At 37.8% G+C, this 68,340-nt stretch overlaps 3 protein-coding genes across 3 annotated transcripts; all 3 read left to right on the top strand.

The window, feature by feature from the left end:
- The first annotated feature begins 24,462 nt into the window (after positions 1 to 24,462).
- Positions 24,463 to 34,317, top strand: LOC128242536 (T-box transcription factor TBX20-like). The gene is made up of 7 exons (XM_052959713.1): positions 24,463 to 24,866; positions 26,142 to 26,379; positions 30,232 to 30,505; positions 30,987 to 31,148; positions 31,813 to 31,889; positions 32,642 to 32,754; positions 33,487 to 34,317. The coding sequence occupies exons 1-7, from the start codon at positions 24,731 to 24,733 to the stop codon at positions 33,798 to 33,800; spliced, it is 1,314 nt and encodes a 437-aa protein (XP_052815673.1). The 5' UTR covers positions 24,463 to 24,730; the 3' UTR covers positions 33,801 to 34,317.
- On the top strand, positions 34,219 to 36,551 carry LOC128243007 (GATA zinc finger domain-containing protein 14-like). Its single transcript, XM_052960474.1, has 2 exons — positions 34,219 to 34,270; positions 35,824 to 36,551. Exons 1-2 carry the CDS (start codon positions 34,219 to 34,221, stop codon positions 36,549 to 36,551), a joined length of 780 nt encoding a protein of 259 aa, XP_052816434.1.
- Positions 36,552 to 41,816: 5,265 nt separating this feature from the next.
- LOC128243006 (luc7-like protein 3) lies at positions 41,817 to 43,256 on the top strand. The gene is made up of 2 exons (XM_052960473.1): positions 41,817 to 42,117; positions 42,664 to 43,256. Exons 1-2 carry the CDS (start codon positions 41,817 to 41,819, stop codon positions 43,254 to 43,256), a joined length of 894 nt encoding a protein of 297 aa, XP_052816433.1.
- Positions 43,257 to 68,340: the final 25,084 nt, after the last annotated feature.

The following is a 68,340-nucleotide window of genomic DNA, read 5'->3' as shown; positions in this document are numbered from 1 at the left end:
AAAGTTGTACAAAGAAATGGTTAAAAACACTGACGTTGGTGGGTCCAAAAGTCGACTGACTATTGGTTTACTTTAAAGCAGGGGCGTACCTAGAGACATTTAGCATTTACCTGCAAAGATGCTCCCGGACCCTCTACAACCTGGTTCCGAGTTTGTAGGGGCTCGGGAGCATCCTCATCAGGGGGAAAAGATAACGGTGCAATTTGGCGTACATTTTATGACTTTTGTTGTGCTTTAAAATCGCCAATTGTTTTGACAGTGCAATTTGGCGTATATTTCATGACTATTTTGTGCTTTAAAATCTCTTCTTATACTGAACTGTAACATTTGCTTTACATGTTACTAGTTTGGGTGCCATTATGCTTGACCCGGGTTAGGGCTGGGTTTTTACATCGAATTTCGCAAGGAAACGTTTGTTATTTTTTTCAGTAGTTCGCGCTCGAGTATGTGCGTGACGCTAGGTACGCCGCTGTAAAGGCTTTCTAACAGTGGACAAGGGGACGGGGTAAACGTATAAACTCGTCTTATGGCTGAATATAAATCGACCTTCTTCATTTATAGATAAAAGTTTCAAAGTCACTGCTGTTTATATATGAATGTATAAAACATTATATTGGGCATGTTCAATGTATTTTAGATTAACGGCCAAAATGTGTCGTTTTTTTCTGCACCCAAACAAGTATCAGATCTCGAACTAGGATCAGGTTATAACTAAGACAGCGTCAGGGGCAAAAACAACACATTTGACAAATATTGTAAAAAAAGTAATTGTTAACATGTACGTATTGTCTCAAATTCTCGGAGTAAACTAGGGTAAAATGGTTCTTGTGAAGGACGCATGATTCTAAAAAAGACACGTGCCTAGTGCGATTAGTATGACATTTAAGGTTTCTATTTTCAGCAAAACAAAATTTATTTCACAAAACTTCCTAATCTATCCAAAGAGTTTTAATTTGAAATTGAACTTTAATTGAAATTGAAATACAGGAACTTACCTTGACATACAAAAGAATTATGAATGTATGGAAAAAAGGTGAAGACTTAGTGCTTAAATCTTGAAATTGGGATTAGATATCGAAGAATAATGGGACTTAACACTTGCAACGTTAAACTGGTAAAACTTCCTTGTAATTTCTCTGAATGATGGCGTTTATATTGCTTGGAAATAGTTCTTTATTCTTGAAATATTTTGTACCAGTTGGATTACCCTCTAGCTCGTATAACATTTGGAAACCATGCCTATAACGCCAATGACTACCTTATCAACTGATATCGTCCTTTGAAACCAATGACAAAATAAACAACCAATTACTTTCAATGTAACCAATTACTTTCTAAGCAGTCAATAATCAGATTATCACACGATGACTCCCTTACTTAGCAACCAATGGCTTCCTTGACAGCCAATGATTTCCTTAGCGAACAAAGTCTACCCTAACAATTGTCAGCTTATTTTACCATCGCAGAAATCTTTAGCACAGGCATCCCTGGGAACAACAAGCTGACTATAAATGCCTTGACTCGCTAGCAATACTACTGGTTTCTCTGTAAAATGACGGACCTCCTGATTAATCATATCATTACCAGCAATCACTAATTTCCTTAGCTAGAAGAATTTGGATTAGAAACATACGTCTTGCTTCTTACTTTAATCAGGTGTGCAATTTAGTGTCATTTTGGCACTCTCGTTTATTTTTGAAAGCGTGTAGTAACTATCATGCGCACTCGCCTCTCATCTAGGCGTCCAGGATTCAATTCCCGGCTTCGGCGCATGTGAGTTTGGTTTGTGGTCATCAAGCCGGACAAGTGGGCTTCCTCCTGGCTCTGCGGTTTTCCAATCAATACAAGACCACACTCTCGCGTGAAATCGTGCCACGAGCGTTTTAAATATAATGTTGTAATAACTTGTTTCACAATTGTTGTAAAATAAATATGTTTTAACTATTTAACATGAGGACAATGATATTCACTTATAAAACACACTGTTTATTGAAAATGCTTTCGTAATCAAAACGACTAATTTCGATAATATGGATACGCGGTGTAGTAATACTTTCCTGTAACAGATGCAATATATTAATAGATATCCCTCATAGATTTCATATTAAACAAATGACTTCAAGCTCATTACATGTGATTTGCGTTTTATGCACGACTGCTAATGCTGAAACAGAAAAAATACTTTTAAAACCTGTTGAAGTAGTTGATTCAATATCGAGTTGACGGTTCTAGTTCTGGCGGTATAACAAAAGCTTATTATAATTGAAAAACGGCATAGTGAGCGTGCTGCGTTTTATGATTGACAAGGTTTTTTTGTCAGTTAATAATTTTGAGATCAGTATTTTTGAAAAGGAAACAAATAATTGTATATAACTTTCTGTATCTCTCACATGTTGCATTTTTCAGGGGAAAATCGATTCTGCAACGATAACAATTTGATGATCGGTCGAAAACCGCCAAGGTTCATTCGATTTTGCTGGTGCTTCATCACTCCAGTTATGCTTTTGGTTTGTATAATTGTTGAAATTGCGCATTGCCCTGTCAAGTAATATATATCAAATATTATCTAAAAAAGGATATTCATAGCATTCATAATTGCTTACCTTGATCGAAAAATGAATAAAATATGTCACAACGTGGTATTAAGTTGGTTCGTACCTTGTAGATCGTTTATCAATGAAATAAATAAATAACTTGGTCGACCTGGACCGTTGATCGTACATCTACTATTTTATGGACATCAAAATTGGTTGACATTGGTCATTGATCGTAGCTCGACTAAATGAAACAACATAGAAGTGTTGTCCAGGTGGATCGTATATCGTTGATCGACAATGTTTGACACAATTGCGTCATTTATCCACAAATGGTTAATTATTAGTATGCAAGCAAAAATGTTTTTCTTGTCCGGATCGAAAAATTCGACACTATTGGCACGCTGCGTGGCCGTTAACTCTACAGGCTATCCGATTTTCTATCCGGACCGGTTAAACATGATATATGTTATAAGTCTTGAACCTGTGATTTTCAAATAATGAGTGTAAATATTATAGCAATGAATGTCTTAAACTTGCTGTTCATCTGAGTATTAAAATATTTGGTTATGTCAAACAAGTTGTTATCATTCGAATTTTACTAAAAGTACACTTACAGAGTGTTTTGATACTTACTCGATCATGCATATGTTCATACAAACGATATTCCTGATCATGTGTTACCAATATGAGCCCCCAGCATACGACAATTACGAATACCCAATGTTTGCCAAAGTTTGCGGGAACATTCTTGCCATGGTGTGAGTCATTCCACTACCTGTGGTCATGGTTTACCAGATATGGAGGACACCCGGGTCACTGTTTCAAGTAAGAGTTTATACTTCTTCCGTTATATGTTTCTTATTTGCACGGTTTATGAGTATCTGAAGTTTACCAAGCTACATGCTAACGTGCTATTGCTACAACAGAAAGAACTAACGTATAGAGATTAGTTTTGTAGATGTATTATGTGTTGAAATACGTACAATAGAATCGCTTTTCGGCTAAGTATGGTCAAAGTTGCCATTACTAAAAATATAAAAACGTATGTCTGATTAAATAATTTAAAAAGGACATATATTCTAGCACTGAGGTGTAAAGGGGAATATATGCATATAAATGACCAGGTTTCAAACGAGAAATTAGAATGAAGATGTCATCGAGCGGGCGTCAAACTGGTGGAGTCAAGGTCACATTTACTACAAACAGAAAATGGTTTCCACTCATTAACTTTCGTTAGGAGTGACGTGTAGAGATGAAATTTGTTATGTATGAAAAGTTGAGTGTGTGGGGTCTAGGACACTGGTTCATAAAGTAGTAAAACATATTCGGCCAAATAACTTAATTTACAAGTGACTTAAAATGTTGAAAATTGTCATGTGACAAGTACATGTTGAGATGCATTTGGTGTACGAAGGATCAAGATAACTCTTACTCAAAACAAAAACGGTCTCCGCTCAGTAACTTTAGTAAGGTGTTACATTAAGTGATGGAACGTTCCATAAAGCAAGCTCGTGTGGAGTTGTACCTTGGGATTGCATTTTGCGTCATGTGGCAAGGTCACCATAAGTACAAATAGAAAAATGGTATACGCGTAATATCGTTACTTAGTAGTGACTTATTGTTATGAAACTTAGTATGTAGCAATCTCACATGGAGATTTACCTTGGGATAGCATTTGGAGATTGATGGGTTAAGGTTTCTTACACTTGAAATAAAAAAAGAATTCCGCTGGATTACTTCATTTAGGAGTGACTTAAAGTGATGAAAGTTGTCATGTAGCAAGTTAATGTGGATATTGCTAATCACAACTAAAAACGATTTCTACCCAATAGCTTTGTTTAGGAGTGACATGTAGGGATAACGCTTGTTATGTAGCAAGCTAGAGGTGTACCTTCTAAAATTATAAAAGCGATTTTCACTCAATAACCTTTGTTAGGAGTAACGTATAGTGATTAAACTCTGTATGTAGCGAGTTCACACGAACATGTGCTTTAGGGTCGCCTTTGGGGTTTGTGAGGTATAGGCACTGTTACTTAAAAAATGGTTTCAGCTTGATAACTTGCGTAAGGAGTGACAAATAATGATTAAACTTGGCATGTAGTAAGCTAACAGAGATTACCATAGGATAGCATTTGTGGTATATGAGACCAAAGTCACTGTTACGAAAGACACTGAAACGGTTTCCGCCCAGTAGCTTCAGTTAGGAGTATCATATACTTAAGACGCAAAATACGTACATTGGGATTGCAAGGTCACTGTTACCAAAGCTAGAAAACTAACTTAAGCTAGGAATGGGGTACACTGATGAACCTTGGCATGTAGTAACCACATGTGGAAACTTACCATGGGATTGCATTTGAGGGCTGAGTGGTCAAGGACAGGTTTTAGCTCAATGACTTTACTTAGGAATGACACATAAGGAAGAAATTAGGTATGAATATAAGCAAGCTAATGTAGATATCTACCAAAGGTGTGTTTTAAGGGAATTGAGGTCAAGATTGCTTATGCTGAAAATAGATAACTGTTACAACAACTGATTCTTTTAATACAAACGTTTTACATTTGGGGACACAACATTTATATTTTAAGATACATTAAGATATCTGATAGCTTATCATTTACACCTGGTGGTATATGTGAAATGGACGCTCTAAAATTGCATTTTGTTTATCAATTTCAAGAACAAAACATGTACATCTAGTGCATTCAACCAATTTAAAGATAGGATGATTGACTGATCTTTTGACTCCAAATATTTTCTTCCAGCGTGTTTTATATCTACTGAAGCCCTCGCCAGACTGGGGTCCCCATATTTCGGGGCTTAAGGCAGGATACCTGAAGATGGAAAACAAAGCCCCAGCCCGGGGGATCCTCGATGCCGTTAGACCTGCTAGGGTCATCAGTTCAGTGCTATTGTGGGATCATATCAGATATTGCACTAAGTTGATCTTTTCTGGTACAATAATCAGAATAGAATCTCGATGGGGTTTTATTTAAACTTCCTGTGTTTAATATAAGAGGGAGCCTATATTGAGTTGTTGTCTTTTTCTGATATCGTAGAGAATAGTTATACATTTATGCTTTGTGTTTAAATCATACATCTTTAAAAGGAGAAATTTCCAAGTACAATTCATACCTAACAACAACAACAACAACAACAACATTTACCTTTATTGCAAAGACGATCACAATATCGCAACAGCAAATGATTGCTACAATTTTAATATTCACAGGTATCAAAACAAACATATACAGATGCGACATAAATAAACTCATTTACTACATTTCATAAACACATGTGGTATTGTAAAATCCAGACGGGAACAGAGTGTGAATTACTTTTATTAAGGTTAAAATATAACTCATAAGTATAAAATTTCAGGTGTTACATTTTACATATATTGAAAATAAAACAGTACCATATTTGCGTTATTATCATTAGTTGTTTCGTAATTGATATACATTTAGAATCTATAGTTTGGAACAGTAATAGACGGCATTATATAGCACATAATTTTACAATAAGACATAATTCGACAAAACAAATAAGACATTCTACAGGTTACATAATCGACGTTATGATTCATTCTGGAGGTAAAGGGGGGTTACTGCAATCATGAAATAAACGTACACTGTGTCAACTAACTTCTGGAGTTAAAGGGGGGTAACTGCAATCATGAAATAAACGTACACTGTGTCAACTAACTTCTGGAGTTAAAGGGGGGTAACTGCAATCATGAAATAAACGTACACTGTGTCAACTAACTTCTGGAGTTAAAGGGGGGTAACTGCAATCAACGCTAACACGTTCGACTTTATTTACTTCATTGTTCTATCCAGGCAGTATTTCCCATAGTGATTTGGTGGGATTTTGACCTGTACAAATTTCAGTGACATTTAACCTAAAATATATTTTTCTTTCTTCAGATTTATCAAAGGGGTCTCCTACCAACTATCTAGCATAAAATAACTATGAACTACTGCACTTTAACAAAGTCAGAAAATCTCGAAATGCCTAAATAGAGGAAAGTGAAACAACTTCAATTTCATCGAAATGTGATGAGTACGAAAAACATGCCAAGAAAAGTACCTAAACGAAATGATGCAACAAAATCATCCAGCCATCATGCAGATAACCCTTCAATCTTTCAATTGCAACCAGTATTCTCACCTGAACATGCATCTAGTTGAAGAAATTTGTTCAAGTTTCTGAAAGTATCAAAAAAAAATCTCAACACAAGGTTCCGATCCACAACTTTAAAAAAAAACAGTCTATTTTTTATAATATTCTATTTAATAATACAGTCAACCTCATTCCTATTTCATTACCTTTTGATAATACACGAATACAAAAGCCTTTACTTGTGAAATAATATGTAAATTTAAAAAAATAGCATACAATGGGGGGGGGGGGGTAACTTTCCTTTCCCAATATTTGAGTTAGCTTTATAAAATGATTAAAAACAAGAGATACTTTGTCCGTGTTTGTCTGCTTGATTTTCAATATCGTTTAGAAATACTTAAGGATTTAGATGAAAATTGAGTGAGTAAGTGGGTGAATTTCAGGGAATACAGGTTTAAATATTTCGTAAGTTTACTGTTTTTCAACCAAACTTCTACGTTTACATGCATACGTTTTGTCCAATAAAAAATAAAGGACGCTCGGGATATCAATTAGCGACATGTATCCTTTAAGCCCCACCTTTTCGAGCGGGGCATAAAATACAACGCAACACCAACGATGGACGACATTCGGCGATAACACCTAACTCAATGCAAATACTCACGAATCCTTCGATGTGCACAGGCCATAAGTAGTTATCTCCCTTAGACTAGGAACACTAGAAAAAGGGGAGAAGCTTTTCCTTCGACGACTTGCAAGGTTATTTGAGGTCAGAGCTGTTAATACGTTTATCAACACTGCCTAATTTTTATGAATTAACAAACCGACACGCGAAATTTCGCTTATCAACAATTCGCTATACACAAGGTTGCGGCGTGTCCAATATATCGCAGTCAGGCAATTATCGTTGCTTATAAATATTGTTTTATTAGCTTTCACGTGACCAGCTAATTGAAATGTTGATATGCCGTGATGATATTATCAAGTGGAATAGGAAACTCGTACATACTTTGCCTGATTTGCCTCAACACCACACATTTCAACATTACCCAACACCACGATGGTGTAACACAGGGTTGTGGAAGGTGGGGGACCATCCCGTCATTACCCAACACCACAATGGTGTAACACAGGGTGGGGGAAGGTGGGGGACCATCCCGTCATTACCCAACACCACAATGGTGTAACACTGGGTGGGGGACCTGTATTCTACCCACCTTAGAAATTTGAAATAATAAAGACAAATGTAGCTTGTTATAGTGTGTCTTTTTCACTGCTCGAAAAAATTATCTTAGCCAAATTCGTTGAAACTTGGCATAAAACTTACTTGCCTTGACAGCTCTCGAGCTTTCTCGAACGTTTGTGGCACTGCAGGACCTTATCTACCAGTCAATTGTAACCACGCCCCCCCCCCGACCCCTCCCCAGGTCCGGGAGATAGCCGGGGAAACGGGCCGTCTTTTTACCTTTTCGGTGGCCCCGCAGTGCCGGGTGAATGCGGTGGTTTTGTATTCGCGTCAAATATAGCGGAAAATGTGACTTACTTAGGGTATCTGGGGTGCAGGGGCATGTGGCGGGGTTTTTACCATCAGTGCGTCCCCGCAGGGCGGGGGTTTTACACGGGCCTGGCTAGACCGAAAGTCAAAGTCCCCGCTATTCCCCGGACCTGGAGGGGCCGTAGTTACAATTGACTGGTACATTATTGTTTTACACAGCTGTTTAGAATACAACACCGTCACATTTAATGTTAACATCGGGATCAATGAAGGTTTATGATGTGACGTGAAGTCGCATTCATCACATTCTAATAATTATTATTGTTAATATCATTTTTTCAAATAATGCTTGTTATGCACTCCGAAATGTTTTGACCGTATATACGCTATAATGTTCGTTTCCGTAGAAACAGCATAATTAAAGAGAAAAATAAGTTTATAACAAATGGAAAAGTAAATATAAATGTGGAAAAAAAACACAACACGTCACATGTTGAAATTATTTTAAAGATGCTCTATTATTCATTTAGCTGTGTCAGAACTCATTTTAACAGATCACGTTCTTCATCGGATCTTATTGGTCACAGGAGTAAATATTGAAATCCATTTTTTCACTCACAACACACTCACATTATCTGTGAACGTTTTGATTTTCGTGTTATCTCCCTTTTTGCTCATACACCTATGTCGTATTACAAAAGGTGACGCATATGATCTTGTTCTTCAGGGTGTGACGCATATGATCTTGTTCTTCAGGGTGTGACGCATATGATCTTGTTCTTCAGGGTGTGACGCATATGATCTTGTTCTTCAGGGTGTGACGCATATGATCTTGTTCTTCAGGGTGTGACGCATATGATCTTGTTCTTCAGGGTGTGACGCATATGATCTTGTTCTTCAGGGTGTGACGCATATGATCTTGTTCTTCAGGGTGTGACGCATATGATCTCGTTCTTCAGGGTGTGACGCATATGATCTCGTTCTTCAGGGTGTGACGCATATGATCTTGTTCTTCAGGGTGTGACGCATATGATCTTGTTCATCAGGGTGTGACGCATATGATCTTGTTCTTCAGGGTGTGACGCATATGATCTCGTTCATCAGGGTGTGACGCATATGATCTTGTTCTTCAGGGTGTGACGCATATGATCTTGTTCTTCAGGGTGTGACGCATATGATCTTGTTCTTCAGGGTGTGACGCATATGATCTTGTTCTTCAGGGTGTGACGCATATGATCTTGTTCATCAGGGTGTGACGCATATGATCTTGTTCTTCAGGGTGTGACGCATATGATCTTGTTCTTCAGGGTGTGACGCATATGATCTTGTTCTTCAGGGTGTGACGCATATGATCTTGTTCTTCAGGGTGTGACGCATATGATCTTGTTCTTCAGGGTGTGACGCATATGATCTTGTTCTTCAGGGTGTGACGCATATGATCTTGTTCTTCAGGGTGTGACGCATATGATCTTGTTCTTCAGGGTGTGACGCATATGATCTTGTTCTTCAGGGTGTGACGCATATGATCTTGTTCATCAGGGTGTGACGCATATGATCTTGTTCTTCAGGGTGTGACGCATATGATCTTGTTCATCAGGGTGTGACGCATATGATCTTGTTCTTCAGGGTGTGACGCATATGATCTTGTTCTTCAGGGTGTGACGCATATGATCTTGTTCTTCAGGGTGTGACGCATATGATCTTGTTCTTCAGGGTGTGACGCATATGATCTTGTTCTTCAGGGTGTGAAGAACGTAATTAGTGTAAAATATGGCCCTACTTAGTCACCTCGACGCTTAGTTTTGGTACAGTGAATAATTGGGCGCAAGGGCTAAGAATATTTGTCTATATTTTTTTAAATAAATATTTAACTTCATTTTTGCTCTCAGCTTCTAGCCATAGAGCTAGGCAATAAGTAAATAAAACCAGCTAGTGGTTGTCTACCAAGTTTGTTTAAATCTGGATGTGGAAAACCCCCGCCCCGGGGCCTCCACCCTGGGGCTCATCATGAATCTCAATATTGACGCCTATAGCAAGTTAACTTCAACACCCTTTCTTACCTAGAACCAAGTGGCATGGATCAAGAGTGTTCGCCTCAACCACGTTTGTTAAAATCCTTCCACTTTTAAAGTCACAAGGAAACCTTATGTCCGATAACTCTGTAGATTTCCACCCAGGCCACATCAGTGCTGTCGAATATTACATACATGGCGTACATTATACGCTGATGATTTGGGCGGCATTTTTATCACCAAAACTGGAAACTCCTGACAGTCGCTTTTGTGCAGATTTTGAGGCATATTCTATTAGTGGAAGATTTATGAATAGGGATCATGCCTGCCTAGTTATAAGCCGGTAGATCATCGGTTTAATTATTTTGACACAAGAAAAAGGTGTAGAAAGCAGCGATTTTCATCGAAATCTACACCGAGTCTATCTTTGATTTCAATCAGTGATAAAGCAACGGAGTTTCAAACCAATTTTAATGCACGTTACGACGAAAAGAAAGGTTGAACAAAATGAACGGCGCACTTTGAATGTCGGACATGGTTGGTATAGACTTTGTAACCGGAATGTTGGAGGGAATTTTCATCTCTTAAAGTAATTTAAAGCAGACTCGACAAATCAGTTTGAAAACGTTTCAGTAGAACATCAGCAGGCCCCAATTTCTCGAAACTTCCTAAGCTTAACAGGCTTAAGTCCGCCAAACTTAAATTGAATTTTGATAAATGAAAAAAAATGGTTTATTGTGATTATCATAAAAATAGTTCCTATCTAAAGCATAAAAACTGAAGAAGTAAATATTTCGCAAATTGTTGAAAAACAAAAATTGAGCTTAGCTTGATCATGTTATAAGAAGTTTCGAGAATATTGGGGCGTGAGGGTGGTTTCAATAAGGTATTTTAGTCGTTAATTACCTGAAATCTGCATGAATCGCCAAAGGCCACACATTGACTTGTTTATTTCCTCGAGCTTCTGTATTAACACTGTTATTTTAAACTCCCACTTATTGAAGCAAAATCACGCATATGTGACACTAAGATTTCATTTTACGACTGAAATCTATTTAAATAGAAAAGTATCTACCTATTTTTCGCATTTCTAAATATGCCAACTTTCAACTAAATTGATAACTGAGTGTTATGTTATACATGAATACGGGCCAAGTGCCACACGCTGATGCCTGGTTTACATGGATACGGACCAAGTGCAACACGCTGATGCATGGATACGGGCCTAGTGCCACACGCTGATGCCTGGTTGACATTGATACGGGCCCAGCGTCACAAGCTGATGCCTGGTTCACATGGATACGGGCCCAACGCCACACGCGGATGCCTGCTTCACATGGAACGGGCCCAACGCCACACGCTGATGCCTGCTTCACATGGAAACGGGCCCAGTCCCACACGCTGATGCCTTGTTCACATGGATACGGGCCCAACGCCACACGCTGATGCCTGGTTCACATGGATACGGGCCCAACGCCACACGCTGATGCCTGCTTTACATGGAACGGGCCCAACGCCACACGCTGATGCCTGCTTCACATGGAACGGGCCCAACGCCACACGCTGATGCCTGCTTCACATGGAACGGGCCCAACGCCACACGCTGATGCCTGCTTCACATGGATACGGGCCCAGTCCCACACGCTGATGCCTTGTTCACATGGATACGGGCCAAGTGCCTCACGCTGATGCCTGGTTCACATGCATACGGGCCAAGTGCCACATGCTGATGCCTGGTTCACATGGATACGGGCCGAGTGCCACACGCTGATGCCTGGTTCACATGGATACAGGCCGAGTGCCACACGCTGATGCCTGGTTCACATGGATACGGGCCAACTGCCACACTGGTTCACATGGATACGGGCCAAGTGCCACACGCGGATGCCAGGTTCACATGGATACGGGCCCAGTGCCACCCGCGGATGCCTGGTTCACATGAAAACGGGCTCAGTGCCAGAAACTGATGGCAGGTTTACATGGATTCGGGCCCTGTACCACACGCGGATGCCTCGTTTACATGGATACGGGCCCTGTACCACACGCTGATGCCTCGTTTACATGGATACGGGCCCTGTACCACACGCTGATGCCTTGTTTACATGGATACGGGCCCAGTGCCATCACGCGGATGCCTGGTTTACATGGATACGGGCCCTGTACCACACGCAGATGCCTGGTTCAAATGGATACGGGCCCTGTACCACACGCGGATGCCTGATTCACATGGATACGGGCACAGTGCCACAAACTGATGCCTGGTTTACATTGATACGGGCCCTGTACCACACGCGGATGTCTGGTTTACATGGATACTGGCCCTGTGGCACAAGCTTATGCCTGGTTCACATGGATTCGGGCTCTGTACCACACGCGGATGCCTCGTTTACATGGATACGGGCCGTGTACCACACGCTGATGCCTCGTTTACATGGATACGGGCCCTGTACCACACGCTGATGCCTGGTTTACATGGATACGGGCCCTGTACCACACGCAGATGCCTGGTTCAAATGGATACGGGCCCTGTACCACACGCGGATGCCTGATTCACATGGATACGGGCACAGTGCCACAAACTGATGCCTGGTTTACATTGATACGGGCCCTGTACCACACGCGGATGTCTGGTTTACATGGATACTGGCCCTGTGGCACAAGCTTATGCCTGGTTCACATGGATACGGGCCCAGTGCCACACGCGGGTGTCTGGTTCACATGGATACGGGCCCAGAGCCGCACGCTGATGCCTGGTTCACATTGATACGGGTCCAGAGCCCCACGCTGATGCCTGGTTTACATGGATACAGGCCCAGTGCCACACGCTGATGCCTGGTTTACATGGATACGGGCCCTGTACCACAGGCTAATGTCTGGTATTCGTTTTAACACATTTCAAATCATATACGGGCCCTGTACCACACACGTATGCCCGGTTTAAATTGATACCGGCCCTGTACCGCACGCTGATGCCCGGTTTAAATTGATACCGGCCCTGTACCGCACGCTGATGCCTGGTTAACATGGATACGGGCCCTGTACCACACGCCGCTTATGCCTGGTTTACATGGATACGGGCCCTGTAGCACACGCTTATATCTGGTTTACATGGATACGGGCCCTGTTCCACACGCTAATGCCTGGTTTACATGGATACGGGCCCTGTACCACACGCCGCTTATGCCTGGTTTACATGGATACGGGCCCTCTACCATACGCTGATGCCTGGTTTACATTAAGTCGGGCCCTGTACTACACGCTTATGCCTGGTTTACATTGATACGGGCCCTGTACCACAGCTTATGCCTGGTTTACATGGATACGGGCCCTGTACCACACGCTTATGCCTGGTTTACATGGATACGGGCCCTGTACCACACGCTGATGCCTGGTTAACATGGATACGGGCCCTGAACCACACGCTGATGCCTGTTTTACATGGATACGGGCCCTTTAGCACACGCTTATGCCTGGTTTACATGGATACGGGCCCTGTACCACACGCCGCTTATGCCTGGTTTACATGGATACGGGCCCTGTACCACACGCTAATGCCTGGTTTACATGGATACGGGCCCTGTTCCACACGCTAATGCCTGGTTTACATGGATACGGGCCCTGTACCACAGGCTAATGTCTGGTATTCGTTTTAACACATTTCAAATCATATATTGAATGTGTTTTTTGACCATACATGTCTATTCAAAGATAACCTGGAAGTATTAATATTCTTTAAATGGCGCTTCTTTACATCAAGGTTTGCTATGGGGTATTCATATAATGGACCATCAGAATTGGAATACGGGAGTATGTGGTGTTGGCATCTGAATATGCTACAGGGAGTGTGTGGCGTTGGCACCTAAATATTTAACAGAAAGTGTGTGGCATTGGCACCTTAATATTTAACAGAAAGTGTATGGCGTTGGCACCTGAATATGCAACAGGGAGTGCGTTGTGTTGGCACCTAAATATTAAGCAGAAAGTGTGTGGTGTTGGCACCTAAATATTTAACAGAAAGTGTGTGGCGTTGGCACCTTAATATTTAACAGAAAGTGTGTGGCGTTGGCACCTAAATATTAAACAGAAAGTGTGTGGCGTTGGCACCTGAATCTACATCAGGAGTGTGTGGTGTTGGTACCTGAATCTGCATCAGGAGTGTGTGGTGTTGGCACCTGAATCTGCATCAGGGAGTGTGTGGTGTTGGCACCTGAATCTGCATCAGGAGTGTGTGGTGTTGGTACCTGAATCTGCATCAGGAGTGTGTGGTGTTGGCACCTGAATCTGCTTCAGGGATTGTGTGGTGTTGGCACCTGAATCTGATTCAGGGAGTGTGGAGTGTTGGCACCTGAATCTGCTTCTGGGAGTGTGTGGTGTTGGCACCTGAATCTGCTTCAGGGAGTGTGGAGTGTTGGCACCTGAATCTGCATCAGGGAGTGTGTGGTGTTGGCACCTGAATCTGCATCAGGGAGTGTGGAGTGTTGGCACCTGAATCTGCATCAGGGAGTGTGTGGTGTTGTCACCTGAATCTGCATCAGGGAGTGTGGAGTGTTGGAACTTTAATCTGCATCAGGAGTGTGTGATGTTGCCAGCTTAATCTACATCAGGGAGTATGTGGTGTTGGCACCTGAATCGGCATCAGGGCGTGTGTTGTGTTGGCACCTGAATCTGCACCAGGGCGTGTGTAGTGTTGACACCTAAATTTGGATCGGGGAGAGTGTGACGTTGGCATTTGAATCTACATTCGATATTTTGTGGGTTGCAGCAGAAACTATGTCTAACGTCCAGCTTTCTGGTACTTAATGTTGATAACTTCAAATTCTGACTTTAAGAACACCCGAGTTAATCGCAATCTCAAACTGACCATTCAATATGGCATGCCCAAGACATGATAATTTATGGTGTAAAGTGATCCATTAATGAAGATAGCGGTTTATAATTTCATTGCAGAAATAACATACCTCCCGTCCACTTCAGCTGGCATTTTTATTGTACTTACCTTGGCCACGCGAGCATTGTTCACATCATTACAAATACCGGAACCTTCTCAACTTCAAGTGCAAAGAGTATTATAAATAAACACAAGGATATCACAGTCTTCTCTTCATTTACTGGTGTTCATTAAGTGTTTGTTGCTCTTGTGTAATGTTGGTTATTGTTATTTCGAGTTTGAGATTTTTGTAACATGACTCCATTGTCGTTTCCACCATTGTTGACTTGAGAATTCAACGTTGCGGACAGAATTTAATTACGGTCGTCGGGGCCACTATTTTGTGGTATAATGGTGAAAGTAATTTACTTTTCAATCTAGAAGTTTATTTAAAATTGACTCTTGACAAATCACCAGGCTTTTCACTACATTTAAAGTTTTCAACCGGAAATGATGTCTATAAAACTATCACCCATAATTCAAAGGTGACAATAGCGATGTTTGCGCATTACGTCATTTCCACTTTACCTTTCAGCCATGTTTATTACAAATTTGAAAAGAGCAACTATTTTGATTTTCCAAGGGTGACTCTGTGTCTGCTAAGCGGTTGTTCTCTCAGCATGAGTCTAGTCCGTCCATATCCGTGTTTTTGAGGAGCAAAGGTATATATCTTTCTAAAATACTGGCTCATGATAGGGAAAACAGTGGTCGCAAGGTTACAGAATGACTGGTTAGGTTACAAATTACTAATTACTCAGCAGGTTCTATGATATGAGTCCCGGTGTTGAATGTAAACAGCAGCAGAAAATGGCCAACTAAATACGTGTTTGGGTGACAAAATGTTCCCGTAACTGCGGGTGGGCATCGGCTGTAAAGATGATAAATTTAAGGCAAAATTAAAGCTAGCCCGACAAGCCTTTCTTGCTGGTTCACACACAAACCAGTTTTTTTTCTTTCACCAATTGAAGGAAAGGATATGAATGCAATCTTGTCTGTGCAGAAAGAAGCTCAAGTCTGACTCGAACAGCTCTATGCATGCATGTACTGGGCAAACGGTCTGTAGCGTGATAGATAACAAGCGGCGGGTAACTTTGTTGTTCCCGTACCGATCTCTTCTTTCTAAAAATATACTTACGTATCTGCTAAGAGGAGTTTAGCATCATTATCACTACCGAATATACACTGCAAAGCAAACGCTTAACGGCTTTAAATTGTTACAGTTTTAAAACACTTCCATCAAAAACCTCTGTAAAGCATAATTCAAGTTCACAATATTATCTTCGCTTTTTTGAAACCGTAAATAGAAAATATTCCTAAATTATCTAAATTACGAAAAAGTGAAAATGTCACACTGGCACTTAAGGTTATTGCCAGTTTAACACTCAATTTCTGCTGTCAATATTAGTGAGATTACAGATGATTTATTGAGCGATTCGCTGCTTCATGTCCTTTACATCTACTCCGACTCGACTTCAATTACTCTCATATTATCGTATATTTAATGTCAGACAATAGGTAATGGCAAGTCTCCATAAAGGTTCTATACAGAGATGTTGGTCTGTTCTACGCTTAAGGTAAAACACACTAATAATAGCATTAAAATGCTTAAGATAATTTCTCAATGTTAAATAATAGGAAAAGCAATGCATGATATTTGAGTCATATTTTGATATTTGCTATATGTTGGTGACAGTTAAATTGTACTGAATTTGGGTTATTTTGCAGTCGAAACCCGTTGGCTCTATATCGCTTGGCTCATAGTAAAGGACCGTTTTTTAGTCTTTGTAAGCATTTCTACTTGGCTCGATATTCGTGAGGCTCGAAGTAATTAAGCCGGTCCCTGGAATATCGAGCCAACTGGTTTCGACTTTTTTTCTATTATGAACAATCACGAAATGGAAACGGATATATATAATTCATATAATCAAGATTATAACTATTGAATGATTATTGTCCATCATATATAGGAATACTTCTGAACAAAATATACTCTTATTCAAACTTCTTATGACGATTTTTACCATTGTAACCACAGTGTGTGTATACCACGTGATAAATTACGTCATATTTGCTACGTCGGAAGGCAACATTTTGCTTAAAAATAAGACTTAAATCAAAGATAACTTATCTTTACCTACACCATTTTAAATGAAACAAAGGGCTGCTTATAAAGTCCCGCCTTCGTTTTATTACAGGAGTTTCATAAGGTGATTAGTTCATCAAACACTTCGACAAACCAGTTCGCTAAAATATGTTTTGACAGTGCTCCGTCATATGGCCGTATTGTGAAAAGGTTTGTTGACGTGTTTTGAGAAACAAAACTCTCAATCAAACTCTGTTAAAAGACCAAAAGTGGGGTTCTCCTAGCGGCGTAGACTGCGCTTTGTTTCATTAAAAATGGTGAAAAATAGTAAAGTTATCTTTCTTTAACATCTTCATTCGAAGCAAAATGTTGCCTTCCGACGTAGCATTTATGACGCAATTTATCACGTGGTTTACACACACTGAACCAGCCGTTTGTTTAGATAACAACGGAACTTGATAAAACGTGATGGTATCTACTCCAATAGAACGTGAGCGAGCCCCTTTAAACCCCTTACTAACTCAATGAAGGTTTGTGATATATTTCGTCCATATACATATATATGTTCCATGTATCATATCAATATTAAATACATGTACACGACTCTAGTGGAGTTTTGCAGATTCTGATTTCACGAGGCGCAGTACGACGAGTGAAGTCAAAATCCTCGAAAATCAACGAAACGAGAGTCGAATATAACATTCCGGATCAAAACGCAGTACCAATAACCCTTTTATCATATACATTACTGGTTAAATCACTTAAAAGACACATGTTTTCCGAATAAATGCCATTTTAGTGACGATCATTTTAACATCGTGCAACGATTCTTGTTATGACGTGTCTTCAGTTGAGTGAAAACCGGACTACCGTATCTTGCTATACATGTATGTATTGCGTGTGGATTAATATTGGGTATATCATAAATGTATGTATACAGTTAGAACTCTTTCTTTGGTAATATGTCTTGAAACAAGTTCTCTTTAACATTATTTTTGCACTATGTATGATACGTTTTGTCGATGAAATATTTAAATTGTATTTTTTTTTAATAATGTTGATAAATGATGATCTATATGATTATTTCCAAAAAGATAAATTCTATTCATATTCTATTTAATTCTAAAGCCCGATACATTTAAAAAAATGCATGTATCTTTGTCATGCAAACCTGGCAACGCGTGCTTCTGACAAAATCAACGTCATGTTTGACGTAGCCAGGTACGGTTTCTGCATAGTAACACGTCAACACCCCATGTCAGAAAACGTAAGTCAGATTTTTCACTGAGATATTTTCAGTTGTAGAGATCATATCTGACTGACGCAGAGTTTGTCTGTTTCAACGCGAAATCTTATCACAATGTTATGGTATTTAGCTTGTCATCTTGTCTATTATTCTAAAAGACACGCGTTTCGTTCGTTCGTTTTCAAATCAAATTCGTTTTATTTTTCGTCCTTGACGTATCAACATATTTTTCCCGTGTTTTACTCATTTTAAAAACGAGTTTTTCAGTATTACGTCATTTCGAGGTTGGTAATTCTGGCAGGCAAACGAATAAATTGTTCGAACGGCAACTGTTGGCTATATTTACTATTAAGGCAAATCAGATCAGAGACAATATAATTAATATTACAGCGTAACTCAAACTGGATGTTATTGCTCTCTTCTTGTTGTTTCTTTTTGTTTGAATTCATGTTAATTTTTATATCCTGTTGTGCATGCTATGATAATTGTTTTGATGATCATAAGCTGTATATGCTTGTATCTAAATAAATGTTCTGTTCTGTTGTACCTGCCGTGAGGTTTCCTTCTATATGTATGTGCAGACCCGTGCCATTTGAGTTTAAGAGAAAGAGTAGGTGTTCGCTTACACACTGTCAAAGAGCGAGGGGATATTGGTGCTGGTATCCATGGTGATTATGAATGTTCTATTTGGGTCAATAGTTTTTGTTTTGTTTATTTGAATTTATCAAGGTCTGCCCGCGCCAATTGGCTGCAATATTGCTTGATCCTGCCGTGACGCCATCGCGACTTAAATTGTGTTTAAATGCCATAAGTGACATGAAAAAGAAGTGGCAGCAATTCGCAGTCAAATCCAGACATTAGAAGACTTGAGGAAACAGAGTGAGATACAAGAGATCCGGGAGCTATTCCGTTACTCTTTGCGGTCCTCAGTTGCGTATAACAGACAGGTATAAACAGAGGTACACCTTTAGATATAGAGGTGAACGCCATTCATTTTAGAGGTGCACGCCATCCATTTTAGAGGTGCACGCCATCCATTTTAGAGGTGCATGCCATCCATTTTAGAGGTGCACGTCTGAAATAAGAGAAGGTCTAATTATAGAGATGCTATAATATATTTATGAGATAGAAAAGCGCCACAAAATAAAGAGTTGCATTAGAAGGATACCACTGCAATAAAACTTTTTATTTCATGGTATGATAATGGAGGTACACATATATATATCGGTTTCTTTGTTTGTTTGTTGTTGTTGTTGTTGTTTTTTGGTTTTTTTTTTTTTTTTTTTTTGGGGGGGGGGGGGTGTTTTTGTTGTTTTTAGTGTTTCTTTTTTTTATTTATTAAATTTGTTTATTTATTTGTTGTTGTTTTTTAATTATTTATTTTATTATTATTTTTTTTTTGGGGGGGGGGGGGGTGGGGGGTGGGGGGGGGGAAGTGTGATGTGAAAAAAGCAGTGGTGCCGTGAAAATAGGGCATAGGAAAATTCGAAGTATACATGTAATCGAACCTAAAAAAATATATATAAAGATTTAGCAAACCCGAAGGTACCTTTCTTTGTGCAAAAACACCCGACTGCACGAGGTGTTCGAGCCAACCTAGTTCGAGTCAGTCAGTTCGCAAATACGTTTATCCATATCTGATAGCATTTAAAGAAGCATTCACAATACAGGCTACTCGTTATTCATTGTCTAATGACAAAGACACAAACGAAACGACATAATTGATGTATCTCGAAAAACGGCTCACAAAAATGTTTTGGCAAATTATCAAATTACTGTTATCACCTGTAGTTCATTATTAAATCCTATTAAGTATTTGCATTTAATTATGTTAACATTTAATCAAGCTATCAGCAGGCCTCATTGTTTTAAGCCGTGAGAAGGGTGGTTTATCTTTCAGAAATACAAGTGTTAACCATGCCATATAGACCAATGTCTTCAAATCAATTGGGCAAAACAGGGGTATGGCTAAAATACATGGCCATGCATACATGTTAACACACACACACACACATGGACGTTCAGGAGAGTTTGGCGAACATAATACAGGGACGTTCCAAGTCTTGGCAATGTCAAAATGTCAATAACACATACTATATAATATAATTGAATGTCAATACAACATGTATTTCCGGATTCCATTCTGAGAAAAATGTAAATCCAGCAACGATATGAATATTATAAGTTATGTGAGACGTTCAAAGTTTCATATGCAATCGTTCTTAGAATGCACTAGATTGGTGTCCATTTCCATGAGAAAAAGAAGCTTAAATAACAGCATCAGTACTCCATAACAGCACCAGTACTCCATAACAACACCATAACAGCACCAGCACTCCATAACAGCACCAGTAGTCCACAGTTCGGTATACGAGAGAGGGTTTCCTAATAGTTTTGGTTTACACATTACTTGTGGATGCCAAGTATGAGCCCCTGTGGTCCTCCTTTACCGAAACTCGCAGAACAGGGGTTGATGACAGGCAAGGGCTGTGTTGATATATTCCTTTGTCGTAAAGTTCGCAAAACAATGGCACCATTAGCACATGGTGATAAATGCGCATAAAAGAAATATCATTTAATTTCGATGCATAGATTAACGAAACATTGGTTCGAACCTCCGAAATCTAACTGTCAGCGAAGCATGGAGATTGGGGCCTATTGTATTGGCAAGGTGGCAAATCTGCGATATCATCTGGAATTGGAATGACTAAGTGTGATAGAAATGCTTTATAAATTGAACATTCATAAACACATGCCTTGTTCTTAATGTGTATAAATAATACGTGTTTATGTTAAGATATTAACAGAAGTTGTTACATATAAACACGACTCAGTAGTACCTCAGTTACTTTCATACATGTATATACAAACGAATTCGTATATTGCCAAATCATCACATTGAAGAAGGCTATATAGCGCAAAAGCTATAAAGCAACCAGGTGAAACAATACAACTAAAAATATAACTTCTACAAGAGCACATTGAGTGTGTCTTTACAGAAATAGATGTATACGAGTCTGTATTTTTGTTGTTGTTTTTAAATCAGAATTTGAAAAAATGTTTGGTGAAGGTTTCCTTTAATATACCAGCTATTTTTCGTTCTCAATCTGTCAAAGTTTGCGTTCATTTTGCTTGTGCCATTCAAGTTTATTCTTTCTATGATTTTGATTTCACATTTCTGGCCATGTGACGCTACTCGAAACAGATATTGACGCCGATATATACGTTCCCGTTGGCTTTTTAGGGGTTATTTTATAACGTGCATTTTCCAAGAGATATGAGATTCCTTAATTCACTTTTAAATAAGTGTGTTTTCCTTGCTTCAACGCGTCTATTTGCTATACGTGTTTACCTGCTTTCACGTGTCCCCTGCTTTACGTGTTTTCCTACGTTCACTTTCACTGGTTTTTCTACTTTTACGTGTTTCCCTGTTTTCACGTATTTCCCTGTTTTAACGTATTTCCCTGCTTTCACGTATTTCCCTGATTTCACGTGTTTCCCTGCTGTCACATGTCCCCCTGCTTTCACGAAGCTCCTGTCACAATATTAAAGTGTATGTGTGTCTCATGGATGTTTTCCCTTTATGTTTCTTTTATCGAAGCAAGTATAAACATATTTTAGTGTTGTTTCCAATCAAGTATAGAAATGCTTTACATCTTATTTTTTTAGCCCCATGAGCTTTACCTTAATAATATTTTTTATTGTTCACAAGCAGCAAGAATTGCTTTCCCTTTGATGTTATGTACGTGCGTGCGTGCGTGTGTATGTGTTTGTGAATGTGTGTGTGTGCGTGCGTGTGTACATGCGTTTGTACGTGTGCGTTCGTCTGCATGTGCGTGTGAGTGCGTTTGCATGAGTGCGTGCGTGCGTGTTTCGGGCGAGTATGCTTTCCCATCGTTATATCTGTTTTGGGAAACAAGTATGCCTTTCCTTTAGTCTAAATTTAAAAAGAAAGACCGTTTTCCGTTTTGACAAATGCGCACGTTTTCCATTTGAAATATGCTGCATTTCCTTTCGCCAACTTTTAAAGAAAGGTTTATTTGATGAGGCCTATTAAATTTTGCTCGCCCTGTTTAATTGCCAAATACTGACTTTTGATTGTGGACTCAAAAAAACAACAACAACAGAACATTTTATGTATTGTAGCATAACTGTCGTCTGTCATTTACCACGAGCCTGTACATGTTCAAAAAGTATTAACTTTGTTTATGCTATTTCTAAGTTGACAAATATGTACATTTAAATAAAAACATTAAGAGATAAATGAGAAATATATACATGAGTCATGCCACTACAAGGATCGGTTATTAACAGCACGTGTCCTTTCCCCATGGTGAGTCTTGGCTGAAAATATCAAATCTCGCAAAAAAACAAAACGCGCGTAGATCTATGGAACAGATACATAATATATTAATTATGGGGTTAAATACTCGATTTGACAAACAGACTACCTAAACAAACACTTCCAATGTGCAAGGTTGAGTCATCTGTCATTTTGTAGCAGATTCTTTTCTTAAACCTGTGCGCTTATTCCGATAATTATCTTTTTAGCTTTACAAATCGGCGATTTTATCATTCAAAACAATTGCTGATAACATTATAAAGGCATAACCTCAGATTTCCCGATAACGAATTAACAAAACGCCGTTTTTCTTACATTTCCCATTATTCTTCGACGGTAAAAAGAAATTTCGCTTAATTGCAATTATCTAAGTTTAGTTGATTTCACCAAAAAAATCTACCGAAACCATTACCGGTGGCAAAGAAGGAACTACGCTATGTCAGGAAAAATGGAGAAATGTCCAAATTAGAATCTACACGAACTTTTAAGCTTAATCTCAGCGAAAACTCATACATTTCCGTATTTTATTGAGCTCGTTCGCAAAGTAATGAGTTTGCGGCTTCCTTCGATCCTATCACCAACTTCGAGGTGGTAATTTTGTAAGACGAATGACTTAATTCTGAAACTTTAATTTTTGTGGTGAAAAAGAGCCGTTAATTCAATGTTAACAAACAAAACAAATTCATAATCTTTGTTTTTCGGGTAAATTCACGCCACTATTTTGGATTGCCGTAAAACAGTAGACCCGACCAAGCATACGTGACTCTTGAAGCGTACTGAGGCTGGATTACGTTATTGTTATGTTTTCTTCAGAAAAATGATTTAATGAGGGGGGGGGGGGGGGGGTTCATAACTACAGACATATATTTGCACATTAAGCTTTTTCTTAAAGTTTCTGGCAACAAGAATCATCCTGTGTGGTATAAATCAAATGATTTCAACTTTACGGTCCTCAATACTAATTTGTATCAATTTGTTCCGCAGCATTAAATTCTATGCTTATCATTACATGGAATTACATGAGCGATGCATGGTCTATAATTGCATCAACCAGAGCAACTCTCGTCTGGTTTCCTTCATTGAGAATGGGGGGGGGGGGAGAGTTGATGCAATAACTACAACAACCGATAGCTGTTACAAGAGTTTTCTTAGCATCATACATTCGGTATATGGTAATGCAAAAATAATACGGTTTCTGAGATGGTTTGAATTTTACTGAAGAAGGTTGTGGTTAATTTAAAACATATACGCTTCCTCACTGATGCTTTATTAACAAATAAATAGCAATTCAAGTTAAACAGAACAAGGCTGTTTCCTCGCTGTCAGTTTTGGAATCCACTTCAAACTTACGTGTCTGAAGAACAAATTGTGTTTTATATCATTTTTCCTGGCATGTGGGGTTATCTAACGTCTTAACCTCAATGAAATATTTGTGAAAGACGGGTTTTCTAATTAGGAATCAAGCGTTAGCCCGATATTGATGGCGGACATTTTGTCGATTTCACGGAGAGATATCTTTTTCAATAATCAAGTCACGCTATTGGTCGATAAGATAAACTCCGCCCTACGAGCAAAGAATCACTCCGCTGGAGATGAACCAGCCAATGAGAAAACTCGTTACATCCAGCCGTTTAACTCGCAAACCAATATGCCGGGCGGATGGGTTACAAAATAATGGTAGAGGCAGTAAATGTCTCATTTCATGAAAATAAAACCGTGCAAGAGTGTGAATCGTGTAATGAAATCAATGTAGAGCTGTCAGAATGTATTAGTTGGCTTTGGATCAAAATTCTGTGATCAAATATAGCTGCGATAACTATTTTGGGAGTTGGTGAAGATTTAGCATTACAGACGCGCAAAGAAAAAAACTCAACGATAGATTAAAACAATAAAACATTAACAGTATTAAGCTAAATTTCAAAGACATTTTTGAGTAAAAAAAGAAAGTGACATTTTAAAAGAGTCATGATTCGGGACGAAGTTGAGCGGATTTCAAGTCCGACGACGATCAAGATGTCGTCCAGAGCGTCGGCATTTTCCATAGCGGCGATCATCGGGGAGCAACCTCTCCGTCGGGCCTCCGACAACGTCTCTCCTTCCGGTAAGTCGATGACTTTGTTATATTAAATGTTTAATTCTAATAATCTGGTTCAACAATATACTGTCATCTTTGTAAAACATTTATTTCAAATACAATTAGATGCATTAGTTTTGGCGAAAATAATCGAATTATTTTGAATGGCGTTCAATCAAGCGTTGTAACTTGAAATATATAGTTCCGACTTTGCTCAGAAAAATACAATTATAAAAAATATATATGTATAAAATAAAATACTCTAATATAAACCGCAATTCTGTATATTCTAAAACCGTATTTGTAAATGGTCGTCAATGATTGTTAGCGTATAATATGAACGTCAAGTAATTTATATAATTAACATATATTCTCAAAACACAAACTTTATATTATTTGTATTACTATTATTTTACCATCTCATTACTATTAATTTAATTTGCAATATTTTCGTAAATGCAATTAATCATAAGCGCATCCCGTTACCAAAATAGTTTAGTGTGAATTACCAATATCATTTGTTTAGTTTTGTTTAAAATATAGTAAAAATGAAGAAATAAACAGGGGCTAACGTTGAAAGTATAAGAGAAAATATAAACATTAATTCGTGTGAATTTCTTTATTTAATTAAATGAGATAATAATGATGAATTTACAATAAGTTGACAAAATAATAGCTAATAAATATGTTCTTGATGCTTATCAAATATCTGATCATCAACATTGACCTTTAACCGTGTCGGTCCTTTTATTGTTTTAAAAATAAACGATTAAAAATCATGTTCATCGATTATTTTTATGGCTCTGTGATCATTAGGTGATTTGTTAAATGAATACATAATAGATAAATATTAATTCAAAAGATATTTAATATTTATCCAATTACTGATAAATAAGAAATATTTTATCACCAGTATGAGTGTGCCGCAAAAGACTTTTTCATCTGTAATAAGAACTAAAGAGGTCCATTTGAAATAGATATATCTAATAATAATCTTTTTTTCCTTCAAGCTGCAAAAAAATAATGATATTCAACACAAAATATTCCTATATATTACTTATTTTTATTAACTTGATTTATATATTCATATATTTTATTTCATTTATTCATAAATATGTTAACTTTATTAATTTATTTTATTTTTTTATTAAAACCTTTATATATAAAACACTTCTATCAAGTAATATTAGCATAATGGGTATATTATTATTTTTTATGACATGGCCAACACAATTACGCTTCAAGAAAATAAATCGCTATTAATAAAAATATTATATTATATATCAATTTATAATACTTCAGTGAGCGACTCGGACTCCGAATCCATTCGGGACTCGGACCTTAGCAGGGAGGAATGTGCATCCCCGGGAGACACGAGCGCCTTCTCTCCCGTACCTTCGTCACGTGGCAGCCCCGCCCCCGCCCCGGCAACGTGCACGTCGGAAGAACTCGTGGGTTGCACGTGCAAGCTGGAGACCAGGGAACTTTGGGAGAAGTTTAACGAACTGGGAACAGAGATGATAATCACAAAGACTGGACGGTAAGCACAACCTCACTTGTTACGTGTTCGTTGTAACTTCGGTAGTTGGGGCAATCGATATGTGAGAGGGTCCTGTGCTTGAACGACTTGCCTCGCCATGTACATCCCGTTTGTTAATATTATCATCATTATCATCATCATCATCATCATCATCATCATCATCATCATCATCATCATCATCATCATTTAATGATATTCATTCGATCATCATCATCATCATCATCATCATCATCTTGACGGTTGCAAACTCCATACCCATTGAAACAACAAGAGGCGTTGGTGATGAACCATTTTCGAAAAATGCTGTTTACATAGTTACTCTTTCAAAAAATACTTGTTTTTAAGGCACCACAAGGACCAGCTGATCCTGTTTAAAATTACCTTTATTATACACAATTATGACAGCATTTAAACAATTTGTTTCACCTCGTGCCAATGATGCCCGAAAACCAAAATAGCCATTTTTCAGTTTTCAACCCATTGATTTCATTGAAAAATGTTTTAAACTTTTAATTACACTTTAACCCACCGCATGCCCGAAAGAAATCTGATTGATAGATCTGTACCGCTTCAATTCGATGTTATCACGAAATGCGCCCATTTCTTCTCAAAGAAAAAGTTCAGAAAACAAATGAAGTAACCAACTCTAATTGGGACTTGATGAAATTTTAGGAGTATGAAATTTCTCATGGGTAGGGTTTGATGTATTCATCTATTGTTAGTATTGTGAAGGTCCCAGGTGTTAAAATGCACCTATAATTATTTTGACTGATCAGTTCATTGATAGACATTTGTAGAAAACGGCCACATTTCAAATAAACTAAGTTGAATAAGGTATAGCCGGTGCAGAAACTTTGTAAGCCGAGCGATTGCTTGTTGATTGTGGTGTTAACAACTTAAACAAATGAAATATTGTTCCACAATTCTGCGTCAAATTTTCAAAATGGATCTTATTTTTATATTCCGTGCGCTTTACGTAAAATTATTTTTATACCTTTATTTTAAGCACAATTTCCATAAAAAAAAAACACTAAACCATTTTTTCCCCGCTTGTTTTGTGAGGTTGTTTAGTCTATCAGCGCTTAAATACATGTAATTTTATTCACAACAGCAAACCGAGTTCACGATTGATTTTAATAAGGATCCCACAAAGGCTGTAATGGACGCATTTGAATAAATGTATGCAAATAAGGAATTGAAACAAAAGGGTGCAAGTTACATAAACCAAGCTTCAAATGTGAGAAAACTTTCTTTATGGTGTGGAGGCCATGATACTGAATAAATTTGCAAATTTTTCTTCCGTAACAGGTCCCACACATGTAAAACGGACAAGGTTTCATTTTCATTTGAAAAGTTACACCTCTAATTGAAAGAAACGTGACGCTTAACAAAAACAACACTAAGGATTACTTAAACAACAGCACCAACAAAAGTCATCAATGCTTTAACAAACATATATAATTATTACATTTTAAGTCTTAAAGTCTTGAGTATAACATTAAATTAGCATAATATTTGTCAAGAGATCTTTATCAAAAAGAAAACAATAATTGACAAAATCCACTACAAGATTGTGTCAGTTGACTTTTACATGGAATTTCAACTGATAAGGCGATTAGATTTTCACACCTTGAGGAAAATAAAATTTCAAAACATCATGTCTGCTGTCAAATACTTTCGATTATTTTTATAGCAAGTGTAAACCGGTGCACACGAAATAAAGACGTAGAACGTGAATGGTGTCAAAACATCCCCCTGTCGCAACCCTTGGGCTTAAAATGATCAGCTTTCATTATTTAATCATCATTTCTTTTCAATGTACTTTGTACCGGCTGATAAAGATGTAGTTTTGAAAGGGCAGTAAATCAATCATACTGATATGTTTATAGGAATTTGATAACGTAGCCCGATGGTATAAAAAGCCCTAGGAAAGTCTACAAACATTTAGTGTAATACGATACCTGTTAAATCTAACAAGTTTCACACACGAGCTCAAATATTTGCGAAAATTGAAGCAAATTTAGGGTTAATTTGTTGGCAATAAAATGCCTGTAAAATTCAGAATAAAGGGTACTTTAGATGCTTATGCTTGACATACAAAATGGGTGAAATATTGAAAAAGTGGGCAACTTGTTTCGTGCTCTACTTGACATATTTCGATTAAAAGTAACAAAATATTCAAAGCGCTAAAAATAATAAAATAGCAGTTTTGTTTTAGATATTTTTATACATGTAATTGAACAAATGCTCTTATATGAACTCTAGGATCGGTTGTTACTGAAAGGGACTAAAGGGGTCGAGGGCCCGGCATCTGTTTATTTTCAACCCTCATTAAATAATTGCCGGATTGAGAGTCAAAATGACCATCTCTATTGAGACCCAGCAAGACCCTTTGTAAAAGAGAGAGATAACAAACTGGCACAATTAGTAGCCACCGACGGACCAACAAAGGTTTCAACAACTACTATTAACTTCTCCATTCGGACTTCATTTTAGTGTAGAGGTTATCAAAATGAAAATCTCAACTTCGCAAATCAACGCATATCGTGAATTAATAGTATTAATTGTATTAATGGCAGTTTTGTACGTTCGATAATAGAGTAAATCAGATCGCTGCTAGTTGCATTCAATAAAATCACTGAATTTGATGATAGGGGGACGAATACATTGACTTCTATCTCAAGTGGTTATGTCGTCCACATAGGGAGCTTCGGTATGATATAAAATGTGGTATGCCATGAGTCACAATGTTACAATGTACATTTGTATTATGTGAATTGCTTTTAAGGTATCGTTGTTGTATTGTAAAATCGATATCTATAGATTTATTATTTAAAGGCGGTTTAGAACGTCCATCCGCTATTTATTTTTTTATATTAAATGGTTATATTTCATTAGCGTTAAAAACTAGAAAGACCATGGCTAATGGCATTAAACCAAAATATGTGTTACACGAGGAAACCTCGGGGTCAAATATTCACACTGGGGAAAATTTGCCTCTGTGATATTTTTGGAACATTATTTTAAGAAATAAAGTTGGACTGCTATCAGTTAGCAATGCCGCTCCTTTCGTAAAATGAGGCGGACAAAACAAATATGTCTGAGAAACAGAATTTATCGTAATTAAATAAAGTTAAATGAGCAAGTGGAGAGAAAAGTTTCATCAGAGGAGAGAGCGGGCATCACACAGGGTAACATATTACATAACAACACGCGAGACATTTTCCCGGGGAAACAATAGTCGTCTTGTAATTTCAACTGATTTTTTCATCAAACCATTCATCCCAGTTGACTCCCAGTCTCTTCTTACGGTGATTTGGTGATTTCACTGAAATTTCGTTTGAAAAAGTGATTCGTGTCACGCGAGTTTATTTATTTAAAATCAAAAGAAATAAACACTTCTTTAAGCATACGGATCATTACGAAAACTGAACAGCGGGCTTGCAACATGAATCGCTATTAGAAAATCTCATCAACCTTGCTTGAACATATTTTAATGTCGGTTTAATTACAGAGTAACCGTACAGAAGGATTGGATACGTCGTTTTCTTCAGACTTTTATGTCGATTGGCGATATTTACTGCGTCTGGTATTACCAAATGTTGCACATAAAATACAAGTGTGAAAAATGATAGGGTAGGCTAGGAGAACTTAAAACATGCATTCACTCTCAACTTGAATACTCTTCACACTAAGCCACGTATGCACTAATTGTTGTAGATAATTGTATAACATTTAAGGATTGTAATGAAATAATACCGTCATCATCATCATCATCATCATCATCATCATCATCATCATCATCATCGTTGTTGGCAACCATTTAATACGACCATGTATATCTAATTCCAGGCGGATGTTCCCAACTGTCAGAGTATCATTTTCCGGTCTTGAGCCGACTGCGCGCTACTCCGTGCTCATGGACATAGTTCCTGTGGACAAGAAGCGCTACCGGTACGCCTACCATCGGTCATCGTGGCTGGTAGCCGGCAAGGCCGACCCACCACCACCCTGCCGCCTCTATATGCATCCAGATGGGACCTTTAACGGGGATCAACTTATGAAACAAACAGTCTCCTTTGAGAAACTGAAGCTCACAAATAACACACAGGATAAGAATGGACAGGTAATGGCTCTTTCTGAATAGGTCTATTGGGTTGGACTATATCGAATATGTATTAAAATAACACATCCCATACTGGACTAAATAATTGCATATTATACAAAAATATATATCACTACTCTATCAATAATGACATCAATTTTAGTACCTCATGGCCATATTATATATGAACCTAATAACATCTGAAATACTTCATTACCATTTATGTTATCGAAAACGCATGCATTTCTATTAATACAATATACTTTTATTTTAAATCGACTATGAACATTTTAGAAACTCAGAAATATTTCATAAATACAAAGAATTTCGATTTTCGGAGTTTTGGCTCCAGTCAACCGTTCATTAGCAGCACTGTGTGCTTGCTTTTGGTGTTGCATGTTTAATGTTGTAAAAGCGCTTTCAGTATGTACTTATAATTGTCGACCCTTATTCCACGTTCATGCAGTTTAATTTATTTCGTTTTCTTTTTGACTTAATACAGATTGTCCTGAACTCGATGCACAAGTACCAGTCTCGTATTCACCTCGTGAAGGTTGATGACGTCATGAAAACTCCGCCCACGTCATTACTTGACCTTGACCACAAAACCTTTCTGTTCCCGGAAACAACCTTCATCGGAGTTACAGCATACCAGAACCAATTGGTATGTTGAGAGTATTATATGATCTTTTCCAAAAATATTTGTTTTCCACAGCGAGTACGATCAAGTGTCAGAATTCGTGTTTGTTTGTGTCTCTTCCGCCATATTGCCATGTAGGTAGTTGGCAGTGCCATAAGTCAGTGTTCGGTGCTATATACTGTCTTAGACACTGAATGTTTCCAGTAAATGTTAGATCCCATACAGTAGCATTTGACTGAAATACCTGACCCCGAACCATAAATTACAGCCTGACAGCAATCTGGCAAGTCTAACAGACATGGAACCAAAACTATCTCGGCCAATCGCGCAGCTAACAATGCGCTACAGACGCCTCACAAAGTAACACAGGCTTCGTTAAATTGTCTGTGCTGAATAAAAACAGAAAGCTGGAGTATCTGCCGATAAGTTATTTGATCTCAAATATGCGAATAAATAACATCAAAATACTGACTCTTTGAGTGGGATTGTATTCATTCGAATATTACTTTATTCTGGTATTAGTTATAAAAAAGTATATGGATGTTTAGGATGTTCTGTGCTGTCCTATGACTGGTTGGGTTCATGAATTTGTGTGGTCTAGGTGTAATATATCTTGGATAATGTTTGTCCGGTATATACCTTTGTCAGGCAATGTAAACATTATCATAATATTACATTACTTTTACAGATCACCAAGTTGAAAATTGACAGCAACCCGTTCGCTAAAGGATTCAGAGATTCAACACGGCTGTCTGAGTTTGAAAGGTAAGTGTAGGTCACATTATGCTAAATAACAGGTGTCAATTCATCGTAACGGTGTCCATGATATTTACTATCCGTAAAAATCGCATGTCAAAGATGGAAACCATCAATCCGTGCGCAGGTAGGCTTTCACAGGGCGGTCCAAAGTCCGACCTTTCCTTGGTGTCAGGCTGCCAGATAGATCATGAGGCTATTGTTTACATAAAATCGGTGTCCAGTTACTGCGTACCAGAGACACTGGATAACTTGCGATTCAACAAAGACACTGATCCATTTTATTTACATTTCACAATTCCGTACATTTGTTCTACAACATTACTCACAAGTATATCATTAATATTGAAATTTTGTCCCATTCTACATAACTCCTTGACATTCACACGACGCCATGATGAATATACGTGAAACACAACACCATGTTGGCTTCAAACATTCACAGAGCGGTTACGCCATGCGCTGAATCAATCTTACAAAAGTCATTATAGAATAAAACATGCCACTGTCAATAGCAGGAAAAAAACAGTGACACACACTGGTTGACCAATGATGTTTGGAAACTGAATATGTAATTAAATAATTTGTTACCTTGCTAATACACATTTATTGTGGCAGCCTGAACAACATGGCTATAGTACCGTCAACACCCGACAAAACAACGATTAATTCTAGTTGTCTCACATTACTGTTGACTATATCACTGAAGTCATTTTATTATTTATGAACGAACACTGCATTTATTTGCCTTGTCATTGCAGTTCGATGGAAGGAATGATGCAGACGACATGTTTTCCCAGAACCCCCTTACGATCCTATGGCGACCCGGAAATGATCGATCCGCTTCGGATTTCTCCGCAAGAAAGACATAAAGGTAGCTTACTTTACATATTAGGGTCATACTATAAGTTTTGGACGTAGCTTTGTCAACTGGATTTGTTCCTGCCCTACTGTAGTTTCTCTTACATTATTCAAATTCAAAATAATCTCTCGTCATTATGTCGTATAATTGCAGTGATTTAATGTACTATATTTCACCCAGAACTTAAAATGCAGTAAAATTAACAGGTATTAAACTTATCACCCTCGTAAAACATTCATGAGATACACGAGAGCCTGTGTCATACTTATGTATATCTTGCGCTGAAATATTTTATATCTCTGTAAATTTTAAGTAGACAAGTGATAGCACAGTTTGTTAAAAAAACAGCCTTAATCTTAAGTGTCCTGCGGTCAATGAGGTCATTTGAAAGTATTATGTTGGTTTAATATTACCTCCGCTGTGAAGAGTAGTCATTATCATGTCAGCTAGGAGGGAGTCATATGAAATCGGATCCGACAGTTGTGGGATTCGAACAATAGATCCTCACAGTTAACACTTGCGATTTATCTGCAATATGAAAAATGAATGTACACAAGTTTAAGCTACTGTAACAGTTTACTTTATCTCGTGTTTCTGTTTGATTAACACGGAGACACACGTCCGAGAGTACGTTTCAATTAATTTTAAACATGTTATTTTCTTTTCTATTCTGACACGAAATGTATGGCAAAAACACTTATACAAATTCCGCCATTTTTCTAAATACGTTTTACTATTTTTCAGCAATGGCTGAGAGCATGTCCGTATCATGGCGCCAAATGCCGACTGCGTCATCAATCCAAGGATTCCAAGCTGCAATACCTTCGTCACTACATACGTCACTTCCGCTTACATCATCAGACCCGGCCATGTTTTCGTCGCTGTACAACTCCATGCTGGCGGCCCACCCTCTCTATAACCAAGAACTGTTGCTCAGAAGCCAGCTGTTGATGAAGAGTGCACTATCTGCCTCACATAATGTATTACACAGCAAAGTGTCGAACAGATATCACCCGTACATGCAGCCCTCTCCGGACAGATTACGGGAACATTCTTAATTGTGTTCAAAACTGCATAATTCTATATTATAATGATGGCTGTTTTTATGTTATATGCATGCCATGTACATGTCTTCCAAATCATCAGTGTCAAACTAGTGGAAGTTTATATTGTGATATCTTCATGTGTTTGTTAATTTAATTACAATTTAATGTGTTCATAATTTATACACCTATGTAAATGTTCTTAAGATAAATTACATGTAGCTATTGGGATTACCAATTTGTAGCAATAAAACATGTTTTAATTTTAAATACTTTTAATCTTATTGGTGCTGCTTAAGTGTTTAGTGTTTATTTATGTTTGTTAGTTTTGCACACATAAAAGTACCGTTTTGTAGAAAAGGATGTTATTTAATGAAGTATAGTTGCTTGAATTGTTATTGTATACATTGTTAAAGAAACGTCACAATCACGTATGACGTCACAATCACGTATGACGTCACAATCACGTATGACGTCACAATCACGTATGATAAAGTTTAGATAGAGCAAAATTAAAATATGAAAAATAAAATACTGTTTTATTATTATTTGTTAATATTATTATAAGTTCTATTTGATCCAATTTTGTCCAGTACATTTCTGAAGAAAACTGGCAATGCATGAACACACTGCGCTATCACCAAGGTGATAGGTTAATAAAACAAATGATCACAATATTGGGTTTAACCAGAATCGAAGACAAAATTCAATCGCCTGCCGTTAAAGGGACTTGCTCATGTGTGGGCACCAATAATGATTTTCCGAGTAATACAATGTCATCTGGAAATACGTTTAGTATGGTAATTTTTCTCTTTGAAACTAAAATAGCAGAAGAAATACAACTACATTATAAAAAACAACCTAATTTTATTACGAAACGAACCCACATCGGTACAGTCAAGAACACATAACAAACCGATACTTTATCCGGGACTGATATTAAACTGACGAAAATTTAAACCTTTTTTGATAACATTGCTAGCATCACGTGATAATGTCAATCAACCAATGAAGCAACAGATTTGTGTTCAATTACGTCAGTAACGCCAGTAACGTGTTTCAGCCGTCAATATCTTAGTTCTAACACTCCTACACTTCCCACACTTTATTGCGTAATATTAACACGTCAACTTCCATTACTTAAATGAACCGCCTTTCGGCAATGCGATAATCATCCGTTGAAAGCAACATCTTTGGATATGCTCGGTTGCGTTTTAATATACGAGATACATAAACGTCACAAGATAAAAACGAGATAGATTCAGTGTCACCAGATAATTACGAGATAGATTCAGCGTCACAAGATAATAACGAGATTCATTCAGCGTCATAAGATAATAACGAGGTACATTCAGCGTCACAAGATAATAACGAGATACAGTCAGCGTCAATTATAATAACGAGATACATTCAGCATCACTAGATAAGAACGAAAGACATGCAGCGTCACAAGATTATAACGAAAGATATGCAGCGTCACAAGATAATAACGAGAGAAATGCAGAATCATTAGATAATAACGACAGACATGCAGCGTCACATGATTATAACGAGAGACATGCAACGTCACAAGATTATAACGAGAGACATTCTGCGTCATAAGATAATTACGAGATAGATTAAGCGTCACAAGATTATAACGAGAGACATTCAGCGCCACAAGATTATAACGAGATAGATTCAGCGTCACAGGATAATTACGACAGACATGCACCGTCACAAGAAAATAACGATATAGATTCAGCGTCACAGTATAATTACGAGAGACATTCAGCGCCACAAGATTATAACGAGAGACATGCAGCGTCATAAGATAATAACGAGATACATTCAGCGTCATAAGATAATAACAAGATAGATTCAGCGTCACAAGATAATAACGAGATGGCGTCATAAGATAATAATGAGAGACATGCAGCATCACTAGATAATAACGAGAGACATTCAGCATCACTAGATAATAACAACAGACATGCAGCGTCACAAGATAATAACAACAGACATGCAGCATCACTAGATAATAACGAAATACATTCAGCATCACTAGATAATAACGAAAGACATGCAGCATCGCTAGATAATAACGCCAGACATTCAGCGTCACAAGATAATAACAAGAGACATTCAGCATCACTAGATAATTACGACAGACATGCACCGTCACAAGAAAATAACGATAGAGATTCAGCGTCACAGTATAATTACGACAGAAATGCACCGTCACAAGATTATAACGATATAGATTCAGCGTCACAGGATAATTACGACAGACATGCACCGTCACAAGATTATAACGAGATAGATTCAGCGTCACAGGATAATTACGACAGACATGCACCGTCACAAGAAAATAACGATATAGATTCAGCGTCACAGGATAATTACGACAGACATGCACCGTCACAAGATTATAACGAGATAGATTCAGCGTCACAGGATAATTACGACAGACATGCACCGTCACAAGAAAATAACGATATAGATTCAGCGTCACAGTATAATTACGACAGACATGCACCGTCACATGATTATAACGAGATAGATTCAGCATCACAGAATAATTACGACAGACATGCACCGTCACAAGAAAATAACGATATAGATTCAGCGTCACAGGATAATTACGACAGACATGCACCGTCACAAGATTATAACGAGATAGATTCAGCGTCACAGGATAATTACGAGAGACATTCAGCGCCACAAGATTATAACGAGAGACATGCAACGTCACAAGATTATAACGAGAGACATTCTGCGTCATAAGATAATTACGAGATAGATTAAGCGTCACAAGATAATAACGACAGACATGCACCGTCACAAGATTATAACGAGAGACATTCTGCGTCATAAGATAATTACGAGATAGATTAAGCGTCACAAGATTATAACGAGGGACATTCAGCGCCACAAGATTATAACGAGATAGATTCAGCGTCACAGGATAATTACGACAGACATGCACCGTCACAAGAAAATAACGATATAGATTCAGCGTCACAGTATAATTACGAGAGACATTCAGCGCCACAAGATTATAACGAGAGACATGCAGCGTCATAAGATAATAACGAGATACATTCAGCGTCATAAGATAATAACAAGATAGATTTAGCGTCACAAGATAATAACGAGATGGCGTCATAAGATAATAATGAGAGACATGCAGCATCACTAGATAATAACGAGAGACATTCAGCATCACTAGATAATAACAACAGACATGCAGCGTCACAAGATAATAACAACAGACATGCAGCATCACTAGATAATAACGAGATACATTCAGCATCACTAGATAATAACGAAAGACATGCAGCATCGCTAGATAATAACGCCAGACATTCAGCGTCACAAGATAATAACAAGAGACATTCAGCATCACTAGATAATAACGAGAGACATGCATCGTCACTAGATAATAACGAGAGACATGCAGCATCACTAGATAATAACAAAAACATGCAGCATCACTAGATAATAACAACAGACATGCAGCGTCCCTAGATAATAACGAGAGACATGCAGCGTCACAAGATAATAACGACATACATTCAGCATCACTAGATTATAACGAGAGACATGCAGCATCACTAGATAATAACGAGAGACATGCAACATCACAAGATAATAAAGAGAGACATGCAGCGTCACAATATAATAACAAGAGACAGGCAGCGTCCCAAGATAATAACGAGATGGATTCAGCGTCACAAGATAATAACGAGATAGATTCAGCGTCACAAGATAATAACGAGAGACATGCAGCGTCATAAGATAATGACGGGAGACATGCAGCATCACTAGATAATAACGAGAGACACGAAGCGTCAAAAGATAATAACGAGAGACATGCAGCGTCAAAAGATAATAACGACAGACATGCACCGTCACAAGATAATAACGAGAGACATGCAGCGTCAAAAAAATAATAACGAGAGACATGCAGCGTCAAAAGATAACAACGACAGTCATGCAGCGTCACAAGATAATAACGAGAGACATGCAGCGTCAAAAAAATAATAACGAGAGATATGCAGCGTCAAAAGATAACAACGACAGTCATGCAGCGTCACAAGATAATAACGAGATAGATTCAGCATTAAAATATAATAACTATTCAGCGTCACAAGATAGTTAACACACAAATTTCAAACTATCAGTAGGTGAAAACTCTGTACGCAATCACTGAACTTGTAAAGTATTTCTTTATTTAAAGGGACTGTACACCAGATTGGCACCAAAATTGTTTTTCCTGTAACGAATCTCAGGACAATTATATAATAGAATGTGTTACGCTTTGATATCATAATTGTTAAAAAAGTATCAAAATGTAAAAAGAAATTGTGTCGGACACCGGGTTCGAACCCGTGTCGCCAAAATTGCAGTCCAGGGTCGTATCCACTGAGCTACGACGGCTTACTCAAATTGGGTGACATAATTAAGCTATACACCTACCTTGGTAATATCACATGATAACACCGACTAGCCAATCACGCATAAGGAATGAATTCTACCTGGTAGACATACCCAGGAATCTTCTTTGAATGAAAAAATACGAAATAACTGCTAAACTTTAATAAATTGTAGACTATGTGGTACTTCAGTTAGTAAGTTTCAATGCATTGTACACATCGATGCCAAGTTTATGTCAGTTTTCGACAATTTTCTTTTTTCCGCTATTTTATCACACGGAGTACAGCCCCTTTAAAGTCGTAATCTAAGACAAGGTAATAGTAATTTCTTTTTTTCCTTATTAATATAAGGACCGGTGACTTTTCTCATGGAGTGTATGCTTCAATTACGGCTTCTTAACTCATAGCACGCCATTTTAAATTGGCGTCACACTTTCTTCATGGCTTAGAGGTTATTAAGAGTTTGTTTACCAAGAATAAGTTTATGAAACTCTACTAGGATACCCGCGAAAGAAAAGTGCTTCCTAGTCACGTAACATTCTGCGATAAATCAAGACTTCGCATGGGTTCTATATACAAAAAATATGTTATATGGTTCAAGTTGATATATATGTTTATATCAATTTTCTACATAATTATAACATATATATCTATACACATATAACTCTTACTTGGCGAAAGGTCTAGAGCAGAAGGCCAAGTAAACTTCACATATATATATTGTTATTACAGTCACACACCTTTCCGACGGCATTTTGGTAGAATGAGCGAAAAGGTTCCATATTGTTCTTTATTTAATGTCATTAAGAAACTTTCGTTCACAACCTTCGAGATCAGTTAACATAAAAAGAAGACGCCCAAGATGGCCCTGAATCGCCCACCTGAGTGTTTATGCTTACCATTGATCTATTTGGTAGATAATATTTTCAAAATATCAAAAATATTAAATGTTTTGTGTAAAATGTCGTTCTTGTACTAATGGTGAATTTACTAGTTGACACGACTTGAAATTTCTTTGATGTAGCTTCAACGATAAGAAAGTAGGACAAAAGGACAAGGTCAAGGTCATCCAAGGCACGATAGGTAAGCGTTTGCAGAACTGGTCACACAATCCAAAAATTATCTCTAAGTGAGAGTATATGAAAAGGTTACAGTCAACTTCATATAAGACGACAGTGGCACAACTAAACACAAGGTCTAATGATTAATGTTGTAGCTTTAAAAATATAAAAGTTGTTAAAAAAGTAATGAAAAGTGTCATTAAAATACAATATCGAAATGTGTTTGCAAAACTGAACACATTGTCCATATTTTAATGCTGTAACTTCAAAAAAGGATTTGAGTAGACAACTGGAATATGAGTTGACATTGTATCTAATGTACACATAGTTACACAAGTATAGAATGTATACCCTCACGAGGAACGCCTGTTATGTGAGTGTCATTGGGGCAGTCAACAGTAGGTTACGTTTCGGCAAAATGTGGCGTGTGGTCTGACGAAATCGACAAAAAAAATCCGAAGAAGCTTTCAACCTGACCAAAGAAAGTCACGTTTCAAGTTTCACAAGTCTGTGGTTTAAAAAAATGATTGAACTTAATCCATTGCAGGCATGCAGGTCTCGAAAGTGAAAACTCACGCACAATAGTCAGATTTCTATACGTCAGTCATACACATTTACTTGCGAATGATACAATCAAACTCATTCCTGGATTCGGTTCCGTAGCCACCAACTGACTGCTACAAGAACATGCATATCAATGAGAGACTAACACATATAACAAATGGTTCTAAGACCCCCGGCAAGCAGACAGCAGCAAATCACAAAATAAACTTTATAAAGTCAGGAATGTATTCATGTCGGGTTTACTTCCGGCAACATGTGTAGTAAGTTTCAAAATCATAACTAATTAATGGTATTTGTGTTATGGAAAGGGTAAGTGTTCGTACGTCCACGCCGACGACAGGAGACACCAAGGCTATCAAAATACTTTTTTTCACATTTTTTTTTCGAAATATTTAATTTTTAAACACAATAGAGTTAAACTCTCTCACCAACACACCCAGATATAGAATGAGAATGAGAAAAACAACCCTGATAAATAAAGTCTGCGAGGTTCAGTTTAAACTTAAACAAGACAGCCAAATGATGATATTCAAGCTTTAAAGCAATACCATCCCGATGACAAGCAAAACTTTATTGAAACGAATTGGCGCGTTTTTCTAATACAATGTTTTTTTTTGTTTTTTTTTAATATTCCAGTTTTAGGCATATAATGAAACAAAAGAAAAAAGTTTCATGTAAAAAAGTGAAATATTTAACCTCGTGAACAACAAATGTGAATATTTCACTGAACTCGTGAAATATAACTTCTTGTACTCACTCGGTGAAATATATTACCATCCTACACTGAAACAAACAATTATCCTCTATGAATTTGAGCCTAGTGAAGTTCAATACGTGCTCAATGCATAGTTAATCAAAACGGTATCTGAATTGGACGGTATCAGCAGCCTTATCATGTAAGAATCCCCACAAACATTGTATAATCACGTAAGCTCTATTTGAGCTGTCTCTTTCCACAGGTAAATTTCAAACTCTGTGGTGAGTTGCAAAAGTCTGCTGTTAAAGAAAAAACTGACCCAAAGCTTCAAATGAGCTATCACTCACTATCGCTATTGAACACGAACACTGATATTTAAACGGACATATCTTCAATCACCTGCGCCGTACCAAAATCTTTACTTGATTTCAGTCTGGTTTCGTTCCAGTGTGCTTTTTGTCAAACATCACACCTATATAACACATGTTGATCTAGATGATGGGTTAGAGGTTCGAGACCTGGAACAAGAGCCTATTGGTCAAACTACAGGAAATGTGGGTAAGGGGAGTTTAATTGGTTCAATTATTATCTCACTAAACGAAGGCAACGCATTAGTCCTCGGTTCAATACCTGTTTAGGTCAACCATGGGGCTGGTGTACAACAAGAGTCCATAATTGCTCTTCTCCTCGAATTGACTTTTAAAACTACAACAGGTCATAATAAATGGAGTTGGCGAGGGTTAAATGTAACCAAGAAAGTCAAATGATGGCATGTCATTGATCCCCCGGGTAGCCGAAAGTGTCGAGGCAAAATACTCCTCCAAAGGGGAAATAATACAGTCGTTTGCTGGAAAACGCCTTACAGAAGCTGAGAGCTACGGGACGCCACAGACTCGCGTACGTCATGTCGATTCTAAAACCATCATCATTCGCAAACTGGTTCTGGTATGGCACTTGTCATGTTTGTTCTTGAGGTAATGTTGCATGTTAATGAAGAAGATCAGAAATGTAATGTTAAAGCTTCAGTTTTTCAGGAATTTGAAGAATGCATTAATGGAACTTATCAAGATCTGAAGTAGCAAATGCAACACGAGGTCTTAGAAAGAGAACACGTAATGTCAAAGTATAAGGACCTGAAATACAAAGCAAAAACACTGGATAAACATGCAACGAGCCGGAAACACGAGCCACACACAATAGTTAAACGTGAGACGAGCCTAACATACGAGTCACAAAACGATAGTTAAACGTGCGACCAGCCGGATATACGAGTCACAGACGATCGGTTAACATGAAACGTAAAACGAGCCGGAAATACGAGTCACAAACGCTAGATAAATATGAGACGAGCCGGAAATACGAGTCACAAACGCTTGATAAATGTGAAACGAGCCGCAAATACGAGTCACAAACGCTAGTTAAACGTGAAACGAGCCCGAAATACGAGTCACAAACGCTAGATAAACGTGAAATGAGCCGGAAATACGAGTCACAAACGCTAGCTAAACGTGAAACGAGCCGCATATACGAGTCACAAACGCTAGCTAAACGTGAAACGAGCCGGAAATACGAGTCACAAACGCTAGATAAACGTAAAACGAGCTGAAATACGAGTCACAAACGCTAGCTAAACATAAGACGAGCCGGAAATACGAGTTACAAACGCTTGATAAACATAAAACAAGCCGGAAATACGAGTCACAGACGATCGGTTAACATGAAACGTAAAACGAGCCGGAAATACGAGTCACAAACGCTAGATAAACGTGCAACGAGCCGGAAATACGAGTCACAAACGCTTGATAAACGTGCAACGAGCCGGAAATACGAGTCACAAACGCTAGATAAACGTGCAACGAGCCGGAAATACGAGTCACAAACGCTAGATAAACGTAAGACGAGCCGGAAATACGAGTCACAAACTCTAGATAAACGTGAAACGAGCCGGAAATAGGAGTCACAAACGCTAGATAAACGTAAGACGAGCCGGAAATAGGAGTCACAAACGCTAGATAAACGTAAGACGAGCCGGAAATACGAGTCACAAACGCTAGATAAACTTAAGACGAACCGGAAATACGAGTTACAAACGCTAGATTAACGTAAGACAAGCCGGAAATACGAGTCACAAACGCTAGATAAATGTGAAACGAGCCGGAAATACGAGTCACAAACGCTAGATAAATGTGAAACGAGCCGGAAATACGAGTCACAAACGCTAGATAAACGTGAGACGAGCCGGAAATACGAGTCACAAACGCTTGATAAACGTGAAACGAGCCGGAAATACGAGTCACAAACGCTAGATAAACGTGAAACGAGCCGGAAATACGAGTCACAAACGCTAGCTAAACATAAGACGAGCCGGAAATACGAGTCACAAACGCTTGATAAACGTAAAACGAGCCGGAAATACGAGTCACAAACGCTTGATAAACGTAAAACGAGCCGGAAATACGAGTCACAAACGCTTGATAAACGTGCAACGAGCCGGAAATACGAGTCACAAACGCTTGATAAACGTAAGACGAGCCGGAAATACGAATCACAAACGCTAGTTAAACGTGAAACAAGCCGGAAATGGGAGTCACAAACGCTAGATAAACGTAAGACGAGCCGGAAATACGAGTCACAAACGCTAGATAAACGTGAAACGAGCCGGAAATACGAGTCACAAACGCTAGATAAACGTGAAATGAGCCTAACATACGAGTCACAAAACGATAGTTAAACGTGCGACCAGCCGGATATACGAGTCACAGACGATCGGTTAACATGAAACGTAAAACGAGCCGGAAATACGAGTCACAAACGCTAGATAAATATGAGACGAGCCGGAAATACGAGTCACAAACGCTTGATAAATGTGAAACGAGCCGCAAATACGAGTCACAAACGCTAGTTAAACGTGAAACGAGCCCGAAATACGAGTCACAAACGCTAGATAAACGTGAAACGAGCCGGAATTACGAGTCACAAACGCTTGATAAACGTAAGACGAGCCGGAAATACGAGTCACAAACGCTAGATAAACGTGAAACGAGCCGGAAATACGAGTCACAAACGCTAGCTAAACGTAAGACGAGCCGGAAATACAGGTCACAAACGCTAGATAAACGTAAGACGAGCCGGAAATACGAGTCACAAACGCTAGATAAACGTAAGACAAACCGGAAATACGAGTTACAAACGCTAGATAAACGTAAGACGAACCGGAAATACGAGTCACAAACGCTAGATAAACGTGAAACGAGCCGGCAATACGAGTCACAAACGCTAGATAAACGTAAGACGAGCCGGAAATACGAGTCACAAACGCTTGATAAACGTAAGACGAGCTGGAAATACGAGTCACAAACGCTAGGTAAGCGTAAGACGAACCGGAAATACAAGTCACAAACGCTAGATACACATGAGACGAGCTGAAATACAAGTCACAAACGCTAGATAAACGTAAGACGAGCCGGAAATACGAGTCACAAACGCTAGATAAACATGAGACGAGCTGAAATACGAGTCACAAACGCTAGATAAACATGAGACGAGCTGAAATACGAGTCACAAACGCTAGATAAACGTAAGACGAACCGGAAATACGAGTCACAAACGCTAGATAAATATGAGACTAGCTGAAATACAAGTCACAAACGCTAGATACACATGAGACGAGCTGTAATACGAGTCACAAACGCTAGATAAACGTAAGACGAACCGTAAATACAAGTCACAAACGTTAGATAAACTTGAGACGAGCCGAAATACAAGTCACAAAGTCTAGATAAACTTAAGATGAGAATATGTGCAACCACTGTCTTAATCAAACCTTCACCAAGAAACGTGATGAGAAAGAAAGAATGCAGTGAAATTACAGGTCAATATGTAATGTATGTAATACAATGAAAACTACGGTGACAAGCCTAGTGGTCAAACAAATAAAGCCCTGTAGACAATAAAATAGAGACAAAACGTATACACACCAAATACACAAATACAAACAGACGACACACGCATCCGGAAATATCCATACTGATAAATGATGGGGTTACCGCCTTTAAACGGTCAGTGAAACACAGGTTCACCGGAACACGAGTCTGCTGGGGGCGTAAAGTACTTTGTATGGCCATATAACCTCATTTAATATATCCGAAGAACAAGAACATTCCTATTTTGTCTGTGAAGACATGTACCGAATGGTGCCATTTTCTTAAATATATCTTCCGCTCGGACTTAGCCAAAATAATACTTGAAAGAACCAATGCAATTGAAATATACAGTACTATAGACTTATGGCGTCGGTCGCCCTGCAGTTGAATGTGAGTCTAAGCATAACGTGCCAGTGAAAACAGGAGAAGGTGAGTGAAAATATAAACTATATCTCAGTAGACAACGATATCCCCCGTGTGCAAGGATTCTCTAGGGAGCATCCAGTAGTAATTGACAGAGCTACACAAGTGAAGATTGTATTCTACATTCTCGTATATGTATATTAGTGTGTCATCAGAATATCCATTGAAAACATAAGCACATAAGTCAAACTATACAGTTAATCCCGGTGAGAGGGGATTAATGAACACTGATGGACCAGAAAAAGTGTGTTAAGAATTTCCTTTACTAATGGTTTTCAATAAAAACCTTTCAAACATTATTTCAGAAATAACTCGGGATTGCTAAAACAAGGTATAGCATTTGAACTTAAACGTTGTCATACTGAAACAGTTCCGGTTCCGGCCGTTGGGAAAGCGAACAGAACTATGTTAATCTCGTTTATGAATGTTGATTTACTTGAAACTTATTTTGAGATTATTTGCACACATTTACGTGAATCATGGAATGTTTTTGTAATAATTTGAAACCCCTCGCCACCAACACGTGAATGACAACGTGAATCACACACAGCCAGCAAAAGGTACAGAGTTAGATTAAGACTATTTCGCATGTCCTGCATGTATTTCCGATTTATTGAAACTCGACAAGACTTAACAATGTGCCTTTGTGACCAGTGGTTTTGAAATCAAACTTGTTAGGAACTGTCAACACAACCATAGGCTGATCAAAAAAAAAAAGTAAGAAAAAAAACAAGACTATATCATGTAGTCTGTAACCTTTGCAGAATCATATTCCAAATGATAAAGCGATGGCTTAAAAATCTGCGGTTCGGTAATCTATATAAAGTTTGTTTAAAGCAGATGTAAGCGCGTGATCAGATTCAAATATATAGAGGATATTTGTTTATTTCAGTGTATGATCGTATTCGTATTTTATTTCACGAGTGTCATAGAAAAACATATTTTCACGAGTGGCGAAGCCACGAGTGAAAATGTAGTTTTTTTATGATCACGAGTGAAATTAAATACGATCTTACACTGAAATAAACAAATTTTCTGTTTCTTTTCTGCTTATTTTCGGATTTTATTTGTTTTTTAATTATTTCTGAATAACCCCCTTTTTTGAAAAGGGTGGGCTTTACGCCGCTACCCGTAGGGCGCCCCTCATGCATAATTATAGCTGTCAACTTTTCTACTTTCGGTTTGCTGAGAAATAGTTCTCTGCTATTCATTCTTATAGCTTAATATTCGCTTGTTTTTTATTGCAAAGCTTTATGAACAGTTAACAATGAAGTATTATTAGTGCACATATTTTCCAAAAAATAATGAAAACACTTTTTATTTTAAGATGGGCATGAATACATAACCAAATTACTACGCCGCTATTTAAAGAATGAAAATTTGGAAGGTCAAATGTGTTAGCAATACAAATGTAAGCCTGCATGTACGCGTGTTTTTATAGTAAGTTAATATTCAGTCATATTACTTTCGCTTTAAAATGTTTGTTTTCCAGATAAAGAGTAAATGCCACGCTAGTTTGTTGACACATTTTGAGTTGTGGGTAGGGTAAAAAATACCGGATCTATCTGTAAATTGTTGTGTGAATTATCCAGGAAGCTCATTTTACGTACTACAACGGCAAACAGTTCAAAATACATTTGAACGATGTTATAAAATTTTATTTATGTTCGAACAGTTGTTTTTGTCTGTAATTTGTTTGGTATGAAAGCAAATGTTCGAACATTCAGCTTCAAAGATCAGTAAAATGTTTGATAAACGGGATAACCGGTAATAAAAGGTAAGTTGTTAATTTCCAATTATATATTTGTTTTAAATTTATAAAACATTTCTTTATTTTTTTTAAACATTTTTTGACATAATTTACTGAATTCCAGTGTTCTGTTTGATCAAGGCAAGTAGGCTACATGTAACAACAAAGGAATTTAAAAGTAGTTCTGAAAGTTGATATTTTCACTCCTTATTTTGCAGTGAAAACATCAAATTGATATTTTCATTGTTGTTATTTCACTTTTAAAACCCCATATTTCATCGTTAAGCATGAAAGAAATAAAATTCATTCCTGACAGTCGTCAAAAATATAGTATGTACTTTGTATTTGTCGCCAATTGTTTGTAGTTTGATCACATAGGTCCATGACCTTCAAGTAAATAAGATAGTGTTAAATTAGTTGTGAGACCACTTCAAATACATGTTTCCTCCATTTTTTTTAGAAATAAATAAATAAAAGTGGGTTATATAGAAACAAAAATGGTTGCACAGAAAACATACACCCGTTTAAAACATTTTACTTTAAATAAAATAAAACGATGATCATTGGATCTACCATGATTAATGAGCACAGTGTCTAGACGGAAATAAACGTTCGTGAGTTCTGAGATGAAATGTTTTATTATATACGGACATGTCAACACATGGCAGTATGAAATTAAGACAGGCGAAAACTGTGGAATAAAACATTTGCACCCGCCAAACCTCCCGTTGAAGAGTAGCTCTTTCAACACTGATAAGGTAAGCTCTTGCTATTAAGTTGCAGTGTTGACGGTTCTAGACTGATTGAAGGATTTATTTCACCAAACAATTCACCCCTGTCTGTCTGCTGAATGAGAAAGTGCTATTCATCTTCCAACCAGTAGCAGAATGCATCTCGAATCTGGCCCATCTCTGCGAACAACTATGTATAAGCAACTGTCAGGCAGTGAATTAGAACCCGCGTCTGGATATTGTATCTAAAGTCAAAATAGAATATACAAACTCTGTGCGCTCATCGATAGTGGAAACAAACGTTTAAAGATGCCCTGTCAGCGAGATATTATGTTTATTTGGCATGCTATTCACCGCGGACCACCCAGACCAGAAATAATATTATATCGAGTAAAAACCTACCTCCACACCTGAAGAGTCGATTATCGCGTTGTAACGTAATGTCACGCGAGAGGAATATAATCTATTTTTAAATAATGCAAAACTGTCTATAGGACTTGTGTTTCATGAAACGATGATTAAGTTTGAATTAAGAGATGAAACAAAGGCGATTTTGTGACAAACCCGGCGTAAATATGCCCAGGTGTATGTTACTCATCTCAAGTCTTCGTGTCGCTCTATTCGCATGCTTCACTGTGACACCCAACGAAACCGGAAACGATATAACAGCTAGTTAACAATAATTTAAGCCTCATAGTCTTACAGTTTGTTAGCTTTCTTGAATATAAGTAGAGTAACGTCTGATTTCTAAATTAAACCCAATGTGCAGCATGAATACTATAACATAAAACTCAATGCTTAAACGAGCTCGATGCACAGTGTTACTAGCCATTCATATAACTGCTGTACTCTACTCTCTATGAACTGTAGGCATTCATATAACTGCTGTACTCTACTCCATATGAACTGTAAGCATTCATATAACTGCTGTACTCTACTCTCTATGAACTGTAAGCATTCATATAACTGCTGTACTCTACTCCATATGAACTGTAAGCATTCATATAACTGCTGTACTCTACTCCATATGAACTGTAAGCATTCATATAACTGCTGTACTCTACTCTCTATGAACTGTAGGCATTCATATAACTGCTGTACTCTACTCTCTATGAACTGTAGGAATTGAGATAACTGCTGTACTCTACTCCATATGAACTGTAGGAATTGAGATAACTGCTGTACTCTACTCTTTATGAACTGTAAGCATTCATATAACTGCTGTACTCTACTCTTTATGAACTGTAAGCATTCATATAACTGCTGTACTCTACTCCATATGAACTGTAGGCATTCATATAACTGCTGTACTCTACTCTCTATGAACTGTAGGCATTCATATAACTGCTGTACTCTACTCTCTATGAACTGTAGGCATTCATATAACTGCTGTACTCTACTCTCTATGAACTGTAAGCATTCATATAACTGCTGTACTCTACTCCATATGAACTGTAAGCATTCATATAACTGCTGTACTCTACTCTTTATGAACTGTAAGCATTCATATAACTGCTGTACTCTACTCCATATGAACTGTAGGCATTCATATAACTGCTGTACTCTACTCTCTATGAACTGTAAAAAATTCATATAACTGCTGTACTCTACTCTCTATGAACTGTAAGCATTCATATAACTGCTGTACTCTACTCTCTATGAACTGTAGGCATTCATATAACTGCTGTACTCTACTCTCTATGAACTGTAAGCATTTATATAACTGCTGTACTCTACTCCATATGAACTGTAAGCATTCATATAACTGCTGTACTCTACTCCATATGAACTGTAGGCATTCATATAACTGCTATACTCTACTCTCTATGAACTGTAGGCATTCATATAACTGCTGTACTCTACTCTCTATGAACTGTAGGCATTCATATAACTGCTGTACTCTACTCTCTATGAACTGTAGGCATTCATATAACTGCTGTACTCTACTCTCTATGAACTGTAAGCATTCATATAACTGCTGTACTCTACTCTTTATGAACTGTAGGCATTCATATAACTGCTGTACTCTACTCCATATGAACTGTAGGAATTCATATAACTGCTGTACTCTACTCCATATGAACTGTAAGCATTCATATAACTGCTGTACTCTACTCTTTATGAACTGTAAGCATTCATATAACTGCCGTGCTCTACTCTCTATGAACTGTAGGCATTCATATCACTGCTGTACTCTACTCCATATGAACTGTAGGCATTGAGAACACTGCTGTACTCTACTCCATATGAACTGTAGGCATTCATATAACTGCTGTACTCTACTCTCTATGAACTGTAGGCATTCATATAACTGCTGTACTCTACTCTTTATGAACTGTAATCATTCATATAACAGCTGTACTCTACTCTTTATGAACTGTAGGCATTCATATAACTGCTGTACTCTACTCCATATGAACTGTAGGCATTCATATAACTGCTGTACTCTACTCCATATGAACTGTAAGCATTGAGATAACTTCTGTACTCAACTCCATATGAACTGTAGGCATTCATATAACTGCTGTACTCTACTCCATATGAACTGTAGGCATTCATATAACTGCTGTACTCTACTCCATATGAACTGCAGGCATCCATATAACTGCTGTACTCTACTCCATATGAACTGTAAGCATTAAGATAACTGCTGTACTCTACTCCATATGAACTGTAAGCATTGAGATAACTTCTGTACTCTACTCTATATGAACTGTAAGCATTCATATCACTGCTGTACTCTACTCTCTATGAACTGTAAGCATTCATATAACTGCTGTACTCTACTCCATATGAACTGTAGGCATTCATATAACTGCTGTACTCTACTCCATATAAACTTCAGGCATTGAGATAACTGCTGTACTCTACTCAATATAAACTGTAGGCATTCATATAACTGCTGTACTCTACTCCATATGAACTGTAAGCATTCATATAACTGCTGTACTCTACTCCATATGAACTGTAGGCAATGAGATAACTTCTGTACTCTACTCCATATGAACTGTAGGCATTGAGATAACTTCTGTACTCTACTCCATATGAATTGTAGGCATTGAGATAACTTCTGTGCTCGACTCCATATGAACTTTAGGCATTGAGATAACTGCTGTACTCTACTCCATATGAACTGTACGCATTGAGATAACTGCTGTACTCTACTCCATATGAACTGTAAGCATTGAGATAACTTCTGTACTCTACTCTATATGAACTGTAGGCATTCGTATAACTGCTGTACTCTACTCCATATGAACTGCAAGCATTCATATAACTGCTGTACTCTACTCCATTTGAACTGTAGGTATTGTACTGGAAATGCTGTACTCTGCTCCATATGAACTGTAAGCATTCATAAAACTGCTGTACTCTACTCCATATGAACTGTAGGCTTTGAGAAAACTGCTGTACTTTACTCCATATGAACTGTAGGCATTGAGATAACTGCTGTACTCTACTCCATATGAACTGAATGCATTGAGATAACTGCTGTACTCTACTCCATATGAATTGAAGGCATTGAGATAACTGCTGTACTCTACTCCATATGAACTGTAGGCATTGAGAACACTGCTGTACTCTACTCCATATGAAATGTAAGCATTCATATAACTGCTGTACTCTACTCTCTATGAACTGTAGGCATTCATATAACTGCTGTACTCTACTCTTAATGAACTGTAATCATTCATATAACTGCTGTACTCTACTCCATATAAACTTCAGGCATTGAGATAACTGCTGTACTCTACTTCATATGAACTGTAGGCAATGAGATAACTGCTGTACTCTACTCCATATGAACTGAATGCATTGAGATAACTGCTGTACTCTACTCCATATGAATTGAAGGCATTGAAATAACTGCTGTACTCTACTCCATATGAACTGTAGGCATTGAGAACACTGCTGTACTCTACTCCATATGAACTGTAAGCATTCATATAACTGCTGTACTCTACTCCATATGAACTGTAGGCATTCATATAACTGCTGTACTCTACTCTAAATGAACTGTAAGCATTCATATAACTGCTGTACTCTACTCCATATGAACTGTAAGCATTCATATAACTGCTGTACTCTACTCCATATGAACTGTAAGCATTCATATAACTGCTGTACTCTACTCTCTATGAACTGTAGGCATTCATATAACTGCTGTACTCTACTCTCTATGAACTGTAGGAATTGAGATAACTGCTGTACTCTACTCCATATGAACTGTAGGAATTGAGATAACTGCTGTACTCTACTCTTTATGAACTGTAAGCATTCATATAACTGCTGTACTCTACTCTTTATGAACTGTAAGCATTCATATAACTGCTGTACTCTACTCCATATGAACTGTAGGCATTCATATAACTGCTGTACTCTACTCCATATGAACTGTAAGCATTGAGATAACTTCTGTACTCAACTCCATATGAACTGTAGGCATTCATATAACTGCTGTACTCTACTCCATATGAACTGTAGGCATTCATATAACTGCTGTACTCTACTCCATATGAACTGCAGGCATCCATATAACTGCTGTACTCTACTCCATATGAACTGTAAGCATTAAGATAACTGCTGTACTCTACTCCATATGAACTGTAAGCATTGAGATAACTTCTGTACTCTACTCTATATGAACTGTAAGCATTCATATCACTGCTGTACTCTACTCTCTATGAACTGTAAGCATTCATATAACTGCTGTACTCTACTCCATATGAACTGTAGGCATTCATATAACTGCTGTACTCTACTCCATATAAACTTCAGGCATTGAGATAACTGCTGTACTCTACTCAATATAAACTGTAGGCATTCATATAACTGCTGTACTCTACTCCATATGAACTGTAAGCATTCATATAACTGCTGTACTCTACTCCATATGAACTGTAGGCAATGAGATAACTTCTGTACTCTACTCCATATGAACTGTAGGCATTGAGATAACTTCTGTACTCTACTCCATATGAATTGTAGGCATTGAGATAACTTCTGTGCTCGACTCCATATGAACTTTAGGCATTGAGATAACTGCTGTACTCTACTCCATATGAACTGTAGGCATTGAGATAACTGCTGTACTCTACTCCATATGAACTGTAAGCATTGAGATAACTTCTGTACTCTACTCTATATGAACTGTAAGCATTCGTATAACTGCTGTACTCTACTCCATATGAACTGCAAGCATTCATATAACTGCTGTACTCTACTCCATTTGAACTGTAGGTATTGTACTGGAAATGCTGTACTCTGCTCCATATGAACTGTAAGCATTCATAAAACTGCTGTACTCTACTCCATATGAACTGTAGGCTTTGAGAAAACTGCTGTACTTTACTCCATATGAACTGTAGGCATTGAGATAACTGCTGTACTCTACTCCATATGAACTGAATGCATTGAGATAACTGCTGTACTCTACTCCATATGAATTGAAGGCATTGAGATAACTGCTGTACTCTACTCCATATGAACTGTAGGCATTGAGAACACTGCTGTACTCTACTCCATATGAACTGTAAGCATTCATATAACTGCTGTACTCTACTCTCTATGAACTGTAGGCATTCATATAACTGCTGTACTCTACTCTTTATGAACTGTAATCATTCATATAACTGCTGTACTCTACTCCATATAAACTTCAGGCATTGAGATAACTGCTGTACTCTACTCCATATGAACTGTAGGCAATGAGATAACTGCTGTACTCTACTCCATATGAACTGAATGCATTGAGATAACTGCTGTACTCTACTCCATATGAATTGAAGGCATTGAAATAACTGCTGTACTCTACTCCATATGAACTGTAGGCATTGAGAACACTGCTGTACTCTACTCCATATGAACTGTAAGCATTCATATAACTGCTGTACTCTACTCCATATGAACTGTAGGCATTCATATAACTGCTGTACTCTACTCTAAATGAACTGTAAGCATTCATATAACTGCTGTACTCTACTCCATATGAACTGTAAGCATTCATATAACTGCTGTACTCTACTCCATATGAACTGTAAGCATTCATATAACTGCTGTACTCTACTCTCTATGAACTGTAGGCATTCATATAACTGCTGTACTCTACTCTCTATGAACTGTAGGAATTGAGATAACTGCTGTACTCTACTCCATATGAACTGTAGGAATTGAGATAACTGCTGTACTCTACTCTTTATGAACTGTAAGCATTCATATAACTGCTGTACTCTACTCTTTATGAACTGTAAGCATTCATATAACTGCTGTACTCTACTCTTTATGAACTGTAAGCATTCATATAACTGCCGTGCTCTACTCTCTATGAACTGTAGGCATTCATATCACTGCTGTACTCTACTCCATATGAACTGTAGGCATTGAGAACACTGCTGTACTCTACTCCATATGAACTGTAGGCATTCATATAACTGCTGTACTCTACTCTCTATGAACTGTAGGCATTCATATAACTGCTGTACTCTACTCTTTATGAACTGTAATCATTCATATAACTGCTGTACTCTACTCTTTATGAACTGTAGGCATTCATATAACTGCTGTACTCTACTCCATATGAACTGTAGGCATTCATATAACTGCTGTACTCTACTCCATATGAACTGTAAGCATTGAGATAACTTCTGTACTCTACTCCATATGAACTGTAGGCATTCATATAACTGCTGTACTCTACTCCATATGAACTGTAGGCATTCATATAACTGCTGTACTCTACTCCATATGAACTGCAGGCATCCATATAACTGCTGTACTCTACTCCATATGAACTGTAAGCATTAAGATAACTGCTGTACTCTACTCCATATGAACTGTAAGCATTGAGATAACTTCTGTACTCTACTCTATATGAACTGTAAGCATTCATATCACTGCTGTACTCTACTCTCTATGAACTGTAAGCATTCATATAACTGCTGTACTCTACTCCATATGAACTGTAGGCATTCATATAACTGCTGTACTCTACTCCATATGAACTTCAGGCATTGAGATAACTGCTGTACTCTACTCCATATAAACTGTAGGCATTCATATAACTGCTGTACTCTACTCCATATGAACTGTAAGCATTCATATAACTGCTGTACTCTACTCCATATGAACTGTAGGCAATGAGATAACTTCTGTACTCTACTCCATATGAACTGTAGGCATTGAGATAACTTCTGTACTCTACTCCATATGAATTGTAGGCATTGAGATAACTTCTGTGCTCGACTCCATATGAACTTTAGGCATTGAGATAACTGCTGTACTCTACTCCATATGAACTGTACGCATTGAGATAACTGCTGTACTCTACTCCATATGAACTGTAAGCATTGAGATAACTTCTGTACTCTACTCTATATGAACTGTAGGCATTCGTATAACTGCTGTACTCTACTCCATATGAACTGCAAGCATTCATATAACTGCTGTACTCTACTCCATTTGAACTGTAGGTATTGTACTGGAAATGCTGTACTCTGCTCCATATGAACTGTAAGCATTCATATAACTGCTGTACTCTACTCCATATGAACTGTAGGCTTTGAGAAAACTGCTGTACTTTACTCCATATGAACTGTAGGCATTGAGATAACTGCTGTACTCTACTCCATATGAACTGAATGCATTGAGATAACTGCTGTACTCTACTCCATATGAATTGAAGGCATTGAGATAACTGCTGTACTCTACTCCATATGAACTGTAGGCATTGAGAACACTGCTGTACTCTACTCCATATGAACTGTAAGCATTCATATAACTGCTGTACTCTACTCTCTATGAACTGTAGGCATTCATATAACTGCTGTACTCTACTCTTAATGAACTGTAATCATTCATATAACTGCTGTACTCTACTCCATATGAACTTCAGGCATTGAGATAACTGCTGTACTCTACTTCATATGAACTGTAGGCAATGAGATAACTGCTGTACTCTACTCCATATGAACTGAATGCATTGAGATAACTGCTGTACTCTACTCCATATGAATTGAAGGCATTGAAATAACTGCTGTACTCTACTCCATATGAACTGTAGGCATTGAGAACACTGCTGTACTCTACTCCATATGAACTGTAAGCATTCATATAACTGCTGTACTCTACTCCATATGAACTGTAGGCATTCATATAACTGCTGTACTCTACTCTAAATGAACTGTAAGCATTCATATAACTGCTGTACTCTACTCCATATGAACTTCAGGCATTGAGATAACTGCTGTACTCTACTTCATATGAACTGTAGGCAATGAGATAACTGCTGTACTCTACTCCATATGAATTGAATGCATTGAGATAACTGCTGTACTCTACTCCAAATGCACTGTAGACATTGTAATGGAACTACTCTATTCTACTCCATATAAACTGTAGGTATTATAATGGAAATGCTGTACTCTACTCCATATGAACTTCAGGCATTGAGATAACTGCTGTACTCTACTCCATATGAACTGTAGGCAATGAGATAACTGCTGTACTCTACTCCATATGAATTGAATGCATTGAGATAACTGCTGTACTCTACTACATATGAATTGTAGGTATTGTACTGGAACTGCTTTACTCTACTCCATATGCACTGTAGACATTGTAATGGAACTACTGTACTCTACTCCATATGAACTGTAGGAATTATAATGGAAATGCTGTACTCTACTACATATGAACTGAAGGTATTGTACTGGAAATGCTGTACTCTACTCCAAATGAACTGTAGGTATTGTAATGGAAATGCTGTACTCTACTCAATATGGACTGTAGGTATTGTAATGGAAACGCTGTACTCTACTCCATATGAACTGTAGGTATTGTACTGGAAATGCTGTACTCTACTCCATATGAACTGTATGTATTGTAATGGAAATGCTGTACTCTACTCCATATGAACTGTAGGTATTGTACTGGGAATGCTGTACTCTACTCCATATGTACTGTAGGTATTGTAATAGAAATGCTGTACTCTACTCCATATTAACTGTATGTATTGTAATGGAAATCCTGTACTTTAGTATCTACGATCTGCAGGTCTTGTTATGAAATTGAAATTATCGTTGCAAACAAGAAATCTGTGGAGGAGTCCCTTTAAATGACCCTTTTATATGTAAATATATTTTTGGAGGGCAGTAAAAGTCTGAATACGAACGTTGGAAACGCAGCACATGACGGTACCTGGCCATTCAGTGAACCAATATGAGTTATTCCGTTCGGTTAAGCAATATGTGTAACTGTATTCGGTTAACCAATATGTGTTATTGTATTCGGTTAACAAATATCGGTTATTGTATTCGGTTAACCAATATCGGTTATTGTATTCGGTTACCGAATATGTGGAATTGCGTTCGGTTAAGCAATATGTGTAATTGTATTCGGTAAACCTATATTTGTTATTGTATTCGGTAAACCAATATGTGTAATTGTATTCGGTTAACCAATATGTGTTATTGTATTCGGTTAACTAATATCGGTTATTGTATTTGGTTAACCAATATCGGTTATTGTATTCGGTTACCGAATATGTGTAATTGCGTTCGGTTAAGCAATATGTGTAATTGTATTCGGTAAACCAATATCGGTTATTGTATTCGCTAAACCAATATTGGTTATTGTATTCGGTTAACCAATATCGGTTATTGTATTAGGTTAACCAATATGTGTTATTGCATTCGGTTAAGCAAGATGTGTAATTGTGTTCGGTTAACCAATATCGGTTATTGTATTTGGTTAACCAATATCGATATTGTATTCGGTTAACCAATATCGGTTATTGTTCTCGGTTAACCAATATCGGTTACTGTTCTCGGTTAACCAATATCGATTATTGTATTTGGTTAGCCTATATCGATATTGTATTCGGTTAACCAATATCGGTTATTGTTCTCGGTTAACCAATATTGGTTTTGTTCTCGGTTAACCAATATCGGTTATTGTATTCGGTTTACCAATATGTGTTATTGCATTCGGTTAACCAGTTTATGTTATTGCGTTCGGTTGACCAATATGTTTTACTGTGTTCGGTTAAGAAATATGTTTTATTGTGTTCGGTTAAGCAATATGTTTTATTGTGTTCGGTTAAGCAATATGTTTCAGTGTGTTCGGTTAAGCAATATGTTTCAGTATGTTCGGTTAAGCAATATGTTTTATTGTGTTCGGTTAAGCAATATGTTTCAGTGTGTTCGGATAACAATATGTTTCAGTGTGTTCGGTTAAGCAATATGTTTTATTGTGTTCGGTTAAGCAATATGTTTCAGTGTGTTCGGTTAAGCAATATGTTTTATTGTGTTCGGTTAAGCAATATGTTTCAGTGTGTTCGGTTAAGCAATATGTTTCAGTGTGTTCGGTTAAGCAATATGTTTCAGTGTGTTCGGTTAAGCAATATGTTTCAGTGTGTTCGGTTAAGCAATATGTTTTAGTGTGTTCGGTTAAGCAATATGTTTCAGTGTGTTAGGTTAAGCAATATGTTTCAGTGTGTTCGGTTAAGCAATATGTTTCAGTGTGTTCGGTTAAGCAATATGTTTCAGTGTGTTCGGTTAAGCAATATGTCTCATTGTGTTCGGTTAAGCAATATGTTTCAGTGTGTTCGGTTAAGCAATATGTTTCAGTGGGTTCGGTTAAGCAATATGTTTCAGTGTGTTAGGTTAAGCAATATGTTTCAGTGGGTTCGGTTCAGCAATATGTTTCAGTGTGTTCGGTTAAGCAATATGTTTCAGTGTGTTCGGTGAAGCAATATGTTTTATTGTGTTTGGTTAAGCAATATGTTTCAGTGTGTTCGGTTAAGCAATATGTTTCAGTGTGTTCGGTTAAGCAATATGTTTCAGTGTGTTCGGTTCAGCAATATGTTTCAGTGTGTTCGGTTAAGCAATATGTTTCAGTGTGTTCGGTTAAGCAATATGTTTCAGTGTGTTCGGTTAAGCAATATGTTTTATTGTACCTTTTGTCTACCTTTTGTCGTCTAGGGAACTTCTTTAGCCCTAAAAGGCTAGTAAATCCCTTTAAACTGCTTCGTCTGTAAGTTCTCCGCCTTCGGTATGACTTAATATACTTCAGAAGTATCAAACCGTTTGTTTTTCCAAAGTTTATCAAGACCTGCCTTGAAGGCATTCACAGATTTGGTGTTCACTAATTCATGTGGCAAATTATTCCAAGTTGAAACTATACGATTGCTGAAAGAATTTTGACGTAATGATTTCCTTGCTTTAGGTTTAAATAATTTCAAATTGTGTCCTCTGGTACCACTATTGTCTTTGTGTTTGGTTAAGCAATATGTTTCAGTGTGTTCGGTTAAGCAATATGTTTCAGTGTGTTCGGTTAAGCAATATGTTTCAGTGTGTTCGGTTAAGCAATATGTTTCAGTGTGTTCGGTTAAGCAATATGTTTTATTGTGTTCGGTTAAGCAATATGTTTCAGTGTGTTCGGTTAAGCAATATGTTTCAGTGTGTTCGGTTAAGCAATATGTTTCAGTGTGTTCGGTTAAGCAATATGTTTCAGTGTGTTCGGTTAAGCAATATGTTTCAGTGTGTTCGGTTAAGCAATATGTTTCAGTGTGTTCGGTTAAGCAATATGTTTTATTGTGTTCGGTTAAGCAATATGTTTCAGTGTGTTCGGTTAAGCAATATGTTTCAGTGTGTTCGGTTAAGCAATATGTTTTATTGTGTTCGGTTAAGCAATATGTTTCAGTGTGTTCGGTTAAGCAATATGTTTCAGTGTGTTCGGTTAAGCAATATGTTTCAGTGTGTTCGGTTAAGCAATATGTTTTATTGTGTTCGGTAAAGCAATATGTTTTATTGTGTTCCATTATGCAATATGTTTTATTGTACTCGGTTAACCAATATGTGAATTACATCAGTTTCAGGACAGTTGCTTAAAACGTTTACCTGAGGCAACTAACATTACTTAAAATTTAAAAAATGGAATTTTTGCAAATTGAGTCAAAGGCTTTCTTAAAATCACAAAAGAAACGTATTTCCGATTTATTGGTTCGCATTTAACGATAACTAATAACAAAAGCGACACATAGTGCCAATTTTAGAGAAAATTTAAAGAAGTCATGTACGGATGACAACGCCAAGAGCAATATATCATAACAAGTTAGCTTCTTGTGCTTATTAACGCTGTTGTTTATATCCCGCATGTTAAACGTGTAAACCAATTCGTGTCCATCCCGGCTTCGCTGTGAGTGGGAACGCCGAGTGATTCGGAATTCCACAACGTAACTACAGTAAGTGACCTGAGAAATAACATGAAATAAAACAAGATTTATTCACAGCAGAAATGTTTCATCTAAATTGTTAATTGAATAAACAAGTTATGATAGATAAATAGGAAACGTTCTGGGCTTGTATCATAAAATATCGAAATAAAAAGCCCTGGAGAAACGTTCTCTGATTTACTTTTGCAATGAAACCATCAAATCCCTAGAATTATGAGATTAGCGGCATTTTGAAACCGACCATATGCCGTGCGATGCAGTGAAAATATTTTATATGGTCAGAAATTGGCGCCAAGTGCCGAAGTGACATAAACAGCAAAGGCTATCATCTCTTATGTCCTGCTCTCGTGCTGTCGTAAACGTTTGTTAGTTTCATGTCTTTTCTTTCACTGTCTTTTAATAATTCAGCAGAGTTTTTTCAAAGATTGAAGTTGTCAATGAACGATTTCTTTAAAAAGTTGATATTTGCACTTAAAGACTTTATTTGAAAACCATGACGTGCTGAAGTAATCATTTTACACTCAGAGACAAAAGAAAGCACACACTTTTATTTTCCGACTTGTATTCTGTGACTCTGTTTTGCTACGCAGAAGTTTATCCATATTCCTTGTTTACATAATTTTATATGCTAAACGTGCTTCTAAGATAGATTTGTTTCGGGTGTTTTAGGAAAAATCCCCCATACTTTTGTTCATTTTCTGTCGCTGAAAATGAAACATTTCGATATAAAAAATAACCTTTTTAATAGAATAGGCAATTTAAAATTCGAAAAGAAAAATACATATTTTAAATAAAAATGAGTTTGGTTGGGAAATTGCATGCACTTGTGATACTGAAATTTAGCTTCATTCCGAGTGAAAGAGTACAAACCTTTCTCAACGATAGAACACACTTTGAAGAAGGTAAACATTTTTAGGCAGTGATTGGTCAATTATTATGACGTCATCAAAACTAACCAGAATAGAGGCAGAACTATTGAGGAAACGACTTAAGGTATCCGATGTAAAAAAAAGCTGTTCATTAATTTTCATTTCAATGAACCATTGTTTAAAATGTTATGTTCGAATGCCTGGTGACCCCATGTGACCCCATGTGACACCCCATGTGACCCCCGTCTAGTCTTGGTATCTTTTGAAAGGGTACTTCTTGCTGACGGCTTATAGGTAAAATCAAGGTCAAAAAATACATTATCGACTAATTGACTGCATTTTTCGTCCTTCATTTAAACTTAAATGCGAAGTGAAAGAACGTATTTCGACATCTTTCAAGGATTAACACAATGATTGCTTATTCTGTGTTATCGATCCGCGTTGAAGGCAACATAATGCCGTTTAAATGAGACCATTTAAAAACACATAGGGAGAAATCAAAAGTGTATACTTCACTATGTCTCTGAGATGTCAATTGTCAACATTTTGGAATGCCATGTATGATTACGATCAAAGCTGGTAACATTGTAATGTGTAGATTGTTTAACATGAAACAAAACAATAAAGACAAATACAGTAAAAACATTCATTGCGACATTTTCCAAATTAACAACTCAGCAATATATTAAAAAAAAGAAATGATTAAGCTAGTATGACATAAAGTGAAGTTCTGTTCAGGACTGGTCACAGTCGTGTCTCATCAATGCTGGTCATACCAGTGCAGCAAAAACACGTAGCAACCGGACACCACGTTGCTCCACCAAATGCTCCATCCACCCTCGACCCTGTCTGGGTGATAATCATCTAAAAAAAAAACACAAAACAATACCCCAACACAGGAATGGAAAACCGCGTGTTCCGTCTCCACCCTGTAACTGTAATGTAACAACGTTCAAGCGAATATTAACTACATCACTCGGGAACTATCGAGTGTTCTGCTTCCGTGCATTGGACACACAATATCGCTCAAGTCGTCTCGAATGTTCGCTACTGTGTGGAATTTGGTGTCCAAAATTCGACTGTGACCATTCAATACTGTTTAATTGCATTATAATGGTATTCGACAATTTGATAACAAACACCATAATGTGCCATTTTGTTAATTCGTAACCGTTTTATATTGTTATTCAATAGCGACCCTGATACAATAAAGGTTAACTCCTGCTTAGAAGATAGAAACATATTTTGTAGATACGAAATAAAATAGATTTTATCATTCAACAATGACTTTGTAAAACGTCCTTGTAACCTTATAGCATTTAAAATGATCCCCTAGTGACAGCTCATGGTGCAAGGAGCATACCTATCTAGCAAATTCTTACATGTTTTCAGTTTTCAACATTATAATGGTCTCGGATTACTGGTACCTTCTCACGATCCCGAGTTACTTCAAGGCTGATCTGGTGACCATTAAAACGAAGCTTTATCATATAATTATTTTGTTGTCACGAGAAAAGACAATAATGAAGTATAATGGTTTGGCACACCTAAACTTGTTTTGTTGAAAGTATACTCTTTCTATCTATCAGAACAAGATACTTGTACCAAACATAGTTGGTATTAGAATCCACATAATGTTGTCTTTTCACTTACCGTGCCAAGCAGATTACAATCACTGACCGTGCTAAAGCGGTTACATTTACTGACCGTGCTAAGGCGGTTTCATTAAATGACCGTGCCAAGACGCTCACATTTACTGACCGTGCTAAGGCGGTTACATTTACTGACCGTGCTAAGGTGGTTACATTTTTCTGACCGTGTCAAGGCGCTCACATTTACCGACCGTGATAAGGCGGTTACATTTACTGACCGTGGCAAAGCGATTACCTTCGCTGATCGTGCCAAGACGCTCACATTTACCGACCGTACAAAGGTGGTTACATTGACTGACCGTGTCAAGGTGGTTACATTCACTGACCGTGCCAAGGTGGTTGCATTCACTGACTGTGCCAAGGTGGTTACATTCACTGACCGTACAAAGGCAGTTGCCTTCACTGATGGTGCCAAGGCAGTAACATTACTGACCGTGTCAATGCGATTACAATCACCGAGTGTGCCAAGGTGGTAATATTCACTGAGCGTGCCAAGGTGGTTACATTGACTGAGCGTGCAAAGGTGGTTACATTCAGTGACCGTACAAAGGCAGTTACCATCACTGATCGTGTCAAGGCAGTAAGATTACTGACCGTGCCAATGCGTTTACAATCACCGAGTGTGCCAAGTTGGTTACATTCACTTACTGTGTCAAAGGCGGTTTCATTTACTGACCGTGCCAAGGAAATTACTTTTATTGACCATGCCAAAATATCACAACCATTGACCGTGCCAAGGCGATTACATTCACTGACCTAGCTAAGGCGCTGAAAATCACTGACCGTGCCAATGCCACTACTACATTCACTGACCGTGCCAAGGTGGTTAAAATCACTGACCGCGGCAAGGAGGTTACATTCACTGACCGTGCCAAAGCGGTTAAAATAACTGACCGTGCCAATGCCACTACATTCACTGACCGTGCCAAGGTGGTTAAAACCACTGACCGTGCTAAGGAGGTTACATTCACTAACCGTGCCAAAGCGGTTAAAATAACTGACCGTGCCAATGCCACTACATTAACTGACCGTGCCAAGGTGGTAAAATCACTGTCCGTGCTAAGGAGGTTACATTCACTGACCGTGCCAAAGAGGTTAAAATCAATGACCGTGCCAAGACGGCTGTCTTCACTGACCGTACCAAAGGCGTTTAGTACATGTACCGATGCCGATTTTCTGATGGGCAATTAATGTTTGTTGTAGCAATGTGTCTCATGTTTGATGGGTTGTTTGTTCTTGATCATTGAATCTGGTAACATTCCAGGCGACTAGGTTTATCGCTGTAGTTTTCATTGGATTTTATTGCACGGTGGTCCCAGACTGTCGAACGACATTAAAGATCATTATTGCCCAATATTAAGACACGTAACATTTGAGTTAATCAACGTGCCAGTGGACATATATAAGAAGAGCGCCTGATTGGGAGCATCATCATTCGTTTATTGTTTATTTATCCGAAAATGGGGCATTCCCCGATGATTCTGAGAGACAGAGCTGTGGGCAATGCTACACATGGGCGTATTATCTCTGGTAACATGTGCATCAAGTTGCTCTTTTATTTAGAGCTATGACCAAGGTTAAGGTTGTAGCATTTCATCGCCAACGACGATTTTCCAGATCCTATTACTGTGTAATTGTAGCCAACGGTGGTCATTCGAAAATCACTAATATGAATGACTTCAAATAAATATTTAAAATTAATATTTTTTTGTAAATTTAACAAAATACGATACACTTGTACAACAGATGCACGGGTGAGCATTCCAATGTTGTATGCTAGCTTGTTCGTGCACGGTGATGTTTACGCTGCCGTGATCTCGACGTTATAGAGATGTTCAAAGCATCATATTATTCATATTGCATCATAAATTTATTCTTAAAACGCTCAAGACGAACTGTCTTAAAAGCCTCGTCATTGGTATGAGTGTATCATTACATAATTATACATGGACAAACAGGTATCCCGGCAGTTTGCGATCACAATGAAGCATCCACGTCAACAAATGGGGCCACCGTGCAACTATCTGGCAATGTGAGGAAATATAGAAACGCCGGACAATTTTTCAACAAGACCTTCAAAAGCCGCTGATGACAGGTAAACATATAGGGTTTCACGCAAATGTCCCGTTCATAAAAGAGCAAATTAAGATTTTTGGTTTATCTTGGCCTTTCATCGCGTTTCACAGGTGTCCTTTACAAAATAAAATCATCGTGAAAATCGCAACAATTTACAGGTGATTTGGAGTTTTACGACTGCTATTTACTATAAACTATTTTCAATACCTTTTCTGACAACCTATAATTCTATTAAGATATATCGGCAAGTGCACTGCATTTTACAGCCAGCAAAATGGGCGGATTGGTAAGCGGATAGCTCGTAATTCCGTTCGCGTAAAATAGATACATTGTTTCAAATTGTGACGGACATTAATTTTGTATCTGTGATTAAGGGTTACAATTTCCAATTATATCTGGCAGTAAAATGGCGTCCTGTTTGTAGCAATGAACTTTGAAATTCAGTATTGCGCCCGGCGCACGGTCACTGCGCTTCAGTCTGCTCATGAGCACCCGTCATTTTATACACTCCTCATGACTCTTCCCATCATGGACGTTACCCATTTCCGGATGAAAGAAATTTAAGATTTTCTATTCAGTACAAAGGGCCATGGAACCTTTCTGGTAATCAGTAATGAGGTACGACTGATCGTTACACTATTTACATATCGGAGTTGCGAGACAATTCTATTTTTCAATTATTTCCATATACGGCACCAAAATGAAAATTTACGCGTTTACTGCACGCAAGAACGATTCCTCCACAATGTTTTTATTCTGCAAGATTACCAACAAATTACCTATTTGACGCCAGTTGTCATAATTCCATCGTGTCATAGCCATTTCGGAGACGCTTGATAAATGTTCCCTCGTGGAAGCGCAGGCGCTTGACGGTTGATGTATCGACGGAAGGGCCATCCGTGACACAAAGAGACAAGAATGAGGGAAAAAGCTGTAATCATAATCATAAGCTGAATTATTGCCCGGGACCTCGGCCCGAGTAATTCACGGAAAATTGCCCACCCCGCTCACCCTTTCGTCTCCTACCAACGATTTTACTGATACTTAAATAGAACCGAGGAGTTGTAGTTAGAGTAAGAATTTATGCAAATTGGTGATAGTTGCTTTTGTCTCAACTGGGGAAGAGTCTGTACGGTGTTTAAGATTATGACTGTTTCGCGTTAATAGTAGATAATAAGCGGGGAAAGTGGGGAAGACGTTTTATGGGTTCCATCTTACCCTCATAATGGGGAATATTGTCATAAATTAGGTCTAAATCACGCCGGAAACTTAGCAATTCTGAACGTAATAAAGAAATAATGGATACACATTCGTGGGTACTTACATTGTAGATTTATGATACCGTTTATTTATACAGTGGTCATACGTCATCTCCGAGCGTCGGAGGAGAAGGTTTGCAACTGTTGCTTCGGAAAGTCAAGGCTCAGTAGAACATCCTTAATCAACGAATACAAGGGCATGCCAGAAAAAGAATTGCCCGACCGACTCACAAAAATGAGCTGATTTATTTTTAGCTCGTCTGTTGTTTTTTTCGAAGAAGACAAACATTCTGAAGAATATTGAAGGCCTTATCGTCGTCGTCGTCGTGCAAAATGTCCATATTGGCTATGTGCATGTGCATATGATGTTAAATGCTATATACGGATTCGTTATGTTATGTTATGTTTAGCCGTTGTCTAAAGTCAAAGACGCCAAGGATATTCCTATGGAACTGAGTTAACATGTTGCCATCGCACATGTGTAGGAAGGCCCGTAATTTCGGCTAAAATGAAGAGTTGAAAACGTATCTTTAGTAGTATTCTTTACAGAAACAAACACACGAGCGTCGGAACCCGTTTGTGGTGCTCTTGTTCCCCTTGCTGTAGGTAATTATGTGGCAGCATGTTCGTTTCCTTGTTTAATGTTTAGTCATTAATCAATCATTACCCCACCCCAACCCTATGCACACGTCACCCCCACCCCATACATACCCAACCCCCACCCCATACCCACTGAAATATCGACCCAATGAAAAGTCTCAGTCGGGCCTCGGCGAACACTCCACTTTTAAAGAAAGTCCCTTCGAAATTTAATAATCTTCAATCTCTATTAAGAAAATATTATATACCGTATATCTTTCCAACCGTCCTGCCGTGTTCGAACCTGACTATTGTCATGCATTTTGTTACATAAAAACAATCCTGAAATTAGCTAGAAATAAATATGTTTTGAATTTTAAATTATGTTAGACGCCTGGTGTTTTGTTAAGGTTAAAAACTGGGCGACAGACTGAACAACTCGTTATTCCGACATTGTTTTTGTTTTTTAATAACATTCGTTTAAACCTTTAGCAATGACTGTAAAGTGGCCCCCACACCTCCCTGTTTTAAGATGTCCTTAAATAAATACATGTACTCAATCATATCACATCAGGTAATATCAAACATCATTCAATAGCGATAGAATAATATGCCCACTGAAAATGTCACTGTCAACAATCTGTGAACTAAGGGAGGCCACTGCAATTAACCACTAAGACTACGCGAAAGGAGGCAGATAGATCAAGGTTGGGGTAATGGCATTTTGTGTAAATGGTCAACTTTTCACTATGCACATGGGAGAATACAAAACAGTGTGAGGTTTTCATGCAAGAGCAGAAAAGTAAATATTGAAAATGCCGCAACAAAGTCATGTCAGAATTGTGACAAAATATACACTAGTGGAATTAATAGAATATAGAACTTTTAAATAGGCGATTATTGTTACGACATCGGTATTTGTTATAGAATTGCTATACAGGTGCATCTTTTTTTAAATTTCCATCTTGTAAGTTTTATTTTCAATTAACATACATTGAGGTTTTACTGATCTCAAATCTTTCTAATGTTGCTAGTATAAACATGAGTTTTAAGTCTACCCGGTTCTCATAGCTTATATGTTTCATGACTCAGGTGAAGCCGGGTACAAACAGTGGACCACCTGCTAGAGGCACGGGACTCGGGGACAATAAGGGAACATGACGTGTAACAGCGTGATGAAACAGCTTAGGAAGGGTCCTCCCAACATTAGACAGGCACGCATTATGACTCAGAGATGTCTATCAGGGGTAGAAATCATAATTTGATAGCCTGGATTACGGTTTGGAATGCTAGCGTGTAAACGTATCCATTTGATATCTTCCTATCAATTTTAATTCGTTAAACTGCATATCTGGTCTATTAACAATTAAGTTTTATCATGAGAATTTCAACCATCATCGCAATGATTATTTTTAACTGAACACGGGCAATGGTCTCTTAAATTCCTCATTGAAATTCAGCTTTGAAAACCACAGTCCGTGAAAACGGTTAACAACTGATACAAATGCGAAACGTTTAGCCGTTTAAAGTAAACTAAAACGATAATCTATGGATTTTATCGAATTAACATGATAATCATAAATACAGAAACAAATTTGACAGTATCACAGATATGGGACACATCAAAATTTAAAACAATAAGTCGTATCTCGCAGAATCTCGATGCCTCGCGAGAGTCCGTAGAGATATTCGGATATCTCGCACCTTATCTGAAATAATAAAATGATATGGTGTCCAATCAATTAATCTAATTACCAACTCCGATATCTCTACCTCACATTTTGGCACGGTTTATACTTATTCATTTTCCACATTTCCAGATTAGTGCCACATCTATAGTATTCAAAATTAGTTGGGCTTATATACGAAGAGTTAATCTGTTCCCTTCGCGAAACTAGTCAGAAATATATCTCACTCAAGATTTCATGCTCATATTTTCCCAAAGATTAACTTACAGGTATAGTGCAAATCATTTGTTAAAATGCTTATATCTTCATTTAAATATTTATCATTTGACTAAAAAAGGCTGCAAACCCCACCCTCCATAACGATTATCTAAAACTTAGGTTTGTATATGTCTACTCATAATAATGTGTAAAACATCACTGAACACTTTATTAGGAATTCAATATAATACGTACACCTTGCAAAAACAGTCTTTTACAAGGGCCCTTTGATTCGGGCGAGAAACATTTTCTCAATCAGGAGAATACACAACTTGATCTGTTAATGTGGTTTTACATCATCGTCACCTGCAAGATCAATCACTCGTTTGCACGTGCAAATATACAGATTAAAGAGTAGCTGCTTCTTTTTTGATC

This window comes from Mya arenaria, chromosome 8 (assembly GCF_026914265.1).
Source record: "Mya arenaria isolate MELC-2E11 chromosome 8, ASM2691426v1".
NCBI classification, from domain to species: Eukaryota; Metazoa; Mollusca; class Bivalvia; order Myida; family Myidae; genus Mya; species Mya arenaria.
Note: the sequence above shows the minus strand (reverse complement) of the source record. Positions and strands in the feature narration are given on the sequence as shown.

Excerpts from the sequence above, each read along its gene's own strand:
- LOC128242536 (XM_052959713.1), top strand. The coding sequence starts at position 24,731 with ATGATTCGGGACGAAGTTGAGCGGATTTCAAGTCCGACGACGATCAAG. Across the intron at positions 24,867-26,141 it reads CGACAACGTCTCTCCTTCCG|TGAGCGACTCGGACTCCGAA; the intron begins GTAAGTCGATGA and ends ATAATACTTCAG. Across the intron at positions 26,380-30,231 it reads ATAATCACAAAGACTGGACG|GCGGATGTTCCCAACTGTCA; the intron begins GTAAGCACAACC and ends ATCTAATTCCAG.
- LOC128243007 (XM_052960474.1), top strand. The coding sequence starts at position 34,219 with ATGACGTCACAATCACGTATGACGTCACAATCACGTATGACGTCACAA. Across the intron at positions 34,271-35,823 it reads ACGTATGACGTCACAATCAC|CATCACTAGATAATAACGAA; the intron begins GTATGATAAAGT and ends AAATACATTCAG.
- LOC128243006 (XM_052960473.1), top strand. The coding sequence starts at position 41,817 with ATGAAACGTAAAACGAGCCGGAAATACGAGTCACAAACGCTAGATAAA. Across the intron at positions 42,118-42,663 it reads GTCACAAACGCTAGATAAAC|ATAAATGTGAAACGAGCCGG; the intron begins GTAAAACGAGCT and ends CACAAACGCTAG.